Raw genomic sequence first — 72,089 nt, 5'->3', positions numbered from 1 at the left:
GTGCAGTTTGAAAGAACGCAATAAACGCAAATGTAAAAACATGTATAGAAAATAAGAAAAACACAACAAGCCTTCTGGAGAGGACGGTGGCCACGGATATGGCTGATGGGGGGCTGGAGGAGACAAGGGACTGGCAGGGGAAAACATGAATGGCAGGGCTCAATAAATAGTGAACAAAGTCTGGGGCAGTAGGAAAAGTCTAGAGTGTTCATAGAAAGATGTTGAACGTTAACTGCTCGTTCAGTCCTTTGGGGCTCATGGTGTCCAATCTGTAGATCCAATATGCTTCCAATTTCAGGAGTTTGGTGGCACGGTCACCTCCTCTCAGATCAGGAGGGATGTGATCAATTATGGTGTATCTGAGGTTCGCTAAAGAATGTTTGGCCGACACAAAATGCCTGGCAACAGGCTGGTCGTTGTCTTTTTTGTTCAAGGCTGATTTAATGTCATATCGATGACGTATTGTTTTGGACTGGGACCGAAACTGCATTCAGGAACATGATAGAGAAATAAACCAACAGGATTGTCCCATCAAATTCACCTATGAACTCAGCCAATTGTCAATACATTATCTGGATGTCAACATCGCCATTGTCAACAACCAAATTGTCACATCCATCTTTTCCAAATCCACTGACCGGAATACCCTCCTGAATGCACAGAGCCACCATCCCCCGGCTCTCATCAGAGGTTTACCATTTTCTCAGTTAATACGGGTCAAGAGGATTACAAGTGACAACATCAAACTGGAATCTGACCTTGACACGATTATGGACAAATTTGCTGTGAGGGGATATACATCCAAAACTCTTACCAGAGCGAAAGATAAAGTAAACCAACTATCAAGAGCAGATTTGCTACAAAAAAAGTCCATTGACAACACCAAATTGGCCGACAGAATCGGATGGGTCCGCGAATACAACCATGCAGATGCCATTATCTCTAAACAAGATAAACAACTATGGCCGGTTGTACAAAATGACAGAGACTTAAAATCTCTTAAACACTCCTCCCTGATGGCCTGCTACAAACGTGGCAAAAACATCAGAGATTTTGTGGTCCGCACCGACATCTCTAAAAGACTCCCTCCCAATACCTTGAAGAAACCAGGTGGTTGCTACAAATGCACAGGGTGCACGACCTGCAACGGCATGAACAGCACCAGAACATTTTCCCATCCACATCTAGGGTATAACATACCCATCAAGCATCCAGTGACATGCACAAGCACCCACATAGTATACCTCATAAAATGCCCATGCGGCTTATGCTACGTGGGGAAGACCGTAAGAAGTTTCTGTGAGCGTATCGCACTCCACCGTTCTGCCATTAAATCAGCCTTGAACAAAAAAGACAACGACCAGCCTGTTGCCAAGCATTTTGTGTCGGCCAAACATTCTTTAGCGAACCTCAGATACACCATAATTGATCACATCCCTCCTGATCTAAGAGGAGGTGACCGTGCCACCAAACTCCTTTATTTGGAAGCATATTGGATCTACAGATTGGACACCATGAGCCCCAAAGGACTGAACGAGCAGTTATCGTTCAACATCTTTCTATGAACACTCTGGACTTTTTCTACTGCCCCAGACTTTGTTCACCATTTATTGAGCCCTGCCATTCATGTTTTCCCCTGCCAGTCCCTTGTCTCCTCCAGCCCCCCGGTTTAGGGGAGGTAGGTCAACAGGGTAGGCGCATGTATTCCACAGTGGATATGTAATGAATCTGGACCCACAATGGGAATATATTAACCAGATAAATTTATTAACAGAACAAATGCAATTGCAACAAGTGCAAAGATGCAATGCAAAAAATACAATGTAAAATATACAATACAGTTTTTAAAAACAGTATATTCCTCAAAGTGACAATGCAGTATGATTTAAAGTGCATGTACAAAGGGATTTGACTGGGCAATCTGTCCTTAATATCTCACCATTCCAGGGTGGTGCGGTGGGCTTGGTGCTTAAGTTGGTAAGTCCCGGGTAGCAGGATGAATGCACCACCGCACAGGCTTTGAATGGGGATAAGGATGGAATTTGTCAGAGTCCTCCCGTCAGCGTCTTGGCATCCTCATAACATGTTTCGGAAACTTGGTTCCTTCTTCAGATGTGGATCCTCCAGCCCCCCACCAGCCACATATCCGTGGCCACCGTCCTTTCCTTTTTGTGTTTTTCTTATTTTCTATACATGTTTTTACATTTGCGTTTATTGAGTTCTTTCAAACTGCACGTTTTTTGTCTTTTGTTTGCAGCTCCATCCCCACTGCAAATCTGCCACAGGACACGGCTGTTGAACACCAAGTTCAAACCCGCATCCATTCCCTCAGCTGTCAAGTGCACACACCCTTCCCTTCCTCATTGGAGAATGTCCCGTGACGTAGACACACTCGGCCGCACCGAGGCAGCATGAATAAATTTTTTTCTCAATGACCTGACACCCTGGTCAAACTGTGTACGCCGGTTACCTAGACAACGAGGAGAGCCACTGGGGTGAGTACATGACGTCAGAGGTAGGGGCGGAACCCAGAAGTGCCAGGCAATCCAGCGTGGATGTGGCAGTTACTTGCAGATGGATCGGATGGGCTTCTGGGTATATAGGTATGTACTGTAACACTTGTCATTGCTTGTTTTGTGGTCTTGAAAAAGGAGTAAAATCCGAAACGTTGACCTGACCCCCCTGTGTGGAGTCTCTTTTATACAAATCCACCCGAGTGCTGCTACACTGTTTCTCTCTCTCTCTCTCTCTCTCTCTCTCTCTCTCTCTATATATATATATATATATATATATATATATATATATATATATAAATATATGTTTCCTGCACCTTGACAAAGGGGCTAGTCCCCGAAACGTTGGACCGCTTGAAATACACCTTTTGAAAAAACCCACCGAGTGCCGCTGTTTGTGTATACTTTGCTATACCACCGGACTATATATGGTGGGTGGTCCGGCACTCCGCTCAGATAACTGTGATGTGCTCCGGTGCCCTCAGCTATGTGAGGATATTCGCTGTGGGGGTTGCTGCGGCACCACGGAGACTGAAGTTTTAGCAAACAAACTGTTTTAATGTGACTAGCGCACACATCTCATATCCGACGTTTCGGGGTCTGGCAAGCCCCATTTTCAAGGTGAGAGATTTCTCACCTTGAAAACGGGGCTTGCCAGACCACGAAACGTCGGATATGAGATGTGTGTGTTAGTCACATTAAAACAGTTTGTTTGCTAAAACTTCAGTCTCCGTGGTGCCGCAGCAACCCCACAGCGACTATATATATATATATATATATATATATATATATCAAGTCTTGATAAAAGGGCCGAAGCCCTGAAACGTTGGCTATAGACGCTTGTATTGTCTGCTTTTTGTTCTGAGTGACATCCGTCCTGGGATACTGTTTAATATTACTTGGCTGAGCACTAGACCCCGCTGTAACTGTACATCAGAGTGCCGGTCAATTTGGTACTATATATATATATATATATATATATATATATATATATATGCAATAAGATCGCACTCCATACAAAATATGCAACCGCTGGGGTGATGTCCAGAACTTTCCTTACAAGAAACAAAGTCCATGTATATAGAGTACCCTTCTTTATACTATGATGTCTATGTGAATACAAATACACAGCTTTTTATTTTGCATCAAACAGTCTGGAGAGTGTGTCTTTTTGGTCTTATATATATATATATATATATATATATATATATATATATATATATATACATTTTAACTTTGTGCAAAGTCCTATATGTCAATCATCCGTCCCGGATCTCAATCTGATGTATTCAGGTGCTGCTCAACTTCAATAAGTGTTTGCATAAACCCCAACATAAGGAACATGTGGAAACGAGATAAGACGGAGCGCACCAAAATGAGCAATAATGTATCAGTCTTTTACTAAAAGTGTATAATAGCTCACATACATCATAAAAAGAAGTTATCAGCATATAACATGGTGCACCGTCACCGCATAGCACCGTAGCGAAGCAGCAAGGAAACGGCAAGATGTCAGCGCAGCAGCTCACTCCACGAGATGAACACGAACCAGGACCGGACTTAGTACGTCAGGAAGCCACAACCAACGCGTTTCATCACCAAGGACTTAGTCAGGAGGCATGTTGATTGGTAAGTATGGCAAAAAGTACCTTAAGCCTTTATATGTGTACTTGATTAAAATACAGATATATTCCGCACAGAGTCTGAATAGCTCAGGATGCAATTCTCACTTGCTGTAGATGTGCACTAGTGAAGGGCTCTGTCAAGCATAGGTAAGACCTTTTGTGAAAATTGAGAGGCTCATACATGGACTCAACTACCGAAGGAAAATGGTCTGAGTGACAGTGTATCCCTGAAATTGTGATATATAATCAATTTAATTATCTTACTGCGGATTTATCCCATCTATAAAAGCCGTTGAAAATAACGCACCCGAGCCCAAATCTCTGGCAAAAATCCTCACGGACGAGGAGGGGCAAACAAAACATCAGGGAGAGCAAGGCAAAGCTCAAAAAGACCCCCGAGGCGTCCGAGAGTTTAGTTTTCAACCTTTCCAATCGCACGTTGACAAAGGAGGAGACCGAAGTCCTTCAGAGGGGCTTAGCCTTCATTCCTACGTGTACGGCAGACCCTCTACAAAATAAGGTGGAGCTCTTTCAATTAAATCGAAAAATCCGACTAAGAGAACATTTTAAAGACACAAGACAGGATCCCAGCTCAGTTACAGTGCCTGTACACCTGGCCAGATTCAAACCCCGTTCATCATTCGACCCACCCAGTTCTAATGCGTCCTTAAAAACCTTTACACGCATCATTGACAAAGATCTCAGAGACTCCAAATTACAGACCAATAAAATACAGTGGAATATGTCTCAGAATGAGCGACAAGCACTTAAGAACTTGGCCTCCTATGAGGATATCACGATACGCCAATCTGACAAAGGAGGATCCATAGTAATACAGAATTTGACAGATTATAGGGAGGAAATACAACGCCAATTGTCGGACACCAAGACTTACTCCAAATTGCCCAGAGATCCCACCAGCACCTTCAAGAAACAACTCGATAAGACTCTGACAAGAGGGGTACAGGAAGAACTCATCTCAGAAGCATGTAAACGCCACCTTACAGTGGATTTCCCCATAAGACCCATATTATACACAATTCCCAAGGTGCATAAACATCCCACAAGACCTCCAGGTAGACCGATAATATCGGCGAGAGGCTCGATATTCCAGCCGATTTCGGTCTACCTGGATGGGTTTCTACAACCAATAATCCAGTCAGCACCCACAGTGCTGAAAGATACCACGACGCTACTAGTCGCCTTGGAAGAATTGGGTCTCTTACCTCCATCATCCCTCCTGATTACAGTTGATGTTTGCAGTTTATATACCTGCATTCCACACCAGGCAGGACTGCAATCGGTGAGGAGACTTCTCACAAATAATTTGAATTACAAAGGTCCGGATTTGGGATTTTTTCTGGAACTTTTGGAGTTAGTTCTGAGCAAGAACTATTTCTTTTGTGATGGGGCCTTCTACCTCCAGACAGAGGGCGTGGCGATGGGATCGAATGTGGCCCCGTCGCTAGCCAACGCCTTCATGTTGGAGGTAGAAAGGGACCTCTTTTTCTCAGATACCAACATTGAGAAAAATGTATTACGTTATTTTAGATTTATTGATGACATTTTGATTTTTTGGTTGGGAACTGAGGCGGCATTCAGAGAACTGATTGATACTCACAACGAGACAGAAAGCCCAGTAAAGTTCACTTACCAGATAGACCCCTTAACAATTAACTTCCTGGATGTTAAGATCACCAAACAACTAGACAAAATTCAGACCAGCCTTTACCGTAAGCCAACGGACCGAAATAACATGGTCTTGGCTAGCAGTGCCCACCCAGCACACAGCAAGGCATCTTTGCCTTACAGCCAATTTCTTCGGGTGATTAGAATAGTAAGTGATCCCCAGGAAGTCAAATTAGAACTTGAGGCTATGACCTATAAATTCCTAGAGAGGGGTTATGACAAGACCGATCTATTGAAACAACGTGCTAAAGCATCTCTGAAGAGGAGAGAAGAATTACTCAGGCCCTACCAGAAACCCAAGGATCAGACAAATAAAGTCATTTGGGTCAACAAATACACTGATGAGACCAGCACCAGAATTAAAACAGTAAAGAAGTATTGGCCATTAGTGAGGTCTGACCCCGATCTCCATCTACACAACATGTCATTAATGCCAGCGTACAAGAGGGGGAGAAACCTCAATGACCACCTAGTAAAAAGAGACATCTCAGGAATGGGCAAACCTGGGGTGACCACATTCTTGGGCAAAGCCAAGAAAGGTTGCTTTCGATGTCCCAGTTGTACCACCTGCAGTTACAAGCAGGTGGGTTCCTCCATCCCTCATCCCCACACAGGGCGAAGAATCCCCATTAAACACCATCTTACGTGCTCCTCACAATTTGTGGTTTACGTTATCTACTGCCCATGCTCACTTGTATATGTGGGAAAAACGGAAACCCAGTTTAAGGAAAGGATGGCTAACCATCGCTCAGCAATACGAGCAGCCATCAAAAAAGGCACGAGCGAACAACCCTTAGCTCGACATTTTGCAAGAGCCAAGCACCCTTTGGCCTCTGTCAGGTACATGGTGATCGACCAAGTCCCCCCTCTCATTAGAGGGGGTGACCGGGGTAAAAAACTTTTACAACTAGAGACAAGGTGGATCTTTAAATTAGATACGTTAGCGCCGAAAGGGCTAAACGAACAATTAGGTCTTCATTGTTTTTTGTAAATACTGTAAGGTCAAAAAACAGTATTTATAAAATCAATATAATTAAATAAAGGTAAAATTAAACCCAATCAATGGGCCTTACAAATTATGCGGTGATGCTGGGTCCCCCATATCTGGATATAGATTTCAGCATAATAATAATAGTACAACAATCAGAGTTACCTAGGAGATACCTTGATAGGGTTAGTATAATACAATATCGATTTGAATATAGTAATATATGATGCTGTGACTTAACAGAGCAACACAGGCTTGTCCCGCTTAAAATATAGTATAATTAACACACTTGAAAAAAACGTTTTTTTTCAGATAAATCATCACAGTAATGTATCTGCTGCCAGTTTTTAGCACGTATTTTCATTGTAATGTTTTCATGTTTTTATAGCGTTTTAGCACTTATTTTGCAGTGACAGCGGCAGCTTCATATTTTCAGTAACAAATTTTTCTTCTCGTTTTGTCTTTCATACACAGTATCCTTTGTGCAACCACAAAGTTTCAAGGCTTTCACGCATTTTTTTCTAAGTCAAACTTTATTGACAACACATAAGTAAGAACATTGTTGACACGTTGCCTAGGCAACCATGTTCCCGGCAGTGAGATCATCGGGATTCGCCCAGAAGGGGCGTATACGAATGGCCGCTGTCCCTGCACAGATTGGTGATACAGCTTTACTTATTGAGGTGAGTGTACATGTTTTCCCTATGTAAGCTGTTTTGAGAAAAGCCCGAATAAAGGGCTGAAACGTCAACCGTTAAATCGGCTACGCGTTATCATTTATCCCAGACCCGAGTGCCACTTCTCCTTGTTCTATATATATATATATATATATATATATATATATATATATATATATATATATATATATACATTTTAACTTTGCGCAAAGTCCTATATGTCAATCATCCGTCCCGGATCTCAATCTGATGTATTCAGGTGCTGCTCGACTTCAATAAGTGTTTGCATAAACCCCAACATAAGGAACATGTGGAAACGAGATAAGACGGAGCGCACCAAAATGAGCAATAATGTATCAATCTTTTACTAAAAGTGTATAATAGCTCACATACATCATAAAAAGAAGTTATCAGCATATAACATGGTGCACCATCACCGCATAGCACCATAGCGAAGCAGCAAGGAAACGGCAAGATGTCAGCGCAGCAGCTCACTCCACGAGATGAACATGAACCAGGACCGGACTCAGTACGTCAGGAAGCCACACCCAACACGTTTCACCACCAAGGACTTAGTCAGGAGGCATGTTGATTGGTAAGTATGGCAAAAAGTACCTTAAGCCTTTATATGTGTACTTGATTAAAGTACAGATATATTCCGCACAGAGTCTGAATAGCTCAGGATGCAATTCCCACTTGCTGTAGATGTGCACTAGTGAAGGGCTCTGTCAAGCATAGGTAAGACCTTTTATGAAAATTGAGAGGCTCATACATGGACTCAACTACCGAAGGAAAATGGTCTGAGTGACAGTGTATCCCTGAAATTGTGATATATAATCAATTTAATTATCTTACTGCGGATTTATCCCATCTATAAAAGCCGTTGAAAATAACTTCTGTGAAAGCAGTTGGAAGTAATTTATTTATACGATCTGACACAAACATCGGCTTCAGAATCGTAATCCATTCTCATGCACTGAAAGAAAATGGAAGTTAAAGTACACATATAAAGGCTTATGGTACTTTTTGCCATACTTACCAATCACCACACCTCCTGACGAAGTCCTTGGTGACGAAAGGCGTTGGTTTGTCCGATTCGTGTTCATCTCGTGGAGTGAGACGCTGCGCTGACATCTTGCCGTTTCCTTGCTGCTTCGCTGAAGCTGGACAGCGCTATGCGGTGAAAGATTGATACAGTATTGCTCATTTTGGTGCGCTCCTTCTTATCTTGTTTCCCCATATATATATATATATATATATATATATATATATATATATATATATATATATATATACACACTGACTCATCACAATTTGTGGGCTCCACCACTAGTTGCCGGGGTGGGGCTTAACGCGGCCAGGGCTTAGCTTGGCTGTGGGACTTTGGCACCACCTAAGGGGGGGTCTGCTGTGCAGTCAGAAAAACCATGTATGTAACCTGTTCCCCTCCTCTCACTGCCACAGGACTAGATACCTCAGCATGCCTGGAATGCTGGGATTTGTAGTTCTACCTTAGCTTGAGCCTGTATGGGGTAGGGTGATGAGGTTAGGTGCAGTCAGTGGCAGTCACTGCATGAGGGATATATGGTGTGGGTGTGTGACCACTGCTGGGGGCCCATTGGTGCTCTAACCTGGTTCTGCTATGACCTGGCTGGCCATGCAGCCCCCATTATTCCCCACACTATGGCCCAGTCACAGCTTCCCCAGTCTCAGCTCCATCACTCCGCCCCCACACTCCGTACTCACATAGAAGCAGCATCTTCCGGGCTGCAGGCCAGGCATCTCTCTCCTCCTCAGATGCTGCATCACCGGCGTGCTCTCCTCTAATTGGCTGCCCTGATGGAGCTGTCACCACAGCGATGTTGCCGCGTGGTGGGGCTCGCCGACGGGCGCTGTGATTGGCTGTTGGGCTTGCCACTTACCTTCAAGAGGTAAAGCTTTTAACAGCCAGGTGCCAGCGCTGCCCCAAAACTGCACACACTAAGCACCGCTGGAGGAGCTGCATGCGCCGCGCATGCACAGCAGCCCTCCCACTGCCATTTTGACTCTGGCTGGGAATGAGTCCATTTTTGATATGGGCAAGCACCCCGGCCTTTGAGTTTGCAATCACGGCGTGCAGTCTGCGGCCCGGGCCAGCCAGGGAGAATAGCGGCCGGCCCGCTTCTGGGTCTTATGGGCTGGCCCACCAGTAAATGGCCTGGTTTCCCGCAAGGGCTAATCCGCCCCAGGAAGAGAGTTCCATAATTTTACAGAATACAGTCGTATTGTCGACAGCACTTAAGTCGACAGTCATTAGGTCGACACCGTTGGGTTGACAGGGGGCAAAGTTGACATGGGACAAGGTCGACATGGGTTTAGGTCGACACATGCATTAGGTCGACAGGTCGTTAGGTCAACATGGGGTTTTTCACTATTTTTTGAGCCGACATGTGCCGGGTATTTCATGCCAAACCATCCACTAGTACGTGGTGGGAGAATAAAATAGTGTGCACCATGCCCAAAGCATTGCGAGTGAAGCAAGCGATGCGAGGGGCTGCTGTTCACTTCCAACTGTGTCCATGTCGACTATGTTGACATTCGGGGAAAAAACTGTGAAAAAACCATGTCGACATAACGACCTGTTGACCTAATCCATGTCGACCTAACGCATGTGTCCACCTAAACCCATGTCGACATTGTCCCATGTTGACCTAGACACCTGTCGACCTTCACCCATGTCGACCTAGAACCCTGTCAACCTTGCCCCATGTCGACCCAATGTTGTCGACCTAATGACTGCCGACCTAAGTATGGTTGATAAAACGATCCACACCCAATTTTACTGCCCTGACTGTAAAAAAGGCCTTCCTTCTAGACAAGTGTTCTAAACCTTCTCTCCTCCTGTCTATGGCCCTTATTCTGGTTGGTGCGGCCAGAGCCGCACACGGGGCTCCGGCCGCACAAACCAATCCCCGCCCACCCTACGGATCGCCACGGCCGTCCGTACACGGACGGCTGGCGATCCGCATTAAAATGGTGGAGGCTACGCCTCCACCATGGTGGGAGCTGCCCCCTGCATTCGATGGTCGTCGACCATCGAAGGCAGGTCCGCACGCCGCGGCAGCTCCCGCAAGCTAAGACCACACGGACAATCGTCCGTGTGGTAGCTTGTATGGGGGCTGAAAGCTGACATCCGGCGACGTCAGCTTTCCGCCCCCATGAGTGGCGTCATGCCCTCATTACCATGCATACGCCCCGCGTTTGCATGGGAACGCCCATGAAACGCGGGGCGTACACATAGGGAAATGAGGGCATGATGCCTCTCACGCCCCTATCCGCCCCCTTTGCGGCGGACGAAATCCGTCTGCGGCGAAGGGGGCTGCACATGCGCAGATTCACCTCTGCGCATGTGCAGACCAAAAACATCGGCGGTACGGCCGCACGCGGGCCGTACCGTTCCGATCTGAATAAGGGCCTAAGTGATTGCCCTCATGTCCTAGTAACTGATTTCAAAGTAAATAGGCTGCCTGACAGATCATTGTAATTGCCTCCAATACAGTATATTTGGCAGTAGCGCACGCAGGGGGGTTTCTGAGTACCCAGAAACCCCCCCCAGGAGTCTAAGGGCCCTAGGCTGAAAGCTGAGGGTCCCCTCTTTCCATGGGTACAAGAATTTTAAAAATCGGCCCTTGGGAACCAGAGATATCTGACTTCAAAGCAGTGGTCCCCATCCAAGCCTGTTAATTGCTTTTCTCAGTCAGATATTTCAGGTTCTGTCTGACTTATAGGGCCTACACACATACCGATTTCGGCCAGTGATTTAGCATGTCATATTTAGCATAGCAGATTTCCTTTGAGCACAAAATCATCTATATCGCTTAGAATGTGCAAAATGTGTCAGCGATATGCCTCAGCGGTTCTGCTTAGCGATTTAAGCATGGCAGATTCTTCTCAAGCAAGGGAACCCACAAGCACCCACAAGCATGCTTTATTTTATAACATTGGTGGCACAGTGGTCGCCTCACATCCCCCCAAACAACCTCCTGCCCATATTCTTGCGCTGGGGGGTCGGGGGTGCGGCGGCTGGCACATGACACACTCACCCATAAAGTTTACATTGGTGGCACAATGGACCACTCTAATTACCAACCCACCCCACCTGTAATCATGCGTTGGTGGTGCATAGTGGATAGCATAGTACTTACCAGCTCCGGAGGGTTCACAGGGCGTGGTCTCTGGCAGCATCAGCATGTGCAGAATGGAGAGGAGGGCTCAGGGAGTGTCCAGATGAGGAAAATCGCTGGTCACTTGAGCACAAAAAAAGACACCACACAATATGCAGGGTCTTGCTAAACGATTTTACTAGATTGATGGGACATGCTCATTCTTCTTCTTATTGCGATACAGACGAGAGGGGCCGCGCATCTATATAGCTATAGCCTCCACACACACACCGATGTATGCTTAGTTTCTAAGCGACCTAGCTAAATCGCTTAGAAAATGGCTCAAAATTGGCATGTGTGTAGGCCCCATTAGAGTTTTTCTGAGGGTATATTCCAAAAGCTGGGACTCTCTCTCCCCCTTTGATGGACACTAGTAGCTTGTCTCTACTGTTCCCAGAACCAGAGATATCAGCCTTCCAGCAGCTGGTTAGTGCTCCAGCTCCACACACCTGGTATGTAGTTTTATATACTCGTTGGCAGATTGCTCTGCCTCCTGAAATCAGATCGCCTAGTCCCCAATACCATTTAGTAGGTGGGATTCTTTAGTTTTCCATTAAAATCTATGAAATCTATTTCTGGGAATCTGGAGATATCTGCAGTCAAGCAAGCTGTCCTCCCACCAGAAAATTATGAATAATAAGCCCACTCCATTATACATTCCTCCTCTGCGTATTTACCATCCTCTTCCTTCAGCCCAATGCCCCCTTCTCCCACCCCATCTCCCATCATCTGTGCAGTAAAGGTGTAATTAGTGGAAATTACTGATCCAGGCCCTACATGCTGAGCGGTTGATATAATACGTGTTTATATATGTATATATATATATATATATATATATATATATATATACAGTGGTCGAAGTGGGGCGGTATACGGGGGTATGGCATACCCCCACTTTAATCTGAAGATAAAAAAAAAAAGTTTTTTTTCCCCCTCAGGATGCTCTCTGATCACTCAGCAGCACACATTGTGCTTTTGTAATACCCCTGTACAACGGGGCAGTCTGGCAGGGGACGTTGATGGATAGGGGGGTGTCCGAAGGTGCGCACTATATTCACTCTTTACTTTTCCATACCCCCACTTCAAAATTTCCATACCCCCACTTCAAAATTTCCACTTCGACCACTGTATATATATATATATATATATATATATATATATATATATATATATATATATATAGGTACTTGTTTCCTAGCACGGCCACACCGATTTACATCGGGGTGGTCGTGTCGGAAAAATCGGGTCGATCGCATCGCATGCGATGCGATCGACGCGACCGACCGATTTTGGACCCGATTTTTTTTTTTTAATGAAATGTAAATCGGGTCCCTGGGACCCGATTTTACATTGAATTCAATGTAAAATATTGCCAACCCCCCCAAATTTAACGTCGTACACCCCACCCCACGATAGACGCCAACCCGAAGCGTGGCGAGCGCAGCGAGCCCGCGAGGGGCGGCGGTGCGCGTCCTCCGACCTTCTCATTCCCCTACTATCCACTAGGGCGTGGAGTGAGAATAGAATAGTGTGGCGAGCGCAGCGAGCCACCGAGCCCGAAGCGTGGCGAGCGCAGCGAGCCCCGCGAGGGGACGCGGATACCTGTGAAGGCCGCGAAGGGACGCGTTTACCTGTGAAGGTATCCGTGTCCCCTCGCGGGGCTCGCTGCGCTCGCCACGCTTCGGGCTCGGTGGCTCGCTGCGCTCGCCACACTATTCTATTCTCACTCCACGCCCTAGTGGATAGTAGGGGAATGAAAAGGTCGGAGGACGCGCACCGCCGCCCCTCGCGGGCTCGCTGCGCTCGCCACGCTTCGGGTTGGCGTCTATCGTGGGGTGACGACGGGGACATCTATAATGTGAAATGGGTCATATTGGCCCATTTCACATTTTTCACATTTTTTCACGATTTCAATGTTAAAAAATGTTTTAACATTGAAGCCTATGGAAAAATCGGGGGCATCGCGTCGGGACCATTGTTAATGGTCCCGACCGACGCGATGCCCCCGATATTTTACCTTTCCCGACACGATTTCAATGTTAAAATATTTTTTAACATTGAAGCCTATGGGGAAATCGGGGGCATCGCGTCGGTCGCGTCGGGACCATTGTTAATGGTCCCGACCGACGCGATGCCCCCGATATTGTGCCTAGCCGGCTAAATGGACCTGATTTCAAAGGAAATCGGGTCCATCGGGGGTAATCGTGTACCTTAAGTTAAGGTACACGATTACTCCCGATTGTGGCCGTGCTAGGAAACAAGTACCTATATATATATATATATATATATATATATATATATATATATATATATATATATATATATATATATATATATATATATATATATATATATATGAGAGAATATACCCAGCGCAAAAAGTCCCACAGTCTCAGTATCAGGTAAGGTCCAATGTCCCATAAAATGTGTGCAGATCCATCCACGAATCCAGAAGGGGGTATGCTTGTAGAAAAGAGAAAAATGAAGCGACACCAATGAGCAATAAATGTATAGAGATTTACTTATATATATGCTGACATACATTGGGTTAAAATCAGAAAGCTTGCCGTGTGGACAGAGCATAACAGCCGGACCAGGCGCCGATGGAGAGACTGCAGGCAGTGATCAATTGCAGGCGGAGCGCATCAGAAACGGACAGTCAGCTGGGAACTTCCACAGATACAGCACGGACCAGACCAGGACGTCACCACGTTGGGAACAGGTAACCACGCCCAACGCGTTTCGTCACAGCTACGGACTTCGTCAGGGGGTGTGACTATCCCCTGACATCCACACTCTTTTATATCATTTACACAGGTGCCGGTCAGCAGTGGTGTAGCTAGGTGCCACGGTGCCCGGAGCAAGGGCATGTTTCTCACGCCCCCCCCCCCCCCCCGATTTGTAGTAGACGTGTCTCTTGCACGGCAGAAAGGGTGCGTGGTCTAACATTATACCACACTGCCCATTGCACATTTTAGAGAATTTTGTAATACCCATTATACACATAAAGCCACATTCCATAATGCCAATTACACACAAGGCCACACTTGATGCATACTTTATAACACACCGTACCACACCATAATGACCATCACATGCTATATAACACACCGTAATGCCCATTACATACTATATAACACACCGTAATGCCCATTACATACTATATATAACACACCGTACCACCCATTACATACTAAATAACACACCGTAATGCCCATTACTAGAGACAGGATTATATGCAACATAAAAAGCTTGAAATATGCAAGCAAATATGCATGAAAAATACTTAAAATATGCATAAAAAGTGTTAAAATATGCTACATTAAATAATAATAAAAAAGTAATTTTTAACTTATTTATTTAAAATCAGCATACAATTAGTTGCAAATAGACCTCAAAAATAGTCCCACAGCATCTGCAGATGTCTAGTGCTGTACACAGGTTTTTTTTTCTTCCTGGCTGCTCCAGCATACTGCAGCATCCAAAGCTCTTCTTGCATCAACTACACGGACCCTCATCTCCAGCGCCGATGGATCAAATGTCAGCATAGCGTGTGAGGGCGGCGCAGTGGAAGGATTCCTCCCTGCACCGCATACTCACTGTGACATGGCATTTCCTCCACGCCGCGTGATGTCACAACCCTTCTGCCCGCCTCCTCTGCTGCAGAAGTCTGTCTCTTGGTGTAAAGTCCCAGGCCAGGGGCAGGCAAAGGTTCAGGAGCTTCGTAATGGCATCCACCTGACTGACTTTTATCAACATGGATTTGCAGCCTAGAGCAGTGTCAGACATATCGTACATCCACGGTTCCCCACACTGCGCACATATTGCCCCAGCCTGCACACTCTACCACTACCTGGCCAGCAGCAGCAGGGCAAAGCAGTGCTGTGACTCGCGGGTGGGAAGAGGGCGGGGCCTAAAATATGCACCATCACTAGATTTTAGGTAAAATATGCAATAACCAGTGTGAATGGGCAAAATATGCAAATGCATATGCAAATATGCAAATGCATATAATCCTGTCTCTACCCATTACATACTATATAACACAGTGTAATGCCCATTATATACTATATAACACACCGTACCACACCATAATGACCATCACATGCTATATAACACACCGTAATGCCCATTACATACTATATAACACACGTAATGCCTATTACATACTATATAACACACTGTAATGCCCATTACATACTATATAACACACCGTAATGCCCATTACATACTATATAACACACCGTAATGCCCATTACATACTATATAACACACCTCAATGCCCATCACATACTATATAACACACCATAATGCCCATCACATACTATATAACCCACCGTAATGCCCATTACATACTATATAACACAGTGTAATGCCCATTATATACTATATAACACACCGTACCACACCATAATGACCATCACATGCTATATAACACACCGTAATGCCCATTACATACTATATAACACACCGTAATGCCCATTACATACTATATAACACACCGTAATGCCCATTACATACTATATAAAACCCCGTAATGCCCATCACATACTATATAACACAGTGTAATGCCCATTACATACTATATAACACACCGTAACGCCCATTACATACTATATAACACACCGTAATGCCCATTAAATACTATATAACACACTGTAATGCCCATTACATACCAGGGCAGGCCAGGAATTCACACTGGTGGTGGGCGCAAATGATGGAACAGGCGGTGGATTATGATGATGCAGCCCTCCGGCACAGCGAGGGTGCCGGAGAGCTGCGTCATCTTCATCTGCCGCCTGTCCCGTCATTTGCGCCGCCACCTGTGTGGATCCCGGCCTGCACAGAGGACCGGCAACCGGGGTGAGTATTCTCACCACCCACTGCCCACCTCCACCGCCATCTCGCCGACTGCCTGAAGCCATCCCGCCTCCTTCCCACATCAGAAAATGCAGGGACAATTCTGGTGTGAATGGGTCCCAACCCGGGAATGTCCCTGCTTGTCCCGGGAATGTAATTCCCGGGTTGGTCCCTGCATTTCTGGTGTGAAAGGGGTATGAGAGGTTTGAGAGAAAGGGGGTAAGAATAAAAAGAGAGAAGGAGAGAGAAAAGAGAAGAAGAGAGGAGGAGAAAGGAGTGAGGGGTGAGGAGAGAAATGGAGGAGAGAGTAGGGGGAGAAAGGTGGAAAGAGGGGGGCAGGGGTTTGAAATGGATGTGAAAGCATGACAGGCATCACTGACAGGAGGGAAAGAGGAAGGAGGGGGGGAGAAGAGAGAGGGAGTGAGAGGGGGAGGAAGGGAGCAAGGGGTTAAATACCTTTGTGGCAGCCTGACAGGCAGATCTCTCCTGCACATGGGGGGGGGGGGGGGAGGGAGTACAGCGCCGGGTCTCTCTTGAAGAGAAGCCTCCGTAAAGTGTTAGTGCTTGCTTGTTCTCTAAACACACAGCACGAGGTCTCCTGCAATAGATTAGTCGCGCTGGGGCTGGTCACTAGAATGTGACGTCAAGCCCCAACTACTGTCTGCCGGCAGGCTTTCTCTCTTTCTGACAGTTACAGACGCTCTGTACTACTGTCACTGACTCGGCTACCTGTGCAGGCTGGAGAAGAGAGCGGCAACATAATAGCAATAGCAGCCGGAGAGCCTGCCTCCGGCAGCCGGCTTGCACAGAATAAGCTCCCTGCGTCCCCATGACACCGGCTCCCCTACGCTGTACGCTACCCGCTGCCCTCACTCCCTGAGCTACCCGATCGGAACCGAGAGTTCCGATCGCGGTAGTCAGCCCAGTGCAGGACCTCCGCCAGCCCTAGGCAGGCATGGATGCCTATGCCTAGAGCCGGCTCTAGTCGGATTGTCACTGTCAGCCCGCCGCCCGGCCCCACCGCCCGTGACGCTTGACGGCAGGGACCGGGCGAGCAGGGCAGGAGCCGGGCAGCCGCGCACACTGCCCGGAGTGGCACTTGTATTGCAGGCAACATTTGCGGAGGGGGGGCGGGCCGGCGGCGCCATTCGGCCAATCGCTGCCCGGAGCATGAGCTCCGGTGGCTCCGCCCTCCCTACGCCTCTGCCGGTCAGCAATCAATCATTACTCAGACACATTTAAAACACAATACATAATATATACAAAGCATATCCTGTTTGCTGATACATATCAAAAAGTTTCAAGGACTATTATATTACATTCATAGAAAATAGAAAAATAGAAAAATGGAAAAATAGTAAAAATCATAAAAAAGGGAAAAGTATGTCTTTTATTATTTTTTATTAATTATTTTGTATATAAATAGAAAAAAGATTTTTTTCTAAAAAAAAAAATATTATATATCTAAAAGTGCGAGTGCTATATTATAAATCCATATATATTAATTATCTTTATCACAAAATTACAAAAAAAGTGCAAGTGCTGGAGAGTCAATATAAGGGCTATCATTAGCCTACCTCCAAATCTAATTAATTGATTATAAAGTGACAAAAAAATTACTTTTCGAGCCATATCAGCAGGCAGAATTCACAAATTCTAAGAAAGGAAAAAACACACATGAAAATATATGAAAAACATATAAAATACATCACAATCGATTAAAATACATATAATATTATTTATACACATTTTATTACTGATAAAACAATTATTAAATTATCTTCAAGATTGTCAGCATAGAAAAATATAAAATAAAACATCATTAAAAATACCAATCCCAAATTAGGTATTAATAAATCACGTAACAAGAGCAAATGAAACCATTAATCTGCAAGATATGTATATATATCAAGAGATATTAAAAATTCTCTAAATAGCAGCAGGGGGATATCAGAAAAATATACTAAGTCGCGGCAATAGAACAAGGGAGAGTTACAGCCCTACACATCGGCATTATTGCGAGCACCCGTCACTGTGTCAATAGGTGGGGTTATTCACCCAACAACACCCATCAACACTACGGGCGTCCCCAAAAAATGCTCTCAGTGCAGGAAGGGTGTAATCTCGCAGCCCTCGTTCATGCCAGCAGGACTCAGTGTACCCAAAGTGTATATCCAATATGTTTCACGCATTCCAAGCTTCAGACTAAGATCCCCACCCCTAGTATCCAGGGTAACGTGTTCAATGGCTTTAAAAGAAAACAATTTCAAGTCAGATTGGCAACAATTGAAGAAATGTCTAGGAACACTGTGAAGTAATACATTGTTTTTTATACTTCTCATATGTTCAAGAATGCGGATTTTTAGTGGGCGTTTAGTCTTTCCCACATAACGTTTACCACACCTACATTCAAGCAAATAAACAACATTATCGATGGTGCATGTAATTCTACTTTTTATCTCAAATGATTTTGTTCTTTCATTATTCCAAACTTTCTGCCTTTCTTTGCTGGCATATTGGCAGATCTTACATTTGGTACATGGATAAAATCCTTTTAGTTTCTGCAACCACCCAACCTCCTCATTGACCTTTAGATTGCTGGGAGCTAATACAGATTTAAGAGAATTAGCCTTTTTAAATACAACTTGAGGTCTTTCGGGTAAGATTCCCTTTAAGAGCGGGTCAAGTAGCAAGATGTCCAAATGTTTGCTTATGATCTTGCATATTTCATTATCACAATAATTAAATTTTGTGATAAACGGAATGAAATTATTACCAGTGGCGGCAGGGGTTATTCTTTAACCGCTTACGCAAGATCATAAGCAAACATTCGCCCCCCCTCTCACCTGTGTCCGGGCAGCACAGAGCTGTGCTGCCCGGACCTGTGACCTCCTCCCTGCCCTGATCCTCTTCTGGGTGCAGGGAGAAGGAGAGCCCGGCGCAGCAGCAGCAGCACCGGGTAAGGGAGGGATGGTAGAGCCGCCGGGTCCCCATGGGACAGCTCTTAATGCAAGAGCTGTCCTTTGCCATAATTATCGCATATGTTAGTGCATATGCGATAATTATGAATGTGATGTTCGGCGATAGGGGGCGGAGCTGGGGTGCGGATGTTAGAACATCCCCCCCTTTATGAGGTAGCTAGTATGTTTAGGGTTGAGTGTGATAGATTTGAAAGTATTTTTTGTATTTAACCCTTCGAGTGCCAACATCTCTGTGAGAGATACGCAAAATATGTGCTAAAATGTGCTCGCATTTGTTATATAAATTCAAATAAAAAATGTTGTGTAAAAAAAAATGATATATAAGGTAAACATTACAGATCTTTATGATGAATACACATGTTTCCTTGGCAATTTTCACACCTATTTCGATAAATTCACTTGGCACTTAAGGGGTTAAGCAGGGAAATGTAATCTTTCCCTTGTGGAATCTTTGTTCTCTGTCCTCTTGTGCATTTAGTAGTGTGCATGGTTTTATACCAGGCAGAAATAGCTTTAGAAGTGTTTGTCTTGGACTGAAACAAGACATCTAGTTAATGATTCCAGTCTATACTTGACAAGAAACATATTGCTTTACATGTGTAATGCAGAGTCTAGAGTGAAGCCAAGACATGTAGGTAATTTATTTCTCAGGTAGAAATTGCTTGAACAAAGAATATAGGTTTTCTGGCATTTACAGTACATACACAAGGGACCTAATAGGGGTTAAACTATTTTTTACCCACTATATAAAAGTACAGGAGTCTGTTCCCAGTTGTAACTCATGGTTTCCCAGTAGATGGAGAAACTGTATTGAGATTTCTGTTGCTTCTAACCTTATGCCAAACTGGCCAAGCTGACACCCACAGGTATTTCGCTAGTGTTCCCAATGCTATTTCTGCCTTAACCCCTTCCCGACATTTGACGTACATTTACGTCATGGTCGGGATGTACTTCCCGACGCATGGCATAAATGTACGTCATGCATTTAAAGTGTCACCGCATCTATAGACGCGGTGACAGAGGGGAGATGGCTGCTGTCCCTGACAGCAGACATCTTCCCTCATTGCCCAGGGGGGGCAGCGATGCCCCCCCCCCATCGGCGATCGCTGCGATTGGCTGTTCAAATGTGAACAGCCAATTGCAGCGTTTTCTGTGTACCGGCGAATAACGGCGCTCGGTAACACAGGGATCGGTGGTGATTGGTGCTGTTAAGTACAGCACCAATCACCACCGGGTGTAAAGGGGTCACTGGTGGTCACCCCACCTCGGACCGACGGACCAATCACAGCCATTACACCTCAGAGAAAATAACTGAGACAGCCCTGCAGCCGCCATTCCGGTCAGGAACAGTGTGCAGAGCGGTCTCCGTGCCCATCTGTCCACTTATACAGACCTGATCAGCGTTGGTGGTGTGGTGGCATCCGTGCTGCCTGCTGCTGGTGCTTCCTGGTTGTTGGTGCTTCCTGGTTGTTGTGCTGATGCTGCTGCAGCGTCATTGTGTAATATAATTTTGTCTCTGCTGCCCCCTGCTGCCCCCCTTTTTTGTGCTGATCAGTATAAATTAACTGATCAGCAACTTTTTGGGGGTGCAGGTTTTTTTTTTATATATACCCCGTCAGGTTGCGCGCCTGCTGCCCCTCACTGCTAATCAGTGTTGCATCACTGATCAGCAGTTTTTTTTTATTTTTATTTTTTTGAGGGTGCTGTGGGGTCTTTTTTTTAAAAAAATTTTTACACCCACGGTGATTTTGTGGGTGTCCTGTGGCCGCTGAGCGCTGATCAGTGACGTACATCACTGATCAGCATTTTTGGCACAGGGTTGATCTAATTTTTTTTTTTTGGATCAAATTCCTGTTGCCTTTGACTGATCAGCAGTTTTTTAAATTTTTTTTTTTGGAGGGTGCTGTGGGGTCTTTTTTTTAATTTTTTTTACACCCACGGTGATTTTGTGGGTGTCCTGTGGCCGCTGAGCGCTGATCAGTGACGGACGTTACTGACCAACATCTGTGCTCAATTTTTGGCGCAGGAGCTTTTTTTTTTTCTTTTAACCCCTTCAAGGTTGTACCGAAAGCTGCCTTGAAGCTGCTGCCCCTTAAGTACACTTACACGTGTTAAAGCACTACATACACACTACATACCCCCCGTGTTGAAATAAAGTTTGTACCCCCCCTACACTATACACGTGTTGAAACACTACACTTACACAAACACAAAAATAATAAAAATGTCCCAATCATCCCAAAGACTGTTTTCAGCGGAGGAGGCATATGCCCTTATTGCCTCTGACACTGACACAGCCAGTGATGAAAGCGATGAATTTATCGCATTGGTCTTAACCTCCTCTTCCTCCTCTAGTGATGAGGGACCCCCTCAAAGTTGCCCCCGTAGAGCAGCTGAGACCCCCCCCCCCAATGATTGATCTCGTATGGACCCCACCACCAGACAATTTTGAGCCCCAGGTTCCTGAGTTTTTGGCCAACCCAGGAATCCAATTTGATACTACAGGCCTCAAAGAAATTGACTTTTTCAAAGTCTTTTTCTCTGATGATTTAATAAATTTAATGGTGGACCAAAGTAATTTATATGCCCAGCAGTTTATTGCCCAAAACCCCACGTCATCATTTGCTAGGTGGACCCCTGTAGATGCAGTAGAGATGATGACGTTTTGGGGTCTGGTGTTACATATGGGCATAGTTAAAAAGCCAGAAATTAGACAATATTGGAGTACAGATGTTCTGTACAGCACCCCACTTCATCGTATGGCCATGACCCGGACTCGTTTTGAGACGATCCTTAAATTTTTGCATTACAACGATAATGCACAGTGCCCACCCAGAGATGATCCCACCTTTGACCGGCTATTCAAAGTCAGGCCGGTCATTGATCATTTCAGCGCCAAATTTGCTGAGATGTACATCCCCGAAAAATTCATTTGTGTAGACGAGTCACTTATACATTTTAAAGGAAGGGTTAAATTCCGCCAGTACCTTCCCAATAAGAGGGCAAGGTATGGCATAAAAATGTATAAGCTGTGCGAAAGTACCTCAGGGTACACCCACAGGTTTAGGGTATATGAAGGGAAGGACACAAGAATTGAACCGCCAGAATGCCCCCCCTCCCTCGTAGGTGTTAGTGGAAAGATTGTCTGGGATTTAGTGCACCCCTTCCTGGATAAGGGTTATCACCTCTATGTGGATAACTTTTACACCAGCATCCCCCTGTTTAAGGCCCTTGGTTCAAGAGGTACAGCAGCTTGCGGTACTGTGCGCAAGAACCAAAGAGGCCTCCCAAAAACGCACGTTGCCCAATTACTGAGAAAGGGTGAAAGCAGGGCACAATCCACCGAAAATATGTTGTTGGTCAAATATAAGGACAAGAGGGATGTCCTTATACTGACAACAATTCACGGAGACAGTACCACCTCCGTCCCTGTACGAGGTACCAGTACCCACACCTCAAAACCTATTTGTATCCTAGATTACAATAAGTACATGGGCGGAGTGGATCTTTCAGATCAGGTTCTGAAGCCGTACAGTGCCCTGCGGAAAACAAAAATATGGTATAAGAAGCTGGCCGTGTATATCATCCAGATGGCACTGTATAACGCTTACGTACTATTCCGTTCTACCAGCCAGACGGGGACATTTATGCACTTTCAAGAGGAAGTCATAAAGGGCCTAATATTTGGGAACCAGCAGGCAGAGGGCCCCAGTACTTCTAGTACTGGCCCCCGTATTGTATCAGGGCAGCATTTTCCTAACGAAATCCCCTCCACTGGAAAAAAGGGCAGGACACAAAAAAGGTGCAAAGTTTGCTATAAAAAGGGAATAAGAAAGCAAACTATTTTCCACTGTGAAACTTGCCCCGACAAACCCAGCCTATGTATGAAGGAGTGTTTTAAAATATACCACACATCTATGGATTATTAGGTTCATCATTTCACCGTGCTCCGGGGGTCTTGCTAATGCGACATAGCACCCACCATTCATTCCACCAGAATCTGTGCTGCAAAATCCAAATATCACTCCTTCCCTTTTGAGTCCTGCCATGCACCCAAATGGTATTTTTTGGTCACATATGAGGCATTGCCGTACTCGGGAGAAATTGCGGCACAGATTTTGGGGTGCTTTGTCTCCTTCATTCCTTGTGAAAATGAAAAATTTTGAGCCAGAACTGCATTTTTGTGTAAAAAAATGTAATTTTTCATTTTCACAGCCCAGTTGTACCAAAATTGGTGAAACCCCTGGGGGTTTGAAATGTACACTATACCCCTAGATGAATTCCCTGAGGGGTGTAGTTTGCAAAATGGGGTCACTTGTGGGGGGGTTCCACTGTATTGTGGCTTCGGGGGTCTTGCTAATGCGACATAGCACCCACCATTCATTCCACCAGAATCTGTGCTGCAAAATCCAAATATCACTCCTTCCCTTCTGAGTCCTGCCATGCACCCAAATGGTATTTTTTGGTCACATATGAGGCATTGCCGTACTCGGGAGAAATTGCGGCACAGATTTTGGGGTGCTTTGTCTCCTTCATTCCTTGTGAAAATGAAAAATTTTGAGCCAGAACTGCATTTTTGTGTAAAAAAATGTAATTTTTCATTTTCACAGCCCAGTTGTACCAAAATTGGTGAAACCCCTGGGGGTTTGAAATGTACACTATACCACTAGATGAATTCCCTGAGGGGTGTAGTTTGCAAAATGGGGTCACTTGTGGGGGGGTTCTACTGTATTGGTGCTTCGGGGGTCTTGCTAATGCGACATAGCACCCACCATTCATTCCACCAGAATCTGTGCTGCAAAATCCAAATATCACTCCTTCCCTTCTGAGTCTTGCCATGCACCCAAATGGTATTTTTTGGTCACATATGAGGCATTGCCGTACTCGGGAGAAATTGCGGCACAGATTTTGGGGTGCTTTGTCTCCTTAATTCCTTGTGAAAATGAAAAATTTTGAGCCAGAACTGCATTTTTGTGTAAAAAAATGTAATTTTTTATTTTCACAGCCCAGTTGTACCAAAATTGGTGAAACCCCTGGGGGTTTGAAATGTACACTATACCCCTAGATGAATTCCCTGAGGGGTGTAGTTTGCAAAATGGGGTCACTTGTGGGGGGGTTCCACTGTATTGGTGCTTCGGGGGTCTTGCTAATGCGACATAGCACCCACCATTCATTCCACCAGAATCTGTGCTGCAAAATCCAAATATCACTCCTTCCCTTCTGAGTCCTGCCATGCACCCAAATGGTATTTTTTGGTCACATATGAGGCATTGCCGTACTCGGGAGAAATTGCGGCACAGATTTTGGGGTGCTTTGTCTCCTTCATTCCTTGTGAAAATGAAAAATTTTGAGCCAGAACTGCATTTTTGTGTAAAAAAATGTAATTTTTCATTTTCACAGCCCAGTTGTACCAAAATTGGTGAAACCCCTGGGGGTTTGAAATGTACACTATACCACTAGATGAATTCCCTGAGGGGTGTAGTTTGCAAAATGGGGTCACTTGTGGGGGGGTTCTACTGTATTGGTGCTTCGGGGGTCTTGCTAATGCGACATAGCACCCACCATTCATTCCACCAGAATCTGTGCTGCAAAATCCAAATATCACTCCTTCCCTTCTGAGTCTTGCCATGCACCCAAATGGTATTTTTTGGTCACATATGAGGCATTGCCGTACTCGGGAGAAATTGCGGCACAGATTTTGGGGTGCTTTGTCTCCTTAATTCCTTGTGAAAATGAAAAATTTTGAGCCAGAACTGCATTTTTGTGTAAAAAAATGTAATTTTTTATTTTCACAGCCCAGTTGTACCAAAATTGGTGAAACCCCTGGGGGTTTGAAATGTACACTATACCCCTAGATGAATTCCCTGAGGGGTGTAGTTTGCAAAATGGGGTCACTTGTGGGGGGGTTCCACTGTATTGGTGCTTCGGGGGTCTTGCTAATGCGACATAGCACCCACCATTCATTCCACCAGAATCTGTGCTGCAAAATCCAAATATCACTCCTTCCCTTCTGAGTCCTGCCATGCACCCAAATGGTATTTTTTGGTCACATATGAGGCATTGCCGTACTCGGGAGAAATTGCGGCACAGATTTTGGGGTGCTTTGTCTCCTTCATTCCTTGTGAAAATGAAAAATTTTGAGCCAGAACTGCATTTTTGTGTAAAAAAATGTAATTTTTCATTTTCACAGCCCAGTTGTACCAAAATTGGTGAAACCCCTGGGGGTTTGAAATGTACACTATACCCCTATATGAATTCCCTGAGGGGTGTAGTTTGCAAAATGGGGTCACTTGTGGGGGAGGTTCCTAACTTTTAGCATCTTATGGTGCCTAGAAACCTACATGGTGCCTAAAAAATAATCTCATAAAAAGGAGGCTCCAAAATCAAGTAGGTGCACCTTCTATTATGAAGCCTGTGGTTTGGTCTATGTGCACACTAGGGCCACATATAGGATATTTATGAAAACAAAAGAATTGGGGGAATCAATTTTTAGTCACATTTCTCTAGTAAAATCTACTGTGTTCCTTAGAAAAATGTATTAAAATTAAAAATCTGCTAAAAAAATGAAATTTTTAAATTTCACCTACACTTTGTTTTAATTCCTGTGAAACACCTAAAGGGTTAACAAACTTCCAAAATGCTGTTTTGAATACTGTGAAGGGTGCAGTTTTTGAAATGGCATCATTCATGGGGGTGTCTCACATACAAGTCCCTCAAAGTCACATCAGAACTGAACTGGTCCCTAAAAAAATCAGTGTTTGAAATTTTCTTGAAAATTTGAGAATTTGCTATTCATATTTTAAGCCTCCTAGTGTCCAAAAAAATTAAAAGGAGGTTGAAATAATGATGGCAACATAAAGTAGACATATGGTCTTTGTTAGTTTTTAACTATTTTGAGTGGTATGATTATTTGTCTCACAAGCAGAAAATGTAACATTTTGCAAATTGCAAAATTTTCAATTTTTTTACGACATTTTGGTATTTTTCACAAATAAACACAGACTGTATCGACCAAAATTTACCACTAACTTAAAGTACAATGTGTCACGAGAAAACAATCTCAAAATCACTGGGATAAGTAAAAGCAATAAAAAGTTATCCCCACATAAAGTGATACATGTCAGATTTGAAAAAAAGGGCTCTGTCAGGAAGGCAAAAACAGGCTGCGGCGGTAAGGGGTTAATGTGGTGTTGAAAATATGTTACAGCATAAGAAACCGAGGCATAAAGTATATTGTAACAAAGTGTCAGCATGTACATATTGCTTGTGGATCCAATCTTTAAAACAGCGGATTCTGTATTTTTTTAGCTGGCTATACAAAGCAATGTTCATAAAATGTATTCCATGTTCTACTACTGTTTGTTGTATAATGGAAATAAAACCATATGAAATATCACCATATTTATACAGTTGGCTCTCCTTAAATAGTATAAATGCAAATTTGTCCAGCTATTACGTTTTGCAGTGGTTTATTCAACTATTGAGGGTATGTTAAGTTTATATACGTTCAATATAATTTTAGGAAATGTGTACTCCTACATAAGGAATACAGTACTTACCACACAAAGCATCACTTTACTGCATTGGGGTTACAACAGGAGTACAGCGATTCAAAGACTGGATCACCAGCTGCAGCAGAGGGCCCCTTAGGGCCTGATGTATCAAGCTTCAAAAGTGATAAATTGGGGAGTGATAAAAAGCCAGTCAATCAGCTCCTATCTGACATTTTTCAAACACAGTCTGTGACATGGCAGGTAGGAGCTGATTGGCTGGCTTTTTATCACTCTCCAGTTTATCACTTTTGAAGCTTAGAGAATCTGGCCCCCAGTCCTCTGTGTCCCAGGTGCACTGCACCTGCTGCACCAATAGTAGTTCCGCTTGTGTTCAGACTCAATTTTCCAGAGCAATACCAGATGTTGTTTATAAAACTCTTTCATCCAGATCTTGAGCTTTACCTCTTAACGGGTGGGCAGGGCAGGCAACAGAAATCTTGGGCCCGGAACACTGATATCTTTGAGGCCCCCAACACCGAACGCATATTGTTATTGCATTGCATATTGAATGTATTTTTTGTATTAATAGAAAGAAACAGATAATTAATATTTACAATGCAATATAATAGGGGAGGGCAGATGGGAGGGCACAGCATTGTGCTTTGTGTGGTTTGGTGTGTTGTGTCATTAAACTCATTAGTACGGGTAGCCAGACAGGTGATTAGGCAGTCATACTTCCAGACCCTGAGATCCTCAAAGCTTTGGGGCCCCTCAACTGGTCGGGGCCCGGTACGAGTGTCCCCTTTGACCCCGCTGTCGCCTGCCCTGTGGGCGGGATGTACAAAGCAACTGCAGTACATTCCACCACATATCGCAAAGATTAGTATCTACTAACATGTGCAATTAGTATCGCAGGGGGCAGCTCTTACGATAAGAGCTGCCCTTTGCAAAGCAGCCGGTAGGGCTGGTACCCACAGCTCTCCCCCACCTCCGGTTCCCATCAACCTCCTGATTAGAAGGCTGCAGGGACTACCAGGCTCCTCCTCCTCCCTGCACCCTGAAGGGTGCTAGGGAGGTGGAGGTCACTGGTCTGGGTAGCACAGCAGGCTGCCCAGATATCAGGTGAGTGGGGGCGGCGTGGGTAGTGCAGGGTGGTGGGGGTCACAAAAAGAAGCCCATAGACTCTAACTGGCCTAACCCCCTGCAGAGAAGAACTGGCGGTGGGGCTTTAGTGCAGGGGTGGCCAAACCTGTCCTCAAGACCTACCAACGGTGCATGTTTTCCAGGCAACCTGTGGATCTATAGTAGGAATGAATGCAGCAGGTTTTAAAATGTGACATCTAGTAATGACCAGGGCCGTTTCTAGAGGCGGACAAGCCGTGCAGCAGCCCGGGGCGCCGCACGGCTTGTCCGCCTCTGAAACAGCCAGGGCGCCCGGCAGTCTCCCCCCCCCCCCAAAACCCTGTAGCCGCCGTAGCTGCCATAGCCGCCGCCGCTGTCTCCCCGACTACACGCTGGAGAGGGGAGGGGAACGCATCGTGCGTCTCTCCGTCCCCTCGCTCAAGTCACTGGGCTGCCGCTGTCAGCCAATCAGATCTCGGGCGCGAGATATGAATGGCTGACGGCTCAGCTCAGGTACACACACTGAAGGGGAAGGAGAGAGGCAGGATGCGCTCCCCTCCCCTCGGAAGCAGCATAGAAAAAGTGAGTTTGGCACTGTGGGGGCATATATTTGTGGCACTGTGGGGGCATATGTGTAGCACTGTGGGGGCATATATTTGTGGCACTGTGGGGGCATTTGTGTAGCACTGTGGGGGCATATATTTGTGGCACTGTGGGGGCATATGTGTAGCACTGTGGGGGCATATATTTGTGGCACTGTGGGGGCATATATGTGTGGCACTGTGGGGGCATATGTGTAGCACTGTGGGGGCATATATTTGTGGCACTGTGGGGGCATATATTTGTGGCACTGTGGGGGCATATGTGTAGCACTGTGGGGGCATATATTTGTGGCACTGTGGGGGCATATATTTGTGGCACTGTGGGGGCATATGTGTAGCACTGTGGGGGCATATATTTGTGGCACTGTGGGGGCATATGTGTAGCACTGTGGGGGCATATATTTGTGGCACTGTGGGGGCATATATTTGTGGCACTGTGGGGGCATATATTTGTGGCACTGTGGGGGCATATATTTCTGTCACTGGGGGCATATGTGTGGCACTGTGGGGGCATATATTTGTGGCACTGTGGGGGCATATATTTCTGTCACTGGGGGCATATGTGTGGCACTGTGGGGGCATATATTTCTGTCACGGGGCATATGTGTGGCACTGTGGGGGCATATATTTCTGTCACTGGGGGCATATATTTGTGGCACTGTGGGGGCATATATTTGTGGCACTGTGGGGGCATATATTTGTGTCACTGTGGGGGCATATGTGTAGCACTGTGGGGGCATATATTTGTGTCACTGTGGGGGCATATGTGTAGCACTGTGGGGGCATATATTTGTGTCACTGTGGGGGCATATGTGTGGCACTGTGGGGGCATATGTGTGGCGCTGTGGGGGCATATCTGGCACTGTGGGGGCATATTAGTAAACGGCATCAGTTGTGCGGCAGCGGCACATGGGGCATAATGTGTAATGGGCATTACGATGTGTGGAGTATTGTGTAATTGCCATCACAGCGTGGGGTCTAATGGGCATCTTGGTGTGCGGTGTAATGTGTAATTGTCATCACGGTGTGCGGCGTAATATGTAATCGTCATCACAGTGTACGGCGTAAAGTGTAATTGGCATCACGGATAAATAGTGTATAATGATTTAAGTAGCCTGTCATTGTTTGGCCTTGATCTGTGAGGCGTACTAGGTCACTGTGTGTGGCCTTCAGCCGGCCAACCTAAGTGCGGGAGGACAATAACAATTCCTGCAGCAACCAATGTCTGGTCATGCAGGTTGCAAAAGTGTGATATAAGGTAATTGTTTTCCTGCTAGACCACGCCTCACATTAAGCCACACCCCTTTTAAAATTAAGCCACACCCCCTATTTCGGCGCACGCCTACGGCGCGCACAATTTCTATTATCCCATGTTATGTATTGGGGGGGGGGGGGGGGGGGGGGGCATTTTTTTTTCTTCGTCCTAGGAGCTAAATTGTCTAGAAACGGCCCTGGTAATGACCACAGCTGTGCACCAGCTAGGTAACCGGGAAAACGTGGACCGTTGGTAGATCTCGAGGACCGGTTTGGCCACCCCTGCTCTAGTGCATCTGAAAATGAGGTTAAAACCCAGATAACGGGATTTTTTACTGCATTTTCAGTTTAGTACATCCAGCCCAATTCCCCCATGTTACATAAAATGGAAGAGTATGCATAGAGCTTTTCTAGATCTGTGCAGCTAGTGGAAAGAACTTTGCTTAGACCTGAAAATCACATACTATCCGTTATACAGTACATCAAGGGCTCTGTTTTTTATGCTTCATAAGCTCTAAGTGGTACTTACAGCAGCATACTGTATAGCACCATGCAGCAGCAATACAGTATGCAGCACAGCCTTCATTCACCATAAAGCCTGTGATCTCCTGAAATGCCTTCACTGTCATTTCTTTTCTTTTTTTATGTTTTTATTGAAGCATCAGGTGCCAGGCTCCAGGGCCGGTGCTAGGGTGTCCGGCGCCCTCCTGCAAACCATAAATTTTGCGCCCTTTCACATTGCCATTGCAACAAGCTGCAGTCCGATTGTGGGAGCATATGCAACATGCGATCCTATGGAGGATCTCGGGTGCATGTACATGTATGCATACACCATCTCAGTGCTGTGTCCGCAAAATGTTGCAGGCACTAAAGGTGCCCATACACGCTGCGAGAATCGCATACGTTATGTGCTAGATTGCATCGCACGGCATGCATGCAATGTGTGTGCGATGCGACCCGAAAGCAGTACAAAAAGAGGGGAGGAGATAGAGGGGGCAAAGTGTTGAGGACTGGCAGCGGCACTGGCACAGCACACTATGAAGAGGGAAGGAAGGGGAGGCGGCGCTGCTGCCTGTTCGTCATTTTCTTGACAGCTGACAGGCGCAGGGAGCAATGGGTAGGGGGCGGATCCAGACATAACGGGGTAAATTTAGTAAAGGAAATTTGTAAAAAATAGGTGTATTTGTATCCAGAAATACACTTATTTTTGGCATTTACTATCCCGAAAATACGGCAATTCTTATTCGTATTGATAGCACATCAATACGAATACGAATTGCCGTATTTTCGGGATAGTAAATGTCAAAAATAACTGTATTTCTGGATACAAATACACCTATTTTTTACAAATTTCCTTTAGTAAATTTCCCCCTACATGTCATCCAGACCTTCACAGACAGCGCTACATGCCTCAGCGCAAGTGTCTGTGAGGAAGAGGGGACAGGTCGCAGGAAGAGGACAGTGTGTGCGTGGTGCAGGGAGCTGCTCAGCCTCTCCATACTACCGTCCGCTGTCAGACAGGCACTGCGGGCAGCGTGCAGGAGGCAGTGACAGTGAGGGCTGAGCCAGCTTTAGCAGAGCAGGGAGGGAGACAGCGCCTTTTCAGCATGGCGCCTCCCTGCTTTGCAGGAGCTGCTGAGTGGGTAGCGCCGGCCCTGCCAGGCTCACATACAATTCAACAAATAATAAAACAATACAGTTTGTAGTACATTACAGTACAATAGTTGAAAGTCAAAGTTTACGGAAACATCAAGATCTTGACAAATAATAATACAGAAGAATTTGTGTCAATCATTCAAAATTGTTTGTGAATAGTTGGTGTCACACCCCCCCTCCTCCCCCCTCTGCCCCTACCGCAACCCTTACCCATAAAAGCTAACTATGGAACATTAAGGACTAAGGACTTTATTCTGATTGACTTGCAAGGCTGCGAATTTCGCCGTCTAGCAAATCCATCAGACACCGCCCGCCGGGGAGACCTGTGATTTCATTCACAGGTCTGGGAGAAATCATTCAATGGTTGGCGACCATTAAATGATTTCTCCAGCTCTCGCAGTTCAGAGACACATATATGGTGTCTCTAAACTGCGGGCACCCTGTGCGAGGATAGGGCGGGCAGCTGACATCCGGTGATTTCAGCTGCCCCCCCTCACACCTGCGTTGTGTACTCATTAGCATGGGAATGCCCAGCAGTCTCATGGGAATGGGCGGTACCATACGCTAATGTGGCTCCCCGGCTCCCCCTGCCCTTCTCCCCGCCCACTGTGTAGGATGCGTGCACCGGGCAAACATAATGTTTGTCGTGGGTGCAAGCACCCTGCATCTGCACATGCGCAGAAGTGAACGCATGGAGGACCAAATCAATTAGAATAAGGTCATAAGTCCCATTTTCTCTGTACTTATAATTGGATTGGAAAATCATCTACAGCCATTTGTGTCATATACCAGGATACATTTTTCAAGCTATCATGTATTTTTAGTCTTAAAGGAGTTGATAGGGTAGCCATATATATGTTTCCCACATAAGAAATGTCACTGTAATCTTTGTACAAAAGGCATATATACAGTAGTACAGTAGTTACAGTATTGCTGAATGTAAGTCGATTACTGCACATATCATATACAGTATGTCCAGAATAGACAAGTGAACCATCTAACAATGCTGTTAGAATATGGCTTTGTATATTCATAATCTTTGTAAATAACTTTTAGAGAGCAATAACTGTATTCAGAGTTCACATGATACATATATGACTAGATATTTCTAAATCCATTGTACGTGGTGATTATAATTAAAAATGTGATTTCAAAAGCTGTAAAGTAAGAACCACTGGTCAGCATGACTTGAAGATTTGCATGAATACTCCTACAGCAGTGGTTCCCAAACTGTGTGCCGTGGCTCCCTGGGGTGCCTCGAGACACTTGCAGGGGTGCCACGGGTTGGTGGTCCAGGACCAATTCAAATTATTTATGATCAATTATTTATGGATAAAACCAGTGCTGGTGGCTGCCAATCATAAAATGTGTTCAATCAGAAGCAAATCCTGCCTTTTACCACATAACTGAACCTAAGAAGCACATACAAACACAATCTACTTAATTTTATATATATTTTTGGGGGCCTAGGGGTGCCGTGGACAAATTCTGATACTCTAGGGAGCCGTGATTCGAAAAAGATTGGGAACCCCTGTCCTACAGCAATGCCAATTTGTTTGGTAAAGGAAAAATACCAAGTAAACAATGTACCAATAGATGGTGCTGTACGGAACTGTAATTTGCACACTTATAGACATGTAACTATGGCTTGCTGGCAGGCAGTGAGATGTGGTGAAGTCACTGGCTAGTATCACAGTCATTATGCAGAATAATCCAAAGAAGATATTACAAGTTATAAATATCTTCTTTGTAATATTCTAATAATTTTTATAGTTAAAGACTCTGGAGTATACTGCAGAATGACAGGTGAGTCTCTGCCTTCCCTGCCAACCCTGACTGCACAGAAATATATGAAGTATGGCACCATATTCTCATCAAAGACCGACTTTCTATCACAACTGATATCCACCACTTAAAAAAATATATATATTTGATTGATTGTGTGATTGGGTTACAGAATAACTGACTGCAATTGCAGGGCTTTATTCTGGTCCATTCGCACGGACCAGAATATTCACAATGGCTCCGATGAAGGGCGTATCCGCATGCGCAGGGTCATTTCTGCGCATGTGTATATGCCGGGTGCGTGCTGCCACGGCGAGCAGGGTGTTCGCTGTGTGCACGCAGTTAAGTGTGTAGGGGGTGAGGAAGGATGTGGGGCAGTGGTCTGGGCCATTTGCATATGGAACGCCCAGCATTTCATGGGCATTCCCATGAGAACGCAAATGCCCCGATGACACGGGTGCGGGGGGTGGCCAGCTGACAACACCAGTTGTCAGCTGCCCGCCCACTTCCTCCCGAGCCTCGACGCATATGTAAGTGACTTGAGATTCATTTTTAAATGCGTGCACCTTTGCCATCATTCGATGGTAGCCGATCATCGAATGATGTGGGTGGATCCCACTAGGCTGCAAATGGATGTAACTGTGTAACATCCATTCACAGGCCCTGTGAGGGAATCGTGGTGGTCAGGCCATCATTCGCAACTCGGGGTTTGGTGGACATGCAAGGGTGCAAATTCGCAGCCTTGCTAATCAACCAGAATAACCCCCGCAGTGTATTGGTAGTACCGTACTAAAGCCTATTACTCCAAATGTTACTAATTATTGGCATTTAATAGTCTCCAAGCAAGATTTCATCATATGTTTACAGTCTATGAGTTGCAGGACACGTGATTTAAAAAAAAATAATATTCTTATTTATAAAACAACTAAAAATAATAAATAAATAAAACCATTGTTATTGTCATAACTCATCCCAATAGATCTGCTGTAAGAGAGCTTTGGTGCCAGTTTGCGGAGTGCCATTGTTGCTGTATGGCCATCACCACTCATGAGATTTGATATGAACAAATTGCCACATTTGTCTGAGCATATATTGGCAGTCCGCCACCAATGCCTCCTTTTTCTGAAACCTCAAATATTGGCATTCTAACAAATACAATGTTAATAACAAATTGATTCCTGTATTTTTTTACCCAGGCAGATAATGACTTCAATGACTTCAAGTAGAGAAATTCTTTTGTTTCACACCAGACAGAGAATTACTGAAACTGCAGCAGATTGCACAGATGTTTATTATCCATGGAGGTAAATAATGATACCAAATATGTAACAAACTGTTGTGGGTTTGATCAGTCAGCCTGGAGTAAAATAAATATGCCCTTTTGTGAGGACATAATATTTATTTCCTGGTTTGTGTGTGTGTGTGTGTGTGTGTGTGTGTGTACACTTAGTAAGCTATCTAGTGGCAGTGAACACAAGAAAATGCAGTGAGTTACTGTATAATTAGTGTGCAAAATGTGCTGATCTCTGATCTTGTATGGATTTATGGGGTGGTATGGGGCGTGGAGATGTGATTGCATCATTGTAGCCCTGCCAAAACTTTACAATACCCACATTATCACCATTGTAAAGTGGGGGTGGAGCCACGATGATGCCATTTTGTGCAAATTGTATAATTGACCCTCCCACTTCTGGCTGGTAAGATGGAGATGCAGTGAGTGTGAGTGGCTGAATAAGAACTGTGGGCAATGGAATTGAGGAGTTGGTAGCAGGAAGTGGGAGCCTTGCCTACTTTTCTTGGAGGCCATGAGTGTCGCCTGATTTTCTGGAGCCTTCCATTAGACAATTATGATTTATTTCCAGATCTAGCACAGTAATATCTGTATGCTGGTTTTTGTGTCTTCTTTGAAGAGAAAGTAGAAATTATTTATTGACCAATTATTTTCTTGAGATCATTTTTCAGAAATTGGCGCCAGTATTATTTTTCCATTAGTATGGGAAACCACAATTTGTGATTGTTATGGGGGTTATATACCAACTGGAGCCAAATAAGGCAACATAATACACAATCTACATAGTAATATGTTTACTTAAGGGCAACTTACCCACTGACATTAGTGTAATTCATGGTCCCAAATCATTCATATTAGAAGTTTATGATTTACCGGGTTCCTTCTCACATGGGTAAACTAGAAATTAGCGAGTTCGGATCCAACAGATCCGAACACCCCCCCCCCCCCCCGAACTTACCTTATCCGAGGCCTGATCTGAGGAGTTCGCCGGGTCCCGCTATCTTTCCAAGTCCAAAACGAGGCCAAGACGTCATCATCCCGCGTCAGATTCTCGCAAGACCGGATCTCTATAAAAGTCCCGTCTCCAGCACCATCTTCATTCGGCAAGTGAAAGTCTGACAGCACGGATGTGTCCATCCTGTCTGCAGAAAAGAAAAGCTATGGAGGATACACTGAGACTAAAGGGGGACAAACTAAGGGGGGACAAACTCATGGGAAAACTATTAGGGACTGCCTAACTTAATGGGGGCTGCTCAAGGGGACAACTATACATTGGGAATCTAAAAGGTACATTTACTAAGGGGGAACTAAAGGTGCAGGAACTTTTGTACATCTACTAAGGGGGAACTACTGAGGGGGAAACTATACTAAGTGGAAAACTATTCAGGTTACAACGTAGGGAGCATTACTAAGGCTACTACTAAGGGGGGCTGTTATATGGGACTACTATGGGGGACATCTAAGGGGCTAAAGTTAAGTGTGCCATATCAGTCCAGCTGCCCTGCTCAGTGTCCCGTATCAGTCCATGGTCGCCCCCATGTGTCCACTATCAGTCCAGGGATGCCCCCATGTGTCCCGTATCAGTCCCGGGGTGCCCGCATATGTGCTTTATAATTCCATGGGTGCACCCATGTGTCCTGTATCAGTCCAGGGGTGCCCGCAAGTGTGCCATATAATTCCAGGGGTGCCCCCTTGTGTCCCGTATTAGTCCAGGGATGCCCGCAGGTGTGCCGTATAATTCCATGGGTGCCCCCTTGTGTCCCATATTAGTCCAGGGATGCCCCCATATGTCCCATATTAGTCCAGGGGTGCCCCCATGTGTCCCATATTAGTCCAGGGATGCCCCCATACGTCCCGTATCAGACCAGGGGTGCCCGCATGTGGGCCGTATAATTATATGGGTGCCCCCATGTGTCCCGCATCAGTCCAGGGATGCCCTCATGTGTCCTGTATCAGACCAGCGGAGCTGCCCTTTTTTTAATGAAAAGAAAAAAAGGTGTTTTTTTTAAATTTTTACTGCAAGGGCTGTTAAATGTGTTATATCAGTCCAGGGGAGAGCCAAGAGTGCCGTATAATACAAGGGGTGTTGGTAAGTCTGCCGTATAATTCCATGTCTGCCGTCATGTGTGCCGTATCAGTCCAGGGGTGCCGCCATCTGTGCCGTATAATTCCATGTGTGCTGTATCAGGTCAGGGATGCCCACATGTGTGACACATAATTCCAAGGGTGAGCCAAGTGTGTCATATAATTCATGGGTTTCTGGAAAGTCTGCTGTATAATTCATGGGGTGCTGCTTAGTGTGCTGTATGAGTCCAGGGGTGATGTTAAGTGTGCCGTATAATTCCAGGGGTGAGCCAAGTCTGCCATATAATTCATGGGGTGCTGCCAAGTGTGCTGTATCAGTCCAAGGGTGAGCCAAGTGTGCTATATAATGTATGGGGTGCTGCCAAGTCTGCCATATCAATCCAGGGGTGCTGCCATTTTTTTAATTAAAATAATAAAAAAGTTTTTTTTTCTTTTTACTGCACGAGTGTCACCATGTGTGCCGTATAATTCAAAGTGTGCTGTATCAGTCCAGGGGTTCCGCCATTTGTGCCGTATAATTCCATGTGTGCTGTATCAGGTCAGGGGTGCCACCATCTGTGCTGTATTTTTCCTGGGGTAAGCCAAGTCTGATGTATAATTCATGGGGTGCTGCCAAGTGGGCTCTATTAGTCCAGGGGTGATGCTAAGTGTGCCGTATCAGTCCAGGGGTGAGCCAAGTCTCCCAAATAATTCCTGGGGTGAGTCAAGTCTGCCGTATAATTCATGGGGTGCTGCCAAGTGTGTTGTATTAGTCCAGGGGTGATGCTAAGTGTGCTGTATCAGTTCAGGGGTGATGCTATGTGTGCCATGTCAGTCCAGTGTTTGTGCCGCCCACTTCAGTCGCTTATCATAGTCACCCAGCTACCTTGGTGCAACCTTTTGGCCTAAAAACAATATTGTGAGGTGTTCAGAATAGAGTGGAAATGAGTGGAAATTAATGTTATTGAGGTTTATAATAGCATAGGAGCAAAAAAATAAAAATCAGAGCCCAAAACCCAAAACCTTGAGGGAGTGTTTTGGCAAAACCTATTAGAACCCAAAACCTGAAGGTAATCAGAACCCAAAACAAAAAACCCAAAATGCGAAAAGTGGCCAGTGCACATCCCTAGGGTAAACAATTGTTAACTTAAAAGCATCCTCCTGATTAAATGATGTTTTTTTTAAAGGATTTAATCATCTAAGTGATATAAAATGCACTTATTCAGTTATCATGGTAATCCGTTTATCTGATTTTTAGCTCTTGATCTTTAGCCCAGACAAAAAAGCTGTCCAGAGAATTCCTGGGCAGCATCATGAGATAGTAATCCAGCACTTTTCACAAGTGTACAGACTTCCTCAAAGGGATCATTTTGTACCTAAACAGCAGAAATATATATAGTGAGAGAACCATAAAGATTTTGGGCGGGAATATCTAAAGCAGAAATGTGGTAAAAACCCCTTTTGTGGTAAAAGCTCCCTCCCAGAATGCCATACCTCCCAACTTCTGACCTGTAGAAATAGGGACCGCGCGAGCGCCCGGAAAGGGGGCGGTGCGTATGCAAATGAGGTCGCGGCTTATGCTAATTAGCCGCGACCTCATTTTCATACGAGAATAGACGCTGTGCGTATGCGCACAGCGTCTATTCTACTAGATTGGGGGGTCTCCCAACTGCCACCCCCCGCAGCGAGACAATGCCTGCCGCAAGTGGGACAGCGGGACATGACCCGAAAATCGGGACTGTCCCGCTGTAATCGTGACAGTTGGGAGGTATGAGAATGCCCCCCTCCGTCCCCGTCGCTCTGCGCATGCGCAGATGGACTCCCAGGTCTCAGACCCAGAAGTCCAGCGCCGGAGCTGCATCGTAAGGGACAGCTCTTATCGCAAGTGCTGTCCCTTGCGTTAATGATTGCATATGTTAGAGCAGGGGTAGCCAACTCCAGTCCTCGAGAGCTACAGATGGAGCCGGGCTCCCTCTTGCTGGCGAATCGCCAGACTGTCTCCGCTGGCGATCCGCCAGCAGCCCGGCGTCCATCTGACTGAGACGCGCGTGTGTCTCACGCGCGTCTCAGTTTCCGGGCGACGGGAACCCTGTCCGTCTTCGCTTCAGGGAGACGGACAGGGTTAGGGGAGGCGGTGGGGGGAGAGGGGAGGCGGTGGGGACCCCGGGTGACCGCCGGCATGCCGGCGGGGACCTGGGGGAGACGCCATCGGAAGGGGACGCTCGCCCAACTCATGCACGCACGCGTCCCCTTTCGCAGAGCAGATGGCGCCTGGCAGGGGATGGCGGCTGGCGATTCTGCCGCCATCCTCTGCAAAGACATCCAACAGTTAATATTTTCCATGTCTCCTCAAAGAATCGCAAAGTGAAGTATTGAGCTCCATTTGTGGATCTTTTAAAATGTGTTAGTCAGTAATGAGTGCACCTGTGTACCTGGGAAGTGAGCTGGAAAACGTGAACTGTTGGTAGCTCTCGAGGACTGGAGTTGGCTACCCCTGTGTGTTAGAGCATATGCGATCATTAACAATGCGGTAGCCTGCGGAGGGGGGCAATAGTTCTTAGATCATCCCGCCCGAAATGTGGTTTAAAACCCCATTATCAGGGTTTTTACCGCATTTCTGTTAGAGATGAGCGGGTTCGGATCCTAGCGATCCGAACCCCCACGAACGTACCTGATCCGAGGCTGGATCCGAGGAGTTTGGCGGTTCCCGCCATCTTTCCGACTCCAAATCGAGGCTAAAACGTCATCATCCCGCGTCGGATTCTTGCGAGACCTGGGGATATATAGTTCCCGGCGGTCGGCGCCATTTTCTGATTCAAATATATTTTATTAAAGATAAATCATTGAATACAAATAAATAGCAAGTAATTCATTTGTACAAATGTTCAAATTCAGAAGTTATATTTTTAGAGCACATTAGACCCAAAATATTTACTTATTAAATACATTAAAATAAAAGCTTATCTGTTTAGTAGCTTATAATAATTCATGTCTATACTCTAAATGTATATAGTTTTCTTTTGTTTCAGAAGACTCCATCATATATATATATATATATATATATATATATATATATATATATATATATATATATAGACACTAAAATATATATACAAATTAAAATAAAATAATAAAAAAAAAAATTGAAGAAAAAAGAAGGATGAAAGGGAAGGAATGGATAGGGAAAGGGAACCAACCCGGTTGGCATATGTTAATCATTCATAGATCGGCGCCATTTTCAAACAGGTGATTTCAGACAGCACGGATGTGTCTGTGCTATCTGCTGAGGGGTGTGAGGGGGAAACCTGCTGGGTGGGGATTAGTGCATAGAGGGGGCTGCTAGTGCTACAGAGGGGGCTGCATTATTTTTATTTAAAAAAAAACTTCAAAGCAAAAAAAATATTTTTTTAATTACTGCTGCCAGTGCCCAGGGTGCCCGCATGTGTGCTGCATCAGTCCAGGGGTGCCCGCATGTGTGCTGCATCCATCCAGGGGTGCCCACATGTGTGCTGTATTTGTCCAGGGGTGCCCACATGTGTGCTGTATCTATCTAGGGGTGCCCGCATGTGTGCCGTATAATTCTATGGGTGCCCCCATGTGTCCCTTATCAGTCCAGGGGTGCCCGCATGTGTGCCGTATAATTCCAGGGGTGCCCCATGTGTCCCATATCAGACCAGGGGAGCTGCCCTTTTTTCTAATGAAAGTAAAAATAAGGTGTTTTTTTTTGTTGTTTTACTGCAAGGGCTGTTAAATGCGCTGTAGTTCAGGGGTGAGCCAAGAGTGCTGTATAATTCATGGGGTGTAGCTATGTCTGCCGTATAATTCCAGGTGTGCTGCTCTTTTTTATAATTAAAAGAATAAATTTTTTTATTTTTACTGCAGGAATTTGTCTGCCGTATAATCCCATGCCTGCTGCCATGTGTGCCGTATCAGTCCAGGGGTGCCGCCATCTGTGCCGTATAATTCCATGTGTGCTGTATCAGGTCAGGGATGCCCGCATGTGTGATGCATAATTCCTGGGGTGAGTCAAGTGTGTCATATAATTCATGGGATGCTGCAAAGTCTGCTGTATAACTCATGGGGTGCTGCTAAGTGTGCCGTCACAGTCCAGGGGTGATGCTAAGTGTGCCCTATCAGTCCAGGGGTGAGGCAAGTGTGCTGTATAATTTATGGGGTGCTGCTAAGTCTACTGTATCAATCCAGGGGTGCTGCCATTTTTTTATTAAAAGAATAACTCTTTTTACTGCAGGAGTGTCACTATGTGTGCCGTATAATTCCATGTGTGCTGTGTCAGTCCAGGGGTTCCGCCATCTGTGCCGTATAATACCATGTGTGCCATCATGTGTGCCATATCGGTCCAGGGGTGCTATTAGGTGTGCCGTATCAGTCTAGTGTTTGTGCCACCCACTTGTGTCGTTTATCATAGTTATCCAACTACTTCCGTGCAACCTTTTGGCCTAAAAACAATATTGTGAGGTGTTTAGAATAGACTGGAAATGAGTGGAGATGAATGCTATTGAGGTTAATAATAGCGTAGGAGCAACAAAACACCAAAATTCTGCAATTTTAGCAGTTTTTATGCTTTTTAAAAATAAAATCAGAACCCAAAACCCAAAAATCCAAACACAAAATGTTTAGGGTGTGTTTTGGCAAAACCCATTAGAACCCAAAACCTGAAGGTAATCAGAACCCAAAACACAAAAAACTCTGCACATGCGCAGACGGACTCCGGGTCTCAGACCCAGAAGTCCAGCGCCGGAGCCTCATCGCAAGGGACAGCTCTTATCGCATAGCTGTCCCTTGTGTTAATGATCTCATATGTTAGAGCATATGCGATCATTAGCAATGCGAAGCCCGGCAGACTGGGGCGTTATGTTTTAGAGCAGTGGTCGCCAACCCGTCGCTCGCGAGCTACCGGTAGCTCGCCTGAGCGAAACGGGTGGCTCGACCACTGCTGTCTGCCCTGCCCGGTCCGCCCGCCCGATGTGTCCGCTGGATTGCGGCGCTATAGCCGCCGCTATAGCTATCGCCTTGCCCCGCTGTAGTCCGCGGGGACCAGAGGAGACCGCACACAGGCGCTAGAAGTCATATTTGACCTCTAGCGTCTGACAGGGAGCACCGCGCTAAGCGCTCCCGGCACTTCCGGGTAACGCTGCAGCAGCGCAGCTCTGTGTTGTTCCCAGTCATAGGCTAGAAGTCAAATATGACTTCTAGCATGGTGTGGGGCTGTGGGGGGGAAGAACGGTAATTGCCAGCAGGGTGATGATGGAGCTGAGCTGAGCTCCGAACGCACCAGCAGCCAGCAGCAATGATTAATTTATTATGCCCATGTGAAGACGGGCATAGTGGAGGGGGCAAGCAGTGACCCCCTTGTCAATGAGCATTAACCCCTGGCAACAAAAATGAACCCCTGACAGCAAGCAGGTAATTTACATTTTTTTATTAGAAGCCTTACTGTGAGACATTGTGTAATGGGCATCATTTGTGTGGCACATGTTTAATGAGCATCAAGGTGTGGGGCATATGTATAAAGGAGCTTCACGTTGTGGGTCATAGGCATAATGGTGCATCACGGTGTGTGGCATATGTATAATGGTGCATCACGGTGTGTGGCATATGTCCGTTGGTCTTAAATGGTCAACCGGTGGAGATTGTTGATACTTTTAAGTTTCTAGGTATCAATATTGTTAATGATCTTTCTTGGAATACCCATATTAACATCATTATTAAGAAGGCCAACCAGCGCATGTATTTCCTGAGGAAACTGCGACTGGCTGGTCTGAGTGAGAAGACCCTGACCAATTTTTATTCTTGTGTCATTGAGAGCATCCTCACTTATGGGTTATTGGCCTGGTTTGGTCCCTGCTCGGCTGCGAATCGAAAGTCCCTTCAGAGGGTTGTGTCAACTGCGGGTAAGGCAGTGGGTGTTGTTCTGCCAAACCTGCACGACATCTTCCTGAGTCGACTTTCTTTGAAGACAAAATGTATTCTGAATGATTTTACCCACCCATATAATGACTTTTTCTCCTTATTACCATCTCATAGGCGTTATCGATCAGTTTTATGTAAGACAAAGCGATTTAGAGAGAGTTTTTTTCCAATAGCTGTTCGGATTTTAAATAATTGTAAATCTTAGGGGTAAATAATGTAGGCATGTACGATTAGTTGTCTGTTATCACTGTCTTTTTTTTTATGCCTTTGCTGTATTTATGTGCTGTATGCTCTTTTATTTTCGTTTAATGTACACTGCATGTGGCCATTTTATGACAAATAAAGATTCTGATTCTGATTCTGATAATGGTGCATCACGGTGTGTGGCATATGTATAATGGTGCATCACGGTGTGGCATATGTATAATGGTGCATCACGGTGTGGCATATGTATAATGGAGCATCACGGTGTGGGGCATATGTATAATGGAGCATCACGGTTTGTGGCATATGTAAAATGGGCATCATGGTGTGTGGCATATGTATAATGGAGTATCACGGTGTGGCATATGTATAATGGAGTATCACGGTGTGTGGCATATGTATAATGGAGCATCACGGTGTGTGGCATATGTATAATGGAGTATCACGGTGTGGCATATGTATAATGGAGTATCACTGTGGGATATGTATAATGGTGCATCACGGTGTGGGGCATTTGTATAACGGAGTATCACGTTGTTGGGCATATGTATAATGGGCATCGTGTGTGTGTGTGTGTGGAAAAAATGGGGGATGTAGCCTCGCAGGAGTTCCACGGTAGTAGCTGAACCTTCTAATTTTTGGCGCGGGCCTTCGGCACGCGCAGATGACTCTTCTCCTCTGCCTCCAGTGTTGGGAGGTATGTTTTGGGGCATTGCAGTGTGTGGCATAATGTGTCAGGGGCATTACAGTTTGTGGCATTATGTGTAAAGGGCATTTTTTGGGATATTATGCAGATTTTTAATTTTTTTTTACTTTAGTAGCTCTTCGGGTGGTTTATTTTGTCGCGAGTAGCTCCCGACCCAAAAAAGGTTGGAGACCACTGTTTTAGAGCATCCCGCTCTTAATGCTTAGTTGAATAACTGCACTTATACATAAAGTGGTGTTTCAAAAAATGGCACCTCAGGCTTCATTCCCTTTGATCCCCAATGGAGTTTATCAGTTTATATATATTTAAGACCAATACTGTGTGCCTTGGAATCTTAGCAGGCAGTGACTATGCTGCATGCATTTCATAGATAGAGATTTCCGAGTACCAGAAGTGCAATGGCCCGGCCAGAAATAAGTTAACTTAGGCTGGAATCTGCCAAATTGGAAACATCTACGTATGCTGTACATGTTTTCACAATATATGGTTTGGCTATTTAAAAACCAATAAACTGCTGCTTTCTACTGCATCTACAGTACCGTGCAGAGGGCACCCGAGGGACATTTACCTTCTTTCAAGCCACGTGCCAGTCTAACCCAGAGATATATAATTATACGCATGCACATGATATAAAGATGATTTAATCTGATATTAAGGGTCCTGGAGGGAGGATCGTTGAGGCTGGCTCATCAGATTGCAGAACTTCAGTACATTGAAGCGGTACACACTTTTTGGCCCACTGTCCATCCATCAAGTACATCCAATGTCCACAGCCACAGTCAGCAAAAAGGCCGGTCAGGGGCTGAATGCAGTAGAAGCGAGAAGACTCGGGAAGGAGACAGGAATCTTTTATTGGACACTCGACTGGGAAGTGCCACGATCAGGGGGGCGGGGTCTCTGGAGGACACTGGCAGGCTGATGTAGCAGGAAATAAATGTTCTTTACTACAGCCCAGCAGTACAGGAAATGCTGTGGTCCATTTACTGATGGGGAGGTCTAGAGCTGCAGCTCAATCCGCCCCATGGTTTATCCGGTCATGATACTGTGGCAAAAAACTGCTCCAAAATTGTGCCCACCTCTGATTTAGGCCTAGAGAATGGACTGAAATATTGCTGGAAATGTCTTCTGTGTATATGGTGAAAATCTGTATCTTCTCCATCATTGAATGCTTTTTTGTATTTATTTTCTAGATAACCAGCATCTCCCGTCACAAGACGTATGTACAGTACTTTAATTGTCTGAAATTAAACAGTCTTTAGTGACCATGTAGGTTGTTATTGTTCTTGATCTCCAACAAAAAAACAACAGGAAGGCAGATAAGGGTTAGTAAAGCATGTTATTACGTTACAGCAATTGAAGAGAAAATAGTACAAAGAAAAAAAACATACTTGAACATTATTTTAACAGGAAAGTGGTTTTCTATCTACAGTATGTAGGAGGATGCAGTAGAAAATTGGGAAATGATGGATGACTTGGGCAGAGATAAAATAGAGCAACAGGAGGGATAATAAACAAAAAAAATAAAACAAGAACAAAATAATAATGGATAATTTAACAAAAATCTAAACAGTGGTTTTTATTCTGTGCCAGACCCTTTTCTATGTAGCCATGGCCGTCTACTTACTGGTGATACTAGTGTGAAAATATACTCCTCTATGCTGTATATAATGGGCAACATGTACTAAGCTTGAAAAGTGATGGAGAATGTAACCACCCAACCAGCTTCTATCTGCCATGTTACAGGCTGGGTTTGAAAAATTAAAGAAGCTGATTGGTTGGTGGTTTATCACTCTTTATTTCATCACTTAGGGTCTGAGTCAGACCCGATTGCATTGTTTTAATTACACAGCACGGGCGATTATTGACGCATGCACGAGCTGTCCCGGCGAAGGCTATGATCATACCTCCCAACAGTCCCGTTTACAGCGGGAATGTCCCCGGTTTTCAGGGACATTCCCGCATCCCTCCTGCAGCCGGCAGTGTCCCGCGGCGAGGGGGGGGGGGGAGACAGCATCTATTCCCGCAGCCAAGAGGCCTGGGGCATGGCTAGAGGCTCACAGAGCCTCTGGGTCATGCCCCCATAGCGGCAAAATGGGGGCATGACCTCGCGGGGGGAGCCACAAGTATAGACCACGCTCCCTTTCATTAGGCCACCCCCCCAAAAAAATTAGGCGCGCCTCCGGTGCGCATCCATCTGTCCCTCCTCCGTCTCTTTGTAAGTTGGGAGGTATGCTATGATTAACACCCTGCAGCTGTTTGGGGATGATAACATTTTCTGGGTGTTCCCCTGGTGTTGCGAGGGAGGGCCGCAGCCTCCTTCTCCCCACGATTATTGCAGCACTGAGTAAATCTTGGATTACTCGACACTGGGAACAGAGGGGAAAACTATTCAACGGTAGTAGGTGCATTTGAATGGTTTCCCCCTCATTTGGTGGAAGCAATTTAGAGGCAAGATCCTGAAAGTAAATGATCTTTTTGCCCAAAAATAGGGGGGGGGGGGGGGGGGGGAGGGGGATTACCAATGTTTCACCTAGTGAAAATGTTGCCCAGAATTAAATCCCCCCCCCCCCCCACAGTATCTTAACAATAGTGCCAACTCCATTAAGAAAGTTATCCTGACAAAAGAACCCCACAGATGACGTTGACATGGGAAAGGTCTACATTTTTTGAGCCGACATGTGTTGACAGGCGGTATTTTATACTATGGCATGGGGGGAGAACCTGATGGTGTGCTGAGCCGAGGCACCATGCCCAAAGCATGGCGAGTGTAGATGGTGTACACTTAGATGGTGTCTATATCGACCATGTCGACATAGACGCAAAAAAACCTCGAAAAACTCATATCGACCTTTTGACCATGTGGACTTTTTGACCCTGTCGACCAATAGTCGCCGACCTTTTGACTATAGACCTATACATTGTTTATATAATATAACGTTACCGTGGCTCCCCTATTTGAATTTTTGGGGACTGTTCTGCAGCCCCTTCTCTGAAGCCTCCACTGATTATGACAAAAGTTTTTCTTAAATGGTAAAATACAGAACTAACACATTTGTTGAATTTTCAGTGATCAGATCTCTGTATTGTTATGTTGCATGTTGTTTCTGCATCCCCTCTTTCATTGCCACATCAAATTATAACTAGTTTAATTTCACTTTCATACGTGGGTGTTAATGTTCAGGGAAGAGTGGTAATTGGGTGCATTTACCTTGACAGTGTATTAGGGTTAAGTAATTGTATTCTCCCAATGACAGATAATGATATGTCTATTCATTCTTGAGAGCATTTGGTATTGTGTTCATGACTGTTCCATTGTATTTAAATAAATCTAGAAACTAATTTAACTAAAACCCAATGTACCATAGATAAAATAATCTCTATGAAACCTTCTTTGCTGTTATTTACTTCTGATCAAAGTACAACAGACCTTACCCAAGGTGCTGCAAGAGGGACAGGAAAGGGTGCCCTGATGATTGGCGGCTGAAGGGCGCGAAGAGGAGGAGGAGGAGATGGTCTGCTGCACACCAGAAAAGTAAGGACTAAGCACAGGACGTGCACGGGGAGCCGCTAAGAGACTGGGTGCGCAGTGGCGCATTGCACAGCCACAGCTGTGACCACCGATACAAGAGTCAGGTGGTGATTGACAGCCAGGAGCCGGGACACGACCGGCTCTGGACAGGAGAGAGACCGTGTGTAGCTGGAGGCAAGACCTGGAGGTGCAGCGGGAAAGGGACAGAGACGCTGAAGGGAGCAGTGACGCTGGGAGAGGAGTCAGCAGGCGGCAGTGAGAGGACCGTGCACTGCTGTACCCCACAGAGAACGGGACCAGTGTTCCCTCTAAGCTGTGCGCACGTGCGCGCGCACACAACTCGACGAGTGTGCGCACAGACATTACAACAGAGCGCACAAAGCAGCAGTGGTCCCTTGTTGCAGTTGTGGACTCAATTAATGTGTGTTTCACCCATTAACTACATTGTGTGCTGTGTTTTGAATGTTTAAATGTTTAATATCATTTTGAAGTAAAGTTAACACAAATGCTGAACGTCATTTTCCATTTATATATAAGTGACGCACAAAAATTTAAATTTCCTTCCAAAGTTGCACAGCCAAAATCTTTTGCCGCACACAGCCTTCGTAATATTAGAGGGAACATTGAACGGGACCCTGCCGCAGTCTAACCATCTGATGGTGGAGAGCAGACGGATAGGACCCTGTCACCGTCACCAGCAACTGGCTGTCCCGGGAGAGCCTGAGCAGCAGACACAGGAAGGGAGAGGTAATTAGGAGCCAGTGACCGTCAGGAGCATCCAGGTACTTTGACATTACCCCTTACCGACAGTCCTCCCTGTCAGCACTATTGGGGACTGAATCGCCCCACCTGCCACGCAGAGACCTGACTGTATTGCCTATCCAGGTGCTGAGGCCCGTACAGTGAAGTGACGATCTGTATCAGCCCATTACTGTTGGGAGTATGAGCAGCTAATTGGGGAATATTGTGCTCCCACCTCCTACCTACACATTGTTTTACAGACAGCACATCCTTTACAGTGCTACACATTCTTATAATAAAGTGCTTCCACCTTATAATAAAGCGCCACCACCTCCTATTTGGAAAGGGATGCAGTTAAGATCCCGGCGGTCGGGATCCCGGCGTTCAGAATCCCGACGCCGGAATCCCGACCGCCGAAATGCCGACACTTTCTCCCTCCTGGGGTGTCCACGACACCCCTGGAGGGAGAATAAATTAGTGTGCCGAGCGTAGCGAGCGCAGCGAGCTCGCAAGGGGGGGCGATCCATGTCCCCCCCTTGTCGGCATTTCGGCTGTCGGGATTCCGGCGTCGGGATTCTGAACGCCGGGATCCCGACCGCCGGGATTCAATACTAAATCCTTTGAAAACTGATTCCCCACTTTCCCTTGTTTCACTTTTAAACAGAGACCCTATAGGGACTGTTATCCTTTTCTCCTCATCCACCGGCTGGTGGTGGAAATAAGGTCTTGACCCGGAACTGCCATCACAAAGTTCTGTGCACAGGAAGCTGGGTACCCAGTAGCATAGTAGTATTATTACAGTAAAGTATTATTGTATTGCTTTATCTTGCACTGTGAAGTTGATTGTTCATTAATGCAATTACATTAAACTATACTGTTTAATGTGATTACTAATTACCTTATATTTCTGCAAAGTGATAACCGTGATTGATTGCATTGCCATTAGAATTGTTTAGGCCAAAGAGAATCTTTATTGCACACTCCATTGCTGTCACTGCTGGCTTGCCCGATAGCGTAGAAACTTCTGAGTCTAACCTACCCTGTGACCACTCTTTGATTGGTCACACTGCACCATAATTGCCAACCCTTCCGGAATGGCCCCCCGGGATGGTAGGCAAGGCTCCCGCATTCCCCCCAGAGCCCCCGCTCCCACCAGAGCTTGGGAAAGATGTGCCGTAAACCATGAGTCCGGGGGAGGGGGCGGGACTAAAATGACGCGTATTGATTAATTTTAAGTCATTTTAGCCCCGCCCCCTACCCGCGGACCTGCGAATCGCGGCGTTTGCATGTATTGGGGGCGGGGCTTTGATATGGCAGCCTTGTCCCCGCCCCCCGACCTGCACATTTTGTTGTCGTCTCCGGGCTTCTCCCGTAGACGGACACTGAAAAGTCTGCAACGGACACTGGGGTTATTCAGCTGTGCCAGAGAAAAGAGGTAAACCTTATAATCTTATTGCTGAAATTGTTCCATTGTTTACAATAGATTCTATTCTGTTATAGAACAAGTCGGTACTTATACATCCAGACGTGCCTTATTTTATTACTGTGAACTTACTGTATTATGTAACAGTGCACCCCTTTCAGTGTACTCTATGCAATAGGTAGACGTGCCTGCTACCCAACGTCAAGTATCCTATTTAATCATAAATAAACTCTTTTGCACCATTTCCTTGGTCTGGTTCTTGTCATGTGTCCAAGAAGACGAGACGAAGAAGGGAATCCAGCGATCCTCCCAGAGTGCAAGGTAAAGGGGTTACTGGCCTGTTCATTCCGGTTCACCACAGCATAATGTAAATGTTGTCTTACTCCGTGTGGCATAATGTGAATTTTGGCTCACTTCATTCAAGGACATGCCGCCTTTTAAGAGGCCACACTCCCTTTTCCAGAATGCGTAACTACTCCCTACACATAAATACATAACTACTCCCTACACTTTTCCATACCCCCCTTCAAAATTTCCACTTTGACCACTGGTGGAACATGTATTGACATACATGCAGGTGGAGAGATGTTTAGAGGAAGGGTGAGGACAAAGATATCAGTGTTCCTGTCCCCAAGATTTCTATTGCTGACCCTGCTCCACTGCCCACAAACAGATTAAGATTCTGGCAGAAATCAGCAGGAATATGGCATCTATACAAAATGGCTTCTTTTGCCACAAAGGTCTATGCAACAGTCAGCTCAAATAAACGTTTTCCTGCCTTATATGAAGACTGAAGAAGCCTTGCCTTGCATGTTGGAATATACTTATATCCCCTGATGATAAAGTCCCCTGCAAACATACAGTAAATTATATAAAAGGTAAGCAACTTTAGCTGCAAATAGAGGTATTTAACCCTTTCAGGTCCAACGTCTAGTCAGTCTCAACAGCCATAGCACTAGTAGCAGATCCAATGGTGAGACACTTTAAAATAAGAACATTAACGTCATTCAACATTCAATGTAGACCATTTTTTTATTTAAAAAAAATAATTACAATGAATTTAAACATTTAAACCAGACTGTTTGAATTACAACAAAAAATTTGGAGTGCAAAACGTTAATAAAATCTACATTATTTAGTTGAAGTACTGGAAAAACTTGACTTATTATAACCTTGTGCTTCTGTATTTGAATCGATGTGTGTGGTATAAAAAAGAATGTGATATTTTTTTAAATGATTATACAATGAAGAGTGTTTTTGTAACTGTAGAGTTCATTATGTGCTTTATAATGCAGCATTAAATTGGGCGGATGAAGATAAGTTTTGCCGAGTCTGATATATTTAACTGTACTAACAGGTGAATGATTTGTTTTTTCTTAGGTATCTGTGTTATTAACGCTATACAGATAATAATTGTAATAATAATCTGACACAAGCATAAGGTTTACTAAATGAAATAGGTGATGGAAAAGCTCTACTGCCCTATGGGCCGGATTCTGGTTCACTCGCAAAAGCAAATCCTCTCTCTAATGGACAAAATAATGTTCATTGCAAGTGCGGCTGATGTAACATGTGCAGAGAGAGTTACATTTGGGTAGCGTTTGTATTTCAAACTGATATGATACGTTTTTTCCCCATAGGATAATATGGGACCCGTCAATTCCGACCCCACCCGGTTCCGACGGCTGCCAATCCCCCCCCCCCCTGGATTTCATTCAATTCCAAATAGCTGGGCCTTCAAAATGGTACCAGGCTAGTCCATATCGGTCAATTGGTTCCAGAGATATTGCGTGTAAACCGATTTTTTTTATTTTTTAAATGTAATTTCATGGCTGTTCATGTTCTTTGAGGGCAGATTACTCTGGAACCAAACGTTCCAGTTTCACTGGACCAAAATCATTCAAAGCCCACTCATAAGTTCTTTAATATGATACTTGTCTCATGTAAATGGGTCAGTTGGTTCCAAAGATATAGCAGGTTAAATGAGATAACTGGTTAAAGGGGGGGGGGGGTGTTTCTCTCCCCCTCACACCAGAAAATGCAGGGACTAGGCTGGTGTAAAAGAGGCCAACCTGGGAATGCATTTTCTGGTGTGAAAGGGGTATTATTTCAAATAGCTGGGACCTGCAGTGCTCTGAATACAGCCAGGCTCTGCCACTGTCAGTGGCTATTACTTCTGCCTGGCGGCGGCTGTCCCCCATTTACCGTGAGCATGTATTCTCCCTTGGCAAAGAGCATGTAATCCCACATGGCAACAAGCATGGAACCTCTGGCAATGAGCATGGAACCCTTGGCAATGAGCATGTAGATAAGCAGCACTTATGTAGCATAATTTATAATAAGCATTATGGTGTTATTATGGCATAATACATAATGGCGTGTAATTTAACATGTAATGGACATTATGGTGTAAATGTTTAATTCGTGCCTTTGGTGGACAATGTCCCTGTTTATGAAGCGTATTGTGAATTTTGGCTTAATCTGTGTGGCATTATGTGAATTCTGTCTCAATCCGTGTGGCATTATGTGAATTCTGGCTTAATCCGTGTGGCATTATGTGAATTTTGGCTCAATCCATTTAGCATTTTATGAATTTGGCTCAATCCGTGTGTTATTATGTAAATTTTGGCTCAATCCATGTGGCATTATGTGAATTTTGACACAATCCATGTGGCATTATGTGAATTTTGGCTCAATCCATGTGGCATTATGTTAATTTCGGCTCAATCCGTGTGGCATTTTGTGAATTCTGGCTCAATCCGTGTGGCATTATGTGAATTTTGGCTCAATCCATGTGGCATTATGTGAATTTTGGCTCAATCCATTTAGCATTTTATGAATTTGGCTCAATCCGTGTGTTATTATGTAAAGTTTGGCTCAATCCATGTGGCATTATGTGAATTTTGACACAATCCATGTGGCATTATGTGAATTTTGGCTCAATCCATGTGGCATTATGTGAATTTTGGCTCAATTAGAGTGGCATTATGTGAATTTTGGCTCATTCCATTTGGCATCATGTGTAAGGGGCAAGTATAATAGGGTCTAGTATTTTGTTGCATAATGTGTAGAAGTTGTATATGGTGTTGTACACTCCACTCAAGGACACGCCCCCTGTTGAGTGGCCACACCCCCTTTTCCGGACACAACTACATCCTTCACTTTTATCGCCATGGTGGGCCTGCGCACTTTAAATACCAGGGCCTATTTTTAATCCCATTCCCACCCTCTCTCTGCCGCTCTCTTAGCATGTACACTGGCACCACTAACACCACCCCTCCCCCACAAAACCCTCTTTTATCATGGTGCCCCCCCCCCCCCCCTGTCATTTTATCCTGGATCCGCCCCTGGCTGCAGGGGACCTGAATGACTGCGGTTTTGCTGAGGATAAGCCCATGAAAGCCTCTTCATAAGGGATGTACTGCTGCAATCAAAGTTTGTTATTGTTCTCAGGATATCAATCACAAATAAATGTATAAAATGTCTTCCATTTGGCAATAGTTTGCTTTATATATGAATGCCATTTTTTACTTCTTTTTATTTTTTAAAGTAGAAATTAAAGGCCATACCTTAACTACTGTACCAATGCTCAGACCCGGCCAGCTAGTTAGGTCATTTATGCACATATAATATGCCGGAGACTGGACTGACAGTCAGTGGTCAGGGACGGGGTAAATTACCCCAAATGGGGTAAAAATGATTTTTCTGGGGGTAATGGATTGGCGCGCTACCGAGACACAGACAGGCATGCATATAAATCTGTATGCATGCACAGCTGCGTCTTGACAGCGCGACCATCCATTACTTCCAGGAATTTAATCTCATTGCATATAGAATCTATATATAGCGGCCCGTGGGAAAAAAAACTATAAAACGTAGACATGACGGGGGGGGGGGGCGTTCCCGGGTGCCCCCCCCCCCCCCCAAATCCGCCAGTGGCTATACTTTGGGGTAAAAGGTAAAAAAGTTCCCTGACCCTTGCTCTAAGTTAACCATTACATTTGCAGGAAATGGTTGTGCAGCAGCTATGTTTTTTTAGATCTCTGTTATAAACAAAACAAAGCAAAGTTGATCCTAATGGTCTTGCATATTTTGTAACAATAAATCTATCTCCAGTTAACATTGACTGGAAGGCCGAACATTTTAGTTTAGGATCAGCTTTGCCTTGGCTTGTTTGCTTGCTGTACCTTTGTTGTCTACATTATCTTTAGCTCATGTGATTTATTTTATGTACAGCTCTTAGAGAATGGATGCCACGTCACCATTAGGGATGAGTGGTTAACTTGTTGTGGACCATATTTGATAAATAAAACAGAGCGAGATAAAGCACCAACCAATCACCTCCTCTTATTTTTCAAAACTGTTATTTTTGAAACACAACCTGTAAAATGACAGAAGCCTTTTATTTTATCCAAAATATCACTCTCCAAACTTTGAAAAATCTCCCCCCTATCATCTGCAATTAATGACATTCAGTATAGTGATTGACCAAATATTTGCCTCAACCTGTGGACTCAACAGATTAAGGCCCTGTTTCAGGACCGTTCACTAAGCAGTGGTTGCTCCCATCCACCACCTGGCTGAACTACTACTGCTACCACTTTGCTAACAGGTGGTCGCTGGTCTCATAGTAAGGGTGTGCGCCACCCTGTCCAGGATTGAAAGGGCTAGGCATGACAAAATGTGACATCATGTTTGGTGCCAATTTCAAACCTCCACCCTATAAAAAGAAGTCCCCGGGATGCAGAATAGTCACAAAAAAGTGACTGAACTGTGAAAATCAGAACAGTTAGGAGGTATGCATAGTACATTTATACTTACCAGGTGCCAAGAGACTGGCGGCACTATGAGGACGGAAGGAGCTGCTGTGGTTGAGCATGCCCCCGGGAAATTGTGGATGCTGAGAGTTTTTTCATGCAATGCAATATCAATGTAGGCTTTTTTCTACAGTATACCCAAAACAATGTAGTTACAATGTAAGGTACAAGCTTTGTACAAAATACTCAGCTTTGTATATTTCTCCCAAACCTAAAGCTGGGTACACACCTATACAATCCCCAGGTCAAATGCTGAGCAGTATTTATCCAGCAGGGCGGTAAGTGACTCCTAAATGTGGATCGGAAGGTCGGCTGTGCAGCACCAGGTCCTGACTGCTGCATTCCTGCATCAGCATTGCATACGCATTTATACGATAGTCTATTCACCCAATAACGGGAGAATGACAATTTTTAGGTGTGTACCCAGTCTGCCTATTTTAATGTGACCACTTGCAGTGCAATGTGGTTTTACCTATTTTTGCTTTGCACTCAAATAAAAATCAGTTCCTATAGCTGCAAAGTAATTGTTTTAATTTAAAATGTAATCAGTTGCTGTTCACTGCTTCACTGTTTAAGTAATTTGATTTAATTCCCTTAGCTTGCTTTCATCTTACTACTGTTTCTCCCTTTTACTAATTATATCATTGCCTGCAATAGAATCTGATTGCGAGAAACCAGTTTCCTGTGCTGGGAAACAAATAACATTTTAAATAAAATTATATAAACAAATCACAAAACACGCCTCTTATTGTATAGATGTACTGTATATAATATCTTCCATATAAAAGTAGGGAATATTTCTTCAATTGAAGTAGTTAATGAAATCTCATTTTAGATTCTCGCAGTATTTCTTTTTTATTATTATTTTTTTAATCACTGAACTGAAAGTCTGGATCAGCATGCCACCTATGCATGTTTCCAGGGGTGGGTTGAGATGGAAATCCAACGCTAATTCCAGGAATTTTGTGAAAGCAGATACCGATACAAAAGCTCTTCCTTGGTGTACATCCAGGCATCCACATGTGCAAGGACTGAGAGGCCTACTTTCGGTGTCTGCAGAAATGGAAACCATGCTTTGTGTGTGTTTAGACTAGGGACTAGGGATGAGCGGGTTTGGATCTCCAACATCCGAGGCCCCTTGAACTTAACGATTTGAGCCAGGATCCGAGTCTTGCTCGGGTTTTCGTCCCAGACTCGGATCCCAGATTAAAGACCAGATTCTCTAAACTTCAAAAATGATAAAATGAAGAGTGATAAACAGCCAGCCAATCAGCTCCTACCTGCCATGTCACAGACTGTGTTTGAAAAATGTCAGACAGGAGCTGATTGGTTGGCTGTTTATCACTCTCCATTTTATCACTTTTGAAATGATTTTTATTCAAAATGATAATTTTGTCCTTCAAACTTTGCTTTCCTCAAAGAATGCTCCTCTTTCAGAAATTACAGCATTGCAGACCTTTGACAAATTTGTTGAGGTAATCTGAAGAAATTTTACCCCACGCTTCCTGAAGCACAGTAGCCCCCTATTGGCAGCCATAGGCGCCGATTCCGTGGGTGCTTCGGGGCCTGAGCACCCACGGAAAATCTTAAGTACCCACCAGGCAGGCCTTGGGTTACCACCATTAAGCACAGTGTCCGGAGTCCGGATGGGTGGCAGCCATTTCCTCCTCCCCCTCCCCGCTGTGGCGCTGGTGACAGCTGCGATCCGCCTCAGTGCGCAGCGCCAGCAGCGGGAGAACATGACTTAAAAAAAAACACATACAAATAAATGGGAAGCCATTCATTGGCTGAGACCTCTCTCAGCCAATCAGCGATTGGCTGAGAGAGGTCTCATTGAATCAGTGGCTGCCCATTCACTATGGGCTTTTTTTTTTTTTAAGCCCTGTTCTCCAGCTGCTGGTGCTGCACCGCACCCGGTGTCTTCTCTTCTTCTGCCCGGTCCATCGCGCACACAGGGGGGGCAGAGGCAGCAGCCACTCTGCACCACCGAAGGGAGGAAGGCAGCTACGGGAGCCGAGGTGCAGAACTCCAGCAGCAGGTGGTACTCAGGAGCAGCCGGGGACAGTCAGCAGCAGAGTGCAGGTGTTTAAATGTGTATGTACTTTATGTATATGGGAGGAAGACCAGGGTCAGTGTTATTCTTGGCAAAGTAACAGTGTCAATAGTCACTGTTATTGTCTCATTAAATTTGTGTAGCACCAGTAATGGGTATGTAAGTGTGTGTGTGTGTGTGTGTGTGTGTGTGTGTGTGTGTGTGTATGTATATGTATATATATATATATATATATATATATATATATTATATATATGGTGAGGACGGAAGTGGAGGTAGAACTTTTACTTGCTTTTCCAACCCTGTATCACCCCTTGTGGATATTTTAACCCTGAGATATTTTAACCCTATATGTATTTTAGGTTTCTTTTTACTATTTATTTGATTTAAAAAAAAAAAAAAGGTATTATTTTGTGGCCACGCCCCTTCCCCATGAAGCCACTCCCCTATATTTTTTGTTTGAGCACCCACCAGCAAAAACATAAATCGGCACCTATGTTGGCAGCCCTGACTTCCGGGGAGGGGTTCAGTATGATTTCCCAACCTTCAATATACCGACAAGCATCGGCACACAGTGAAAATGCTGTCAAAATTACAACTTTTTTGGGTGTCTATGTACACATAGGTTGCCAAGAATAACCTGTAAGTGTACAGAATCCCCTCACAGGGCTCACTGCACTTGCCATGCTTCTGACAAGGAGCCTCGCTGTGCTAGACACATTATAATAATCTAACTTTATGCCCACTTAGATCAAGTCGGTTTAAGAAATAATAATGTCAACTTTTTTTGACACATCAACATTTTAAAAGTCTGCATTTTGACCATGTCGGCATAACGAATGTCGGTATTTTTAACATATTGGTACTTGACTGCCAATCGTTGTCAATATTTTTAATGTTGCTAATTTTACTGTCTGTAAATTAACTGCATCCCCCAGGGAGCTGCCGGAAGTTCAAGCAAAATTGGGTCTGACTTGTGCCTCAGACAAGTCGGACCAGTGTATGCGTACCTTAAGAATAAGGCAACGTACTGTAATGCAATTGTCCTGCAAGAGATGAATTACTTTATAGCACAATAAGAAAAAGGGACACAGGGCCTTATTCTGGTTCACTCTCAGAGGCAAATTCCTTCTCAAATGGACAAAACCATGTGCACTACAGAAGGGGGGGGGGGGTGTAATTTGTGCAGAGAGAATTAGAGAATTAGTGCAGTATAACATGGTTTTGTCTATTTGAGAAGAAATTTGCCTCTGAGAGTGAACCAAAATAATGCCCACAGTCCAACAGGTCTGGATAAATATACAAGAAGAGAAATATATACCTAAGAGATATATGTATACACCTGTATGCCTTTGGAAGCTGTGCCACAAATGCGGAGGGGTGGAGACCGGCATGGCATGGTGCTTTTGAATATATGAACTATAATCTATGAATCCGGGTGGCTTAAATGAAGAATTTACATTTGGTCCGTTCTTGTAGTTACATACCTCCCAACTTCTGGCCGGAGGAGCGCCCGAAAAGGGGGCGGGGCGTATGCAAATGAGGGCGCGGCTTATGCTAATTAGCCGCGACCTCATTTTCATACGAGAATAGACGCTGTGCGCATGCGCACAGCGTCTATTCTACTAGATTGGGGGGTCTCCCAACTGCCACCCCCCGCAGCGGGACAATGCCTGCCGCGGGTGGGACAGCGGGACAGTACCCGAAAATCGGGACTGTCCCTCTAAAATCGTGACAGTTGGGAGGTATGTAGTTATTGGTAGTTACTATATGATACATGATCTGTTCTTTATTTGTTAGTTGCAGTAACCCATTTTATACTATATAAATATTTTTAGCTTTACATAGTGTTAGTCTCTATTTGTGTGTTTGTAATTTTTTATTTCTTTATTATGTATTATAATTTTTGTAGAGATGTGCAGGCTCTGATTTACTCTGATTTCAATGCAGGATCTTATTGGATATCCCAAATCACATGACAGTTGGCTATCCCAAATCACATGACAGTTGACAGCAGAATAAGATCCTGCTTTGAAATCAGAGTAAATCAGAGTAAATTAGAGCATGCACATCTCTAATTTTTTGTATATTGCAATGCTTTCTCTAATGGAAAAGATGGATTAGTGAGAGCAATTGTAGATGTCCAGAAAGCTTTGCTGACAGGAATCCCCATTCCGTCTCAGCAGCGTGTACCAGAGGGACGGTGATCAATGGCTGATGTCATCACGCAGTGTGGGAACTCTGGCTGGCGTCTGACGTCATGACCAGGTGCCGGACTCGGGATACATGTGCAGCATGAAAGGACGCAGTATTCTACACAGGTGAGCACATTGGGGCGAGATGTATTCAAATGAAAATGCGGTAAAACCCCTGTTTTACCACATTTCATATTTACTATAACCTGGCCGCACCGACATCGCCGGGCAGGGTATAGCCACCTTTGGGTGGCGATACCCTATACAAGCCTATGGGCTTCTTTTCACCACCTCCGCCGCAAATCCGCCGCCTCGCCAACCCCCCTTCTCCCCCTCCATTGGGCTTACCTTCCTGAAAGGTCCTCCTGGAACCTGGGAGGTAAACCCCTCCTCCCCCTAGCAATGCAGCTGGACGTCCTTCCGGCTGCAGGGTGAGGAGGAGTGCCGGCGTGAGGGGAGAAGCAGGCGGCAGGGAGACCCCCGCACACCACAGTACAGGTATCGTGGGGGGGTCTCCATTACTGCACCACGATGCCAGCCGCATATGTTAGTACATATGCGCTGGCACATCGTGATGGGAAGGCGGCAAAGGGTGGTGATGTATTTTAATACATCCGGCCCTAACAATCAATTTAAGTATTTCCTACTGAGCTCTCTTTGCGGGCATTCTCTTTTCCATTTGAGAAAGGTGCAAAGGGCACTGAAATGGGCTTTCAGGGACACAGTGTCAATGGAACCCCTCTAAGTAATGTATATTGTACTATTATGCCTAAGGGTGGGGACACAGCTAGTCCCATACATTGCTATGCCGTTTAATGTTATTGCTCATGGAAATATGACATTTTAATATGGACACATAAAATTGGTTTATAATTGGATTACCGTCTTGTGCTGGTTCTTCCTAAAAGGATTATATTTCTTTATGGATGGCAACATCCATAAAGAAAGGTTTGTCATCCTGAGGAAAAATCCATGGGGCTTTGAAACGTCGATCTAAATAAAAGACACAGTTTTGTTTTACTAAAAGTCTGCTGAGTGCCGCCTGCTGTTTCTCCTGCTAAGGGGGATGCATATGTAATATGTTGTACTGAGGAAGGCACCAGTGGCAGCATTATACCTGCATATGTGAGTGCCGGACATACATGCCATATATATATATATATATATATATATATATATATACAGTCCAAACTGTCCGGCACTCAGCTGTTTGTAAAGCAACAGCTCCGGTGCTCATCCAAGAGTATAACATATATTTCAAACGGTGGATGTCACTCGGAAGTAAATGAAGAAGCAGACAACTGTCTTTAAAGCCAGTTGTCTGCTTCTTCATTTACTTCCGAGTGACATCCACCGTTTGAAATATATATATATATATATATATATAATTGGGGAGGGGAGACGGCGGCACTCGAAATAAGTAAACACACAGCCAGGTATAAGATACCGACGTTTCAAGCCTGGTACGGGCTTTTTATCAAGGTGCTGAGAGAACAATTGGTACAATAAAATACACTCACCTATATACTTCTGGTTCACCGCCGCGAGTCCCGTCAGCGTCAGTCCGTGGAGGCGCCCAATGGTGACGTCATCTCCTACGTACCTGTCACGGAGGGACGCACGGAGGGAGCCAGTTCACCTAGTGATCACAATACAAAACGATTTTGTTTATAAGAGTTGTCAAGGCAACAAACAGTAAAAAGTGTGAGCTCAAATAGCTGCAATGTCATTAGTGTTGGCTGGACTACAACTATACAGCTGCGTCGTGAGCCCCTACTATAGTGATAAAAACACACACAAAAAAGGCAAAAATACATACAAAAAATGCAAAACGTGAAATTATGAGTGACATAAAACTAAAAAAATATAATAAAAAATATTATACATGATTATGAACTATCTGCCATATATGCACAATGGATAATAATCTCGGGCTAACTTGCCTATATGGTGGTTTCTCTCTCGTAATCATTAGACAGAAGAAAAAGGCATGTAAGCAGTAGGATAAGCTATGATTTGATACAATGGAAAAAGCTACTGTAAAATAGTTAAGAGCGGTAATTAATTTTATAAAAAATTGGATAAGCCGAGATGGTCGTTCAGACCTCTCGGTACCAATGTCTGCAACACATGTATCCATCTACTCTCTGCCTGAAGCAATTTCAGAGATCTGTCACCCCCTCTTCTCAGAGGGGGGACATGATCAATGATCTTGTATCGAAGAGAGGTAAGGGGGTGTCTGGCCTCCACAAAATGACGGGCCACCGGATGTTCACTGTGGCCCTCAGCAATGGCAATTTTGATGTTAGAACGATGTCCAGCGGCGCGCTCTTTAAACATTCTGTCGGTTTTACCGACATAGTGTCGGCCGCATGGACAGCTTAAAAGGTAAATAACATACCTGGTGGAACAGGTTAACCTATGCTTTATCTTGTATTTTTTGCCGGAATAAGGGTGACAAAAGGTGTCTCCCTGCAGCAGGTAACTGCAGGTTATGCATCCGCTGCACTTGAAGCATCCCAATCTGGGGGTTCCCAAAAAGGAAGAAGGTTTAGCAGGAGGAGGAAAACGTATATCGTTCTTGACCAAGTAATCCTTAAGATTCTTGCCACGGGTGTAGGCACTCATTATTCTTTTGCCGTGTAGAGATGGTAAACTGGGATCTGTCGACACTATTGGCCAATGATTTTTACAGATCCGGTTAACTTCAGAACTTTTAGTGTGGAATGCGTTAACCCAGATTAGCTTGTTGTCAGCTTTGTTTTTATTGTTAGACTTAAGGGCTTGGTCACGTGTTAATTTTAACACTCGTTGTTTGGAATGTAACAGGTTTTTGAGATCATATCCTCGTACGACAAATTTGTTGATCATATCGTCAAGTGCAGACTCCAATTTATTGGGGTCACTATTAATTCGGCGGACTCGTAACATCTGCGAGTACGGTAACCCTGCCTTGAGGGGCATAGGGTGATGGCTGGAGGCCAGTAAGATATTGTTCCTGTCAGTGATTTTAGTGTGTATGGAAGTTACAATTTGCTGGTCAACAATCTGGATGTTGACATCCAGATAATGTACCTGGTCAGCACTAATTGTAAAAGTGAATTTGACAGGTGATGTGGTCTTGTTGTGAGACTCAATCAGATTTTTAAGTACCTCGGCGTCTCCTGACCAGCAGATCAGGAGATCGTCGATGTAACGGGTATACAACCTTAATTGACCGCTGATGGATACATTTTCAGTAAACAATTTCTTTTCAATGACGAACATGAAAGCGTTGGCGTACGATGGGGCCACTGAGGACCCCATCGCACAGCCGCGGCACTGAAGGTAGAACCTCCCATTGAAAGTGAAGTAATTCCGCTTGAGCGTAAGCTCTAATAGCCGCAAAAAAAATTCAATAGCTGGCCCTGTGTACAAAGGGTTATTGGTAATTAGGGTGCGTACTGCATCTAAGCCTAGGTCGTGCGGTATGCACGTATACAGGCTTACTACGTCGACAGTGCTGAGTATGCAATCAGATGATACAGTTCCTAATTGTGCAAGTTTGGACAATAAGGTGTTAGTATCTTTAAGATATGTGATCTCTCCCTGAACACAGGGCTGCAGAAATGCGTCCAGATACACAGAGACTGTCTGGTACAAAGAACCCCTGGCAGAAATTATTGGTCTGCCCGGGGGTTGCACCAGTGTCTTGTGTATCTTGGGCAGCAGGTATAATAAAGGAATGATGGGACATGGCACATCAAGTGCTTCTCTAGTAGATTTATTAATAGTGCCAGTTTGAACAGCACTGTCCAATATTTCATCTAATTCCTCCTTGAATCTCGCTGTGGGATCTTTGTCGAGGAGACAGTAAGTGTCCACATCTTGTAGCTGTCTGTCAGCTTCGGAAACATAGTCTGCAGTGTCGAGAACTACTACGCCTCCACCCTTATCCGCTGCTCTTATGGATATAAGTGGGTCATTACTGAGGGAGTGTAGTGCTTCCCATTCTTCTTTAGTAAAGTTGGTCCTTGTAGGGGTGGGCGTAGTTTTCAAATGGTCAATGTCCTGTTCAATTAAACGGCAGTAAGTCTTGATAGATGGGTTAAGTGATATTGGATCGAATTTAGATTTTTTCTTGATCTTGGTAGGAAGTTGGGATGCAGGTGGGCCAATGGGTACAGGTAGTTTATCTTGAAAAAATTCACGTAATTTCAGTGATCGGTGTAACTTATATTGTTCCACTTGCATTTTGAATGGATCCATTTTATTGGCAGGAACAAAGTTCAGACCTTTAGATAGAACTAAAAGTTCTGCAGATGTAAGGTTTCTTTTGGATAAGTTGAACACTAATTCCTGGGGTACCTCTTTGGCTGAACCCTGGTTTTTGTACCCGGTTCTTTGATTCTGGCCCCCCCTCCGCGTATATTGCCTCGTCCTCTGGCTGAGTTGGCCCGTGCGCCCGGTCCTAAAGGGGGCTGACCTTGGACAATATGTTGGGCGTCAGTGTCACTAGCGGAGGATTGCTCATCTTTAGAGGTATCTGTATCAAGCCCGGATCTATTGAATCTGGTGAAAGTACGTTTCCGGTATGGTCGTGTCGACACTTCTCCTCCTGTCAGCCATGGGTAGACTTGGTGTCGGTCATAGTCGTTATTGACCTTGTCTTTCTTGTTTTTTTTATAAGTAATGAGCTCTCTTTTGTATTTGTCGACTTGAGCCGTAATTTTGTCCATCCAATTGGTTGAGGGGTCGTTGCTTAAGGTGTCTTTATGTGCTCTTTCAAAGCTTGCAATTCCTCTATGACGGCTACCATTAAATCAAAGGAACATTTGTTCAGTATTGAAGTCCAAGTGCGGCAAAACGGTATATTAAAACGTCCGATCGTCGGAACGTTTTTAATGCGGAAGCCGCGTGGAATTTTCTTGTCTCGCACATAGTCTGACAATGTAAGTCCATGATAAAAGAAATCAGTTTCTTTTCGCTTTAGATTAAGCCACTCATGATATAACTGTATGTGGTCGGGAATCCCGACCGAAGCCACGTTGTCGGTTTTGAACAATACACGATCATAATCGGAATCAGAGTAGCTAAACGTTGAACCATGGATTAACTCCACTCTGGTTTGTGAGGTAGATGCAGAAGCTTGCAGATCTTGGGTGCCTTCCATCCTGCTGTATATACACTATGATTAGTGCTGGTTGGCAACAGTCCAAAAATGCAGATGTATAATCAAATGCAAGAAAAAACCTGCAAAGTGCAGTGTAAAGTGCAGAGTGAGCTGAGTCCTAGGCAATGGACCGCGTGATCGTGGTGCCTCTGGTTCCCTTGGTTCACAGAAGAAGAACAGATAATCCACTGGGTGCCTTTCCAAAAAAAACGCCAACAGCCGTGGGCGCTTTCTTTTCTGTATACAATCCTGGGATGGCACTCCAAAGTCGGGAGGTATATTAGAATAACCGGTGCCCGCCTGTGTTCAGAGCAGTGCTGAACTGCTCCTGTATGCAATTGGGGAGGGGAGACGGCGGCACTCGAAATAAGTAAACACACAGCCAGGTATAAGATACCGACGTTTCAAGCCTGGTACGGGCTTTTTATCAAGGTGCTGAGAGAACAATTGGTACAATAAAATACACTCACCTATATACTTCTGGTTCACCGCCGCGAGTCCCGTCAGCGTCAGTCCGTGGAGGCGCCCAATGGTGACGTCATCTCCTACGTACCTGTCACGGAGGGACGCACGGAGGGAGCCAGTTCACCTAGTGATCACAATACAAAACGATTTTGTTTATAAGAGTTGTCAAGGCAACAAACAGTAAAAAGTGTGAGCTCAAATAGCTGCAATGTCATTAGTGTTGGCTGGACTACAACTATACAGCTGCGTCGTGAGCCCCTACTATAGTGATAAAAACACACACAAAAAAGGCAAAAATACATACAAAAAATGCAAAACGTGAAATTATGAGTGACATAAAACTAAAAAAATAAGCTGTCCATGCGGCCGACACTATGTCGGTAAAACCGACAGAATGTTTAAAGAGCGCGCCGCTGGACATCGCTCTAACATCAAAATTGCCATTGCTGAGGGCCACAGTGAACATCCGGTGGCCCGTCATTTTGTGGAGGCCAGACACCCCCTTACCTCTCTTCGATACAAGATCATTGATCATGTCCCCCCTCTGAGAAGAGGGGGTGACAGATCTCTGAAATTGCTTCAGGCAGAGAGTAGATGGATACATGTGTTGCAGACATTGGTACCGAGAGGTCTGAACGACCATCTCGGCTTATCCAATTTTTTATAAAATTAATTACCGCTCTTAACTATTTTACAGTAGCTTTTTCCATTGTATCAAATCATAGCTTATCCTACTGCTTACATGCCTTTTTCTTCTGTCTAATGATTACGAGAGAGAAACCACCATATAGGCAAGTTAGTCTGAGATTATTATCCATTGTGCATATATGGCAGATAGTTCATAATCATGTATAATATTTTTTATTATATTTTTTTAGTTTTATGTCACTCATAATTTCACGTTTTGCATTTTTTGTATGTATTTTTGCCTTTTTTGTGTGTGTTTTTATCACTATAGTAGGGGCTCACGACGCAGCTGTATAGTTGTAGTCCAGCCAACACTAATGACATTGCAGCTATTTGAGCTCACACTTTTTACTGTTTGTTGCCTTGACAACTCTTATAAACAAAATCGTTTTGTATTGTGATCACTAGGTGAACTGGCTCCCTCCGTGCGTCCCTCCGTGACAGGTACGTAGGAGATGACGTCACCATTGGGCGCCTCCACGGACTGACGCTGACGGGACTCGCGGCGTTAAACCAGAAGTATATAGGTGAGTGTATTTTATTGTACCAATTGTTCTCTCAGCACCTTGATAAAAAGCCCGTACCAGGCTTGAAACGTCGGTATCTTATACCTGGCTGTGTGTTTACTTATTTCGAGTGCCGCCGTCTCCCCTCCCCAATTGCATACAGGAGCAGTTCAGCACTGCTCTGAACACAGGCGGGCACCGGTTATTCTAATATACCTCCCGACTTTGGAGTGCCATCCCAGGATTGTATACAGAAAAGAAAGCGCCCACGGCTGTTGGCGTTTTTTTTGGAAAGGCACCCAGTGGATTATCTGTTCTTCTTCTGTGAACCAAGGGAACCAGAGGCACCACGATCACGCGGTCCATTGCCTAGGACTCAGCTCACTCTGCACTTTACACTGCACTTTGCAGGTTTTTTCTTGCATTTGATTATACATCTGCATTTTTGGACTGTTGCCAACCAGCACTAATCATAGTGTATATACAGCAGGATGGAAGGCACCCAAGATCTGCAAGCTTCTGCATCTACCTCACAAACCAGAGTGGAGTTAATCCATGGTTCAACGTTTAGCTACTCTGATTCCGATTATGATCGTGTATTGTTCAAAACCGACAACGTGGCTTCGGTCGGGATTCCCGACCACATACAGTTATATCATGAGTGGCTTAATCTAAAGCGAAAAGAAACTGATTTCTTTTATCATGGACTTACATTGTCAGACTATGTGCGAGACAAGAAAATTCCACGCGGCTTCCGCATTAAAAACGTTCCGACGGACTTCCGCTTCCGGCTGCATGGGTGAGGCTGCCTGAAAACGCAGCTCCTCGAGGAATCCCACACACCGGCCAAATAGAGGGCACCCACATGCCCTCACCTACCGCAAACTAGCACCGGAATACCCCCCGTACCTGAAGAGCAGACCGGACGGCTGATTACATCCTCCGCCGACAGCGCAGACCAGGAGAACGCCGTGACACGGAACCTCCCTCCTTCAGACGCCATATTCACCAGCGGCTGCAGTGAACCACTAGACGCCGCGCGACCAAGTGGGGGAAGGAGAGACGAAGCGGCGCAAGCAGCGGGTACCTGCTACCGCCAAGGAATCCTGGTTCCAGACGCCCGACATACGCCGGAGCCTCAGACAGCCCTGCACCACCCGGGTGACATCACCCCCCCCCCGGACGCCCGTCATTATAACTCTGAGCAGGCGGCAAAAGGCGCTGCTGAAGCGGCGCAAACAGGCACCCGCTACCGCCAGGGAATCCTGGTTTCAGACGCCCAACATACGCCGGAGCCTCAGACAGCCCTGCACTACCCGGGTGACGTCACCCATCCCCCGGACGCCCGCCATTATAATTCAGAGCAGGCAGGAAAAGGCGCTGCTGAACGCTGCTGAACGCTACACTGCAGAAAAGGTACTCTCAGCACCAAAACCCCCCCAGACATTACACAATAGAGGGACACAAACCCTCACATTAATCCAGGGAAGCCTCCCTCGCCCTCTCCCTCCCTGATCACATACCTCCAGATCCAAAAAAAAAAAAAAAAAAAAAAAATAATAATACCCCCAGGACGCAAATACAGTGTGTAGTCTGGATCATCTCACACTCCCACCCTGCTTTGAAATATCCCTAGCAGGAGCAAAGACTTACACTCAGGGTAATCTCCCCTGAAACACAAGCCCAGAAATAGGGTTAACCCACACCATCCTTCTGCCCACACACCAAGCTCTGAGAAAAGTGCTCACCCTGAAATATTTAAACAGCACCCAAATACAGAGCACAAATGGCAAAATCCCCTTCCTCAGGATTGAACCAGAAACAACTTCCAATCAGGAATGAGAAAAGGAGAGTAGAGCAGAATATGTCACCAGAGGAAGAAGACGATAATACCCCCCTTTCTCCAGCATTTAAGAAATCAGCAGCGGCTCAGGCTGATTCTGACATACCTCAGATAAGAAGAGACCTAGACTCCCCCGCGACTTACAGAGATATAGTAGAAGCTATCAAATCTACAATGGCTCCATTACTAAATAATGCAGTGCAAGAGATCTCTCAACAACTCCAGCAACTCACCACGAGAGTAACCACCAATGAGAACACACTGGGAGCGATATCGCATGACATGCATGTAGTACAAAATGATATTATCAGACTCCAGAAGGATAACTTTCACCTCTGGAATAAACTGGACGAGATGGAAAACCGATCCAGAAGAAATAATATCAGACTAGTAGGCCTGCCAGAAGAAGTAAAAGGACCTGCCCTGGTCGAATTTGTCACTAAGAAGCTCCCTGACCTCCTGGGTATAACACCTGAATGTAAAGACTTAGTGATCGAAAGAGTGCATCGAATAGGATATATTCCCAAGCACAACGACCCCAGACCAAGACCAGTTCTATTTCGCTGCCTAAATTATTTACATAAAGTTGCCTTCTGGAGGGCATCCCGAAAAGCCCAATCCCTGATGTGGGAAGGCAAACGCATACGCATATTTCAAGACTTCTCCGCTGAGCTATCGAAGCAGAGGAAATCATTCTCCCCTATTTGTACCCAACTGGTTCATAACAAGTTAAAGTTCGCCCTGATGTATCCAGCTCGCCTGAGAATATTTGTGGAAGACACCCACTATGACTTCTCGAGCCCAGAAGATGCGCATGGATTCCTACGTGAAAAGCTTCCTACTATCCCAACTGACATTACGGATAAGTGACTGATAAAATTGGTTATAAGACTCTTCTTCTACTTTACCTAGACACCGTATCTAGGAAAAGCCCTCTTTACCTCGTAAATAGCCATGAGGCGAGGACAAGCTGCACTAAATTCATCCATCCCCAACCCCCCCCCCTCCTCCCCTCCCCACCCATCAACCCATCCCTCACTTCCCCCTCCCTCCCCCCATATTCTTCCTTCACCCTCCCTGGGTTAAAGAAATATATAGACATATAGAAATGTCGCCTATTGTGACAGATAAACAATGTTTGAGATAGTATTTCAAGTTCAGTACAACTAGACAAAAAAAAAAAAAAAAATATATATATATATAGCTAGAATAACAATAATACAAATGGGATTCCTCTCTGTTATCCACCCCATGCTTCGTGTTTGTATTAATAGCATGAACCTACCTTTAAGGTTCGAGTTTCTCATAGATAGATTTGATTATTTTTTGCGGAATGTCCATCTTCTGGATAACTCCTATAGTGTGTTGATCACACTACTGTACATTATTTGTTTATTGTCCCCCCTGTTTTGTCTATATTTGTCTCCCCCCCTCTCCACTCCCCCAATGTATTCACAGGTAACTGAACTTAGGACTCCGGAAATCAAGACCAACGCCAGCGTGCTGTATCTCAGTCGCAACCACCCTGACTCACATGACTGAGATTAAAATAGGTACCCTCAATGTTGGGGGTTTCCACTCGCCGGCTAAACGCCGAAAGATATTGGTTTACTTACAGAAGAAGACACTAGACATCGTATGTCTCCAGGAGACGCACCTCCTACCACCAGAGGTTTTGAAACTTCAGATGATGAAATGGAGGATCTTGGCCTCCGCTCCCTACAACTCAAAGTCGAGAGGTATAGTAATTTTGGTATCTAGATCACTTTCAGTTGAGGTCACATCGGTACAAGCAGACACAGAAGGGAGATACCTCATAGTCGAAGCCAAAATAGCTGGGAAACCACATGTAATCTGCTCAATTTACGCACCTAACACATACTCAAAATTATTCTTTAAAAAAATCATTACACTACTCACACCTCACATCTCCAAGCCCCTAATTCTATGTGGAGATTTTAACCTTACTGCCCACCCTACATTAGACCGCTCTAATAATACAGGAAAAAACAGGAGTATCCCCAGAATAAATATCCCTTTCTTACTAAAAGCCCTACAACTGACAGACGTATGGAGAGCGCTTAACCCAACTCAAAGAGAATACACTTGTCTGTCAGCAGCCCACCATACCCTATCACGTATAGACTTTATTTTTATATCATCAAACCTCCTCCCGCAGATAAAAACAGCAAAAATCCACCCCATAGTATTATCAGACCACGCCCTTATCCACATCTCCCTCCAGACATCCAAAGAATTCTCCCCACATAGAACCTGGAGATTCCCTTCACATCTCACTACACATCAGCCTTTTCGAGACCACGTAACCAAAGCCTGGGATGAGTTTCACACCAACCACGTAGATTGCCTGGCATCCAATCCTTCACTGTATTGGATGACAGCCAAGTCTGTCTTAAGAGGCACAATCATGAGATATGAAAAACAACAAAAAAAACGCCTGTCGGAATCCTACGCCCTAGCACAGAGAACGCTAGAAGAAACCTATGCCACATATTTAAAATCCCCGACGCACACACATAAATCTAGTTACATACAAGCAAAGTCTTTGTTAGAAGATCTCCTCCAGTCCATGTCGGATAAGAGCCAGTTCAACTCTAATTATAAATTCCATAAACTAGGCAACAAAACAGGAAAGCTACTCACCACTATTCTAAATTCCACCCGCCCCCCCCATGCTTGTACACCACTTACAAACCTCAAACGGTGACCTCACCACTACCAACGCGCAAACAACACAAGTCATGTCGGAATTCTACGCCAATATATATTCCAACCAGCACCCTCAAGAAATCCCCTTTATCCCAGAACAATCCAATCCCTTAATCTCTTCTTCTCCCAATACGGAGACTTGGGACAAGCTTACATACCCACAATTGACCGATGAATTGGCCCAGACACTGATTAGACCGATATCTGAAGCCGAAGTTCTCAAAGCAATAAAATCTCTCAAGTCTGCAAAAGCCCCTGGCCCAGATGGCTTTTCGGGTGACTTCTACAAAATGTATCCGGAGAGATCAGCCCCCATTCTCACCTCAGTCTTCAATTACATTTTAGTCAATAATACTATTCCCCCGTACTTTAACTCAGCAATTATAAAACTGATTCCAAAACCGGGACGAGACCTTACACTCCCGGGATCGTACCGACCGATCTCGTTGCTCAATAACGACTACAAGTTGCTAACAAAGATTCTAGCAGAAAGGTTAAACCCTATATTACCACAATTAATCCATACTGACCAGACGGGGTTTATAGCGGGACGTCACTCAGTTAGGAACGTAAGGAAAGTACTGGCAGTCACACATAACGCCCTAACCCAATCAGATTCTGACACATCAAACATGATTTTGGCAATAGACGCCGAGAAGGCGTTTGATATGGTGAAATGGCCACATCTCTTCCACACCATGTCCAAATTTGGGATCCCTACCCAATTCATATCATTCCTCCAAACACTATACACTGCTCCCACCTCCCAAATCGCATGCAATGGGTTCCTATCCCCCCCATTCGATATCCAAAGAGGCACTAGACAAGGATGCCCGCTATCCCCCCTTCTCTTTGCACTATCCATCGAACCTCTCACCATAGCCCTAAGATCCTCCCAACTATATACAGGCATCCAAATCCACCGAAAAGAATTAAAACTGGCATTATTTGCTGATGACTTATTATTATTTGTCTCGAACCCTTTAACCTCCATACCTGCTATAATGGAACTCATAGACTCCTTCGGACCCCTCTCAGGGTATAAGATAAACGTCAACAAAACTGAAATTTTGCCTCTTAACTCTCTCTCTCCAGAACTAGTTGCACATCCCACCATTACTCAATTTAAATCCCAACAGGAATCCATTAAGTATCTGGGAATAACCATTACAAAATCTCCACTCACTATGTACAAAGCCAACTTCACTCCATTAATAAATAAAATCTCAGCACAATTGGAAATTTGGAATAAACTCCCAATATCACTATTAGGCCGAGCAGCTGTATTAAAAAGTATCATTTTCCCGAAATTATTCTACCAAATGCAAATGATTCCCTGCATCATTCCGGCTTCAGATATAAGGTCACTTGAAAAACTGATGTCTAGATTTCTTTGGTCTGGGAAGAAACCCAGAATGTCATTACACAAACTAATGCGCCTTAAACCCCAGGGAGGCCTCAAAATCCCAAACTTCCTATTCTACATGTGTGCTATCCACTTCAGATACATATCTGACTGGATGTACAATAATACTACATATGTGGACCTCACCCTGGATGAAAACATATTCCACCCATTCTCTCCGAGTGCATTATTACACTCCCCTGTCTCAAAAATTCCCCAACATATTCAAAACCATATTCTCTTCAAAGGAACATATAATGCATGGACCCTTATCAACAAAAAATTACACAGAAACCCTCTCATATCCCCCTTCATTCCACTTTGGGGAAATCCCAACTTCCCACCATCTCTAAATAACCCACAATACAAAGAATGGCACCACAAAGGACTAGACCTAGCCACCAAACTATTCGACCCAGGTGGAACCATTTTCCCCTTCCAAACATTACAAGCCAGATATAATCTCCAAAAAACACAATTCTTTATGTACCTCCAAACCCGACACTACGTAAACTCCATACTCCCACTCATTATAACACCTCTACATCCAGACCCCCTCGAACAGACATTTACTAAATTATATCACTCCAGATTAAAAACATACCTCATATATGATACCTTGCTCTCCACGCTCCCAGACAAACCATTAGAGGCTTTATGTCTCAAGTGGAAGAGTGACATCCCCGATGTGACCTCAACAGAAATATTGCTCACGAACTATTCAAAAACGATTAAAATATTGCAGTCCTCTTATCTCCAAGAGGTACACTTCAAAACTATACACCGCCTCTATATTGCACCGGCCCAAAGTAAATATATGGCCTCGGAAGCCACAGGGGAATGCGGCAAATGCAGAATGGCCAATGCAAAATTTATGCACTGCATGTGGGCCTGCACCAA

This window comes from Crinia signifera, chromosome 8 (genome assembly GCF_055691185.1).
Source record: "Crinia signifera chromosome 8, ASM5569118v1, whole genome shotgun sequence".
Classification (NCBI taxonomy): Eukaryota; Metazoa; Chordata; class Amphibia; order Anura; family Myobatrachidae; genus Crinia; species Crinia signifera.
This window is presented reverse-complemented; position numbering follows the sequence as displayed.